Genomic DNA, 72089 nt, shown 5'->3' with positions numbered 1-72089 from the left:
GGTTAGAACTTCTATTTCGATGTATGGCTATTCTCATTACAAAAGAGAAGGATAAAGATGAGGCCACACATTATCAATCATGTGGTTGTAGAGTACAAATAGATAGAATGCAGTGAATCAAAGACGAAGGGCCTTTTGGGAGGGAAGACATTGTCTCGTTCCAGTTCCATAAAGCTTGGAACTGGAACCCTATGTCTGGGGGAAGTTCTTAGAAGATACTACGGGAGGTTGAAGCGGCTTACAAGGACAAAAAGGTCGTAACCATTGCAGACCAAGAGGCACGTGTGGATAAACTCTTTCAGAAGATCAATGAATATGACGATTTCTTAAAGCTAAGGGGTGAGAAAAAAGTACGAAGGGCCCTATGGTCGAGGTACAATACTCTTCAGAAACTATGGGAAGATTTCTAGTGGAGTTGGGTAAAGAACCGTCATGGAGGAAGTTCTTACTTATCTCCCCGAAAAGGGGTAGCCTTAGGAGTATACACATGTTCCAGTTGCAGGATCAGTATTTGTTCTTGGATTGGATCGCAACCAATTTCCTTTTCCAAAGGTTCATAAAGAGAAGGCAGCTCTTTGTCTATGGGTGGCCAAGTATGCAAAAAAGACCCTAGTCATCAGTATCCTCAAGAAGAGTTTGAAGGAAGAAGAAGTTCAAAAAGTCGAATCTTTCTTCTCTCTTTCACAAATTCTTTGCGCCTTCTTTTCTTAGTCGAGCTGCTTCATACCTTTTAGGTGAATATGGATTTCAGACTCCTTCTACGCCTTCGGATGGATCTCAACTTCAAGAGTCAACCAGCCGAATGGGACTCAGAGCCCTTGGGATGGGGAAGAGTTCTTCCATGTCTGAAGAGGTCGTATAATCAGCCCATGTAGCGGTTATAATCTCCCTATAGAAAGAGGTTAGACAGGGTGCAGCTATCCTTTTACCAGATTGAGTAGGGTTATTCTTAGTTTCCAAAGCTAGGGTCAGAGTGGGAAAAGGAAAGGATTGGCCGATTGGATAGGAACAAAGTCTCTATCCCAAGTAGCTCATCCGTAAAGCATAGGTTATCAGTTCCCTAGTAGGGTCTTGATCTGTGGAATGAGTCACCTCCAAAGTCAATGGCGCTCAAGAGTCATGAGATGTTTCTGAACCGCGATACAGAGTCAAGCTAGAACTATGAATTCAGAGTTAGGTGCAGAGTGATTCTTTTTACAGGTTCAATGAGAATCTCGGATCTCGAAAAGGAGGACGTGCCTTAGCCTCAAACCAAGCTAGAACTAAGTAGAAAGAATCATAATTAGATCTTTCAGTTAAAGAAGAAAGGGTAGGATCTTTATCAGTTGAGTCAGAGACTGAAATCGGAATCAGAAGTAGTCGCTGTGTAAGAACAAGTCTCAATCGGGTGAAAGAGGTTTCAATTTTCGAGTCATAAAGTAGGAATAGCCCTAGCCTCCAGCGCTCACAATTCTTCTCTTATAGGGTCCCCGGCCCAAGTCTCATTAATTGCTTAGGAAGAGTGCTCGACTCTCAAGTTACCCACGAAGGGAGCGGTTTTCAGTTCAAGGAAGAAGAGGCCCCCTTTAGTTAAGAGGTGAAAAAGGAAAAGGAAAGCAAGGCATCCTTATCTTGAGGAGTCTGAATGGCTACTTCACCTGGAACTTCAAGAACTAAAACTGACTTTAAAAAAATGGAAGAAAGCTTCAGGTAGGATAGGATCAAGTTGTTGTTGAAAGGTGTAGGTGGATCACTAACTTCATCTTCTCATGAACGTCTAATTCAAAGAATGAAAGAGCACCTACCCTACAATTAAGCTACCACATACTGGTTCTTTGAGTAGGAAATTTCTTTAGCCTCTGGTCTTAAGAAGGTGAACCATCGTCAAGACCAATTAGTCAGGTTTTTTGCCAATAAAATATTCATTACTTATTAATTCATTAATAAAAGAGAAAGTTCTTACATGGACAGTCCTTCGGACGGAGGAGGTTTTGACATAGGGAAGATGGAACAAAAGACAAAAAAATTAGTCAAAAACGACTATTATCGTATGATAAGATCAGTCTCTAAACTAACATTTAGCAAGAAAAAATCCGAGAAAATGCAATGAAGGAAAGGAAAAAAGGATTTCTGATCATTTGCTTAACACATGAATTCTAAGATCCAAAAGAGAAAGAGAAGAAGAAGGTTTCAAGACTAGCTTTAAACTATCTATACAGTAGCCTAAGGGAGAATACTGACTAAATTCAGAAGAAGAGCCTTTATCCTCGTGAAAGTGCTTTCAGTGCTCATTCGATCTTTGAGTAAATACATAAGGAATGAGAGTTCGAATTCATTTTTTCACTCACTTTTTCAGAAAGTTGAAAACAAAGTTTTGTGGTTTCAGACTGACGGCTTTTCAAGTTAATGAATTTTTCATTCAACCTATGAGCCGACAAAGTGTCAACTCCTTTTGTGCCTTGCCGTAGGTTCCTTGTTGTAGAAAAAAGTCAAGCCTCGACCTTCTGAAAAAAGTGAAAGAAAGGGAAGAAAGCTTGAGTGGAATTCAGAGGTGGGGACCGGGTAGTGAGACTCAGTGGGGGGTCTTTTTTCCTAGTCAAATCAAAATATCATCCTCTATATTCAAGACCTCATGCGTCGGCTAAGCGAGTAGACTGATTTCTAAACTTGACCCGGGCCCATTCGACTGGTTCCTCGTGAACTAGGTCTCGCTTCCTCTTTACCTTCCTACTTGAAAGCATGGATAGAGACACCGTGAGATTTTCTTGATTCTTGGATTTCTTTCTCAATCGGCCAGAATACTCGCTACTGCGGTACCAATCAAAGGTTCTCACCACTGGACGAGGAAATGGATTTGAGAATTTCTTGACATTCTCCAAAAATGGTTAAGTTCATAATCCCACCGGTACGAAAACCATGAAAAACAGACCCAAGAACTTCTTTGGCGCTGTACGAAGTCTTTGAAATATGGGAAAGACCATGGAGGCAATATAAAGAAAGGAGTTTCAAATGGATGAGTTATAGTCAATGCCCACGTAGAGGGAAAGCCTAGGCGATTGCTTGGGCTAAGAATAGGTTGCTTTTGGCTTTCTCTTTAGAAGTATATTCATTAGTCGATGATTGATATGAACAAGATGAAATTAGATAATCAGATATCAGTCTAAGGCTACGAATGAGTTCTTTCTTTCTTTCCTTTGTAGGTTGTTGCTTTCGGCTTTCTGGAAGTCTTGTAGTGAAGGTGTGCTTTCTTATGCATGTCAATTTTGCCACCGACAAAGAAATTAGCCTATGAAACCAAATAGGCACAGGGTAGTTTATAGTCAAAAAGCTCTTGGAATGAAATAGTCAAGCCCGCCCAGCTTGGAAGAATCGATCTTGCCTACAATGGTGACTGCTTTCTTAGCTAACATTCACAATTAGCTAGTAAAGGTTCAAAGCTCTCAATCAAAAGCGCATGAAAAATCTTGAATTTTTTCTCTTTTATCTGTTTGAAGGACTCATGAAATTCCATATTAACCTTAGATGATTTTTTCTCACATTTTGCAAGAAAAAAGCCGAGAAAATGCAATGAATTCAAGAAAAAAAGGATCTTAGAGAATTTGTTTAACACATTCATTCTCCTTGTCCATTGATCTCAATAAGATTCAGAAATGACGTCAGTAATCTCATCTATATGATTCAGATAGTTTTGATAGGATGAACCCTTTTCTATTACTCTCGTCGAGACTTCTTCCTATCTATTATTCAATGGTCCTCCCCTCCCGGAAGAGCAAAATCCTTCTTTCATCCTTTTGGTCGAACTCACCTCTCCTCGATCTGGTACTCTCGATCTTACCTCTCTCCCTCCTGAAGGTCAAGCAGCCTCTGATGCTTATGAAACTGCACTTTTGAAATACTGATATAATGAAGTCAATGAGAGTTCTGGCCGGAGAAGACTTTTGAAATGGAATCGCTCAAAGAATTTAAGTTCATTGAGGCGGTTGAAGAGCATAATCGATCCAGTCGAGCTAGAAAAAGTATCTGACTTTTGATTCTTGTCTAGTTCCTATCAAGCAGCAGCTTTATATCGATCCCCTACTTGGTTAGATGAGCTTGTCCCTGACGGTCGTATTCTAGCTGGCTCCTTCGTCTACTCTTTTTTAGAGGAAGTTTGAAGGTGGAATCCAGAGCCATCTTTCAGAGAAGGAGTTCAAAGGTTAGAATCACAAGGTTTCTCTTTCCAAATTCCTTTCATCCTTCTTTCCTCTTCTATTTGTCAAAGAGAGATAAAACAACTTCTCCTGCAACGAGAACAACTGCTACGTGAGTGACTTAAGAAGGAGCTTCCACAAGCTAATTCTACTACTTTTTTCACCAGTTACATCTGAAACTAGAACAAGAACGGCCACTGCAAACTTCAAGACCCAACTCGGTCCTTCACTCCTTCCTTGTAGGGTCAATGACAAGCGCCTTTATACTGTTCCTTTCCCCAGTGGTCAATCCTTTACCTTGTGAAGGAAATATCTAAAGTGGAAATGAGATCAGGTCTTGACATAGGAAGACCTCCCACCGCTTCCCCACATCCAAGCTTGAGGCTAAAGAATATGAGAAGCTAAGTCGTATTTCCGTTATAAGGGATAACAAAGACTGTAAGCTCAGTCCGAAATTGCATCAATTTTCTTAAGGAGGATCCCCAACTCCTCTCCATCCAAAAAGAGAATGAGTTTAGAGATTGATCGGAAAGCTCAAAATCTACACCTTTTCACTAGGAAACTTTTATCCAAAGAGAGCTCAATTTGCCTCTACCTTGCCTCCTTTTTAGCCAATCAAAGGATATAGATCCATAAATCACTTTCTTGAGCTTGCATACCAAGTGTCTCCTAAGATCATATCCGCCTAGAGTTGGAGGAGTAGTTCCTTCTTGGCCTCGGCCTTTCTTAAATCTGGTCTATGGGCTGGTGCCTGATTTCTTTCCTGGAAATAGATCTCTCGTCTTTTGCTGCCTAACAAACTCTTTCATCATATTTTGAGGTTTGGAAGGCTCTCAACATAAGGACTCAAATTCTTTGAGCCTCCACTCTATCTTCCTTAACTTAAAATAAGGAAGAATTTCATGATTATGCCTACTAGTAATGCTGAAGTTTCGTCCTACGTAGCTTAATTAGTCCTTTGGACGAGTAGAACGAGGGGAACCCTTCATGGCACTCGAAGAGTTACAAAGTAGCTAGGGGCAAGTTAGACACAGCAATAAGGATCGACCTCGTCTATTCTCATAAGTGAATACGGTCTGGAGTAGCTATCCCGAAGGTGTGAATAGGACCCCGATGGCTAGAAGGACTGTCAAGGAATCCGTCCCAGTTGCGCGGTAGCATAAGAGCAAAAGGAAGGGGAATTAGATCTAGTTCCAATAGCATGATCAATTTCAGAAGGAAGTCTTCCTTCTATGAGTAGGACGACGCGCTTCATCATCAAAAAGAAAGAAAGAAGGGGTTGAAGGGAAATATCTAAAATATATGTATGATTTTTCAATAATCCATATTTTGCAGCAATGAAATACTCTTCTTCCCCCTGAGTAATCATAAATAACTAATGAAAAATCTACTCTTTCTATGAAATATTCAGGACAGGCTTTCGAATAGTGGAATCTTTGGAGAATGAAAAGGTCCGGAGGCTCAAAGAATGATCGAAGGACTTCTAATCAATGACATTCAATAAGAAATTGGGATGAAAGTAGCAGAGTATTCTTCTCGTCTTCTTCCTCTTTACCTTTTGATTTTCTTCAGTCTTATTCCTATTCAACTGAAAAGTCGAGTCCAATTCTGAATATCGAATTATGACTTTTGCGGAGAGAGAAGAAAAGAGAAGCAGAGCTAAAACCTATTCTTAGCCCAAGCACACCGCCATTCGACCAAAAGTAATCGCAATATGCAGTAAGGAAGAAGAAATTGAAAAATCATAAGTGAAGAAAGCCTAGGTAGACGCTTTTACAACTTCTTTTGAATATCAACCTACTAAAGAGAAGAAGAAAGAAAGCCTTTGGTCTTTCAATCTGATCTCTTTTTGAATGCATTGTAGAAGAATAAAAAGAATAAGAATTCGACCTCTTCTTTCTTCGTTCATGAGTGAAATGGGAATGCCATTTCGAATTGAGTTTGATCCTTATATCGAATGCTTTCTGAATTGATTCCATGGGAATTTGAATTCATTCTTGAAGAGATTAGGAGTCTGATCATTCCATTGAACTAACTAGTAATGCTGAAGTTTCTTTTTTTAGTGGTCATTGATATTGATTCTGATTCAGATGTCCTTGTTCATTGACTCCTTCTTAGTCGAGCTGCTTCACACCTTTCAGTCTCACCTTTGTTTTTGGAATCCAAATAGTAGGTTGTAAAGGAAGAAAGAGAAAGCCTAGGTTTCGGAATGCTCTTCACCTTTAAGCTAAGTCTGTAGTTCAACCTGCCTTTCGTGCGTACGTAAACTACTACCATAAATCTTGTCTTTCAGTTCTCATTGTTGCCGAAGGCGAGACTTGACTTATAGTCGGATTTAGAGCCAAGCTGCAGCTTGGGAAAGAAGCAGTTTTCTTCCGATCAAAGTCCCATAGTTTTGATCTGGATCACGAAAGAGATACCTTCCCCGCAATCCCTGTCTTTTTTAGTCAAAAACGAGAAAGAAAATCCTGACGCTCGATCCCAACAATCGACTTTGCATGCTAAGACAACCAAGTTGAAGGCAAAAGAAGGTCTTTTCTAAGAAGTTAGCATATGAACAAAGAATTGGGACAAGAGCTCTTTCCAGTCTTGCCTGACACTCCCTTCTTGACTCTTCGGGCTTTCTCCTCATCTCCTGACAATGAAAGCGATCTAACGGACTGCAACTGATAATGAAAATCGATTGGTTCATGAATTTTTTTTCATAAATTCTTTGCTCCTAGTGAAGGTATCGACTGAATCAGTGAATAAAGTCCAAAATTCAGATAGATGCTCGATTGAAAGGAGAGGAGTTGATAAGTACATATTAGCTTTCTTTTCTGATAATCCAGAAATAGGAAGAATATCTTCGATATGTAATGGAATAAGAAAAAGAGGAAGAAGATAGAGGGTTCTGAGGAAAAGCTTGACCGGCCTCCTTTCATTCTCAATTTATCCTTTCTTTTCTGACTTTATCAGAGGTAAGCATTCCTGGTTCCATTTCATAAGAGTCAAGGGAAAAATCTCTCTTTCCTTCTTCATTTTCATATGATTTGAGAATGAAGAATCAATGATTTTTTTTCTTCCTTTTCATCCCCCCTATCTTTTATGGCGGTAAGAGCTAAGCCCGAGTTGGATAGTAGGAATAAGTACTCTTTCATTCATCTAAGTCAGAGAAAGAGAAAGAATCCCCAATTTGAATCAAGGCCTTTCAATTTAATAGGCAGTAAAATGCAAAAGAAGAATGATTGAGAAAGAAACCCATAAATATCCTTTTGTTGAATCATAATTTTAATTGTAGAGAAAGATAATGAAGAAAGGTGGGGTGTAATGAAGGAAATGCAGCAGTGCTTTATATAAGAGAATTTGAGGTTGCGAGATTTATCCCCTAGTCTTTGATGGAGTGGGGATCAAAATAGCTCGTGCTAACTTCAATAGTGAAGGGATACCGACGCATTCATTGAATCTCCTTTTCCCCTTCTTTATATAGAAGATAGAAGATCAACATAATTTCTTTTCATTCCTTTAGGCCTTTCTTTCACAGTCCTGGCCTCTGAGACAGATTCATATGCCTCTTTGGGGTAATTCTTTCGACAATTCTAGTATAAAAAGAGAAAGCGAGTAGAATCAAACTTTGACGTTAGGAAGATTCCTTGTGGACTGAGAGAGTGAGTTGTAAAGGATTTGTTCTGAAAATGAAAGAGATGGTCTATCTTCACTCTTTAGATAGGGAGAGGAAATAGGTAAGACGACCACAAAAAGAATAGAATTATCGCTACCTAAAGAAGACAAAGGAGATTCTCTAGAAGACTAATCTGGATATTCCATCCTTGACTTCGAGTTCTTGGAGTGACTTGTAATGCCACCTCACTATATTCTAAATCCTTAAGCCTCACAACTCTTTCCTTTGTATCGGACCTTTCCCACTTTCCTTCCTTGACTAGTTCAAAAAAGGTTTTTTCCACTTTGGTTCATACATCATAAAGAAGTGAGAATTTATATTCATCAGACTTCCCACTCGAAAGAATTTACAACTAAAAGGAGGTGGAAGCTCTACTAAGACGGAGATGGAAAGGAGGGCACTTAGCTTGGCGTAGTTAGGTGCGAAGGTAGTACGAGGTTGAGCAAAGACTCAGAGAGGATGGAAGCATCAATATGTCAAGGAGAGAGTTTCACTCTTGCCAGATGCTTTGACTTCGGGAATCAGATTGATAGCTTTTTTAATAGAGCGAGGGGTGGAGATAGAAAGCGATGCCTACTAGATCGAATAAGCCTTTCAATAGTCTGAACCTAGCGAAGCAGAAGTTAGAGATGAAAGAAAAAAGACTCAAAAAGCCAAAACCTTCACTAGATGGAGTTGGAGCTTTCTTTTGAGTTGCATCATCTTCGTGACAGTCGTGAAAGTCAAGTCTTTTTCTCCTTGCAGTCGAGCCTATAGCCTATTACTAACCTTGTTCATCCTTAGTCATTGAGCGTGGCATCCTAGTCAACAGGAAGAGAGTCAACGATTTCTTCTTTTCTGACATAGAAAATAGAATGGGAACAAAAAAAAGAGAAAGATTACCAAAGGGGTGCCTAACCGCGTAGTGGGCGTCTAGCTTCCTCAAACTCTCCCTCAAGTGCTTTCATTGTGCACAAACCCTATGTATGGTCAAGCCGGTCTGTGGTAGCTTAATTAGTTGAATGTCTCGCTTGCTCCTTCTACCCCAACCTGTCCTCACTTGACTCTTCCACCAAGGCATCCTTATCTTGTTTCTGCTATCGAGCTATCATCCTCTTTTCTTTATCTGCTTCCTATTGGTGTGACCTTTCACATAAATCTCGATTCTTCTATTATTAGACTGCTACTTTGAATGCAGAAGGAAGTGGAAACATCAAATCAGCCATTTGGAAGGCGAAGAAGGAGGTGTTGATGAGCCTACTTTTCGCAAATTCTTTGCTCAAGTCAAGACGTGTTGATGATGACCAAGACAATCCAAAAGACCTACTAAAGGGGTGAAGCTAAGCGATTGGAAAGGAGCGCAAATCGAACTCCTCTGGATTTAAGATTCCTTCTACATCTTCAATCTACCTATTCACATTAACAAGGACTGAGGGCTCGAAATGAAAGACGTTCGGATGTCCTCTTGACTCTAAAGGGAAAAGAGTTGCTTAATGAATTAGAAGCAGGGGCAGTGGCTAAAGCTCGATCAGTTATGGAATGCCTTATGAGCTAGCCACCAAGTGCTTTCTTTTTTTTAGACTTTAATATGTCAATCTTCTCGAATCTATGGTTATTTGACCCGATTTCCATGACGAATGCGGTGGAAGGAAGGTGGTAATAAAGTCAATGTCAAATTGGGACATCAGCCTTTCATCTAAGCTTCTTAGTCATCAATGTGGTGGAGGCCAAGTCACCTCGACCAATCAACGCTCACAACACCTGCCTGATTCACTCACTGAAGGTTGGGTCGGGGGTTAGGAGATGTGATGGTTCTTGAACGACGAAGATCAGATCTACCCTTTTGGATTTTTCTAAATAATAGGGATGATTATGAATCTCGAATGGAATGGGCTCTAGTACGTCTGTCCTCCCAATTCCATATGAAAAGTGACTTGGGATGTGGAACGAGATAAGTAAATCAAGAAAGCAGAAAGAGTAGAATGATCTGATTGACCATAAATTCGCTTCTAAAACTGAAGTTTCCTCATAGGGGAAGAGGGCGCTAGGCCACTAAAGAAAGATCTCTTTCATTCATATTTGTACACACAAGCAGAATAAGATAGGCTCACTGGAAGAGTCGGACAAAGGATTTTTTTGTGTAGCCGTGCAGCAGGGTTTCTTTCATTTCATATGTGCATGGCTCGATGGTAAGCTCTTGAATGCGATCGACCCGTGTGTAGAGGGCTAATCAACCTCCCTCTAAGTTATTCCTTTGAACTTATGTAGCTTAAAAAGTACCACTGCTTTACCCTTTTCTTAATAGTGATTCTCGTACCAAACCAAAAGTTGAGACCATTAATGTTGAGGAGATAGGCTTATGTAGAAGGCGCTCTGTTGGGATTCTCACGGATAGAAAAAGACTGTAGTCGATTTGATAATGATCAAGTGAGATTGCTTCTTCGGCCCGAACCCAGGAATCCCTTAGATATGATCAAAAATGGATCTTGTTCTAACGTTGATCAGAGATTTCTCTATCAATGATGCGAATCGGAGTTTGAAGAAAGGGAAGGAGTCCTCGACCCACAATAGATAGAGAAGGACTTATTCAATCACATAGTTTGGGCTCCTAGAATATGGCGCCCTTGGGGCTTAATTTGATTGGACGTGAATCGATCATGACGATAATAGACTCAGAGTCATAGTCCTTCTCGCCCAAACAAACTCCATGAAGGCTTGGCTTGACCTTCCTGGAGGCACAAAGTTCATCATTCAATGTGGTAAGGCCTAGCAATATCATATGGTGGTATCATATAGTTGAGAAGGTAAGAGCAAGAGTGATCAAACTTGAGTCTTGATCTGATTCTCAGAGGCTTCCTCTCCTAATATCACTCATATCCTTATATTAGTCTCGTGGGCGTCGAGTTCTTCCTAAGTTGTGTCCAGCCTGTAGACCGAAGGCATGGCATACTAGTGCACAAGTTTCGAAAGATCCACGTTCCACTCCCAATCTGAATTCCACTAAAACCACTAAACAATGAAAAAAGAAGAAAGGCTCAAGTAAATGTGGATGGTGCTCATAACTGTGATTCACTAAAGACACGCGTCAAATGTGTGGAGAAGTTCTTAATTGGGGTGGCATAGCCAAATCCAAAGGACATTGAAAATGTTGTGGGTCGTCGTCTTCAAATTCTACATTGCGTGGTTGTGCCAGTCGAGTTGAAAAATAGCTTCTTTTAAAGCAATTCAGAGAGGTGTATGAACGAGGAGCATAAATGGAATCAATATCGTAACTAGCAACCTCAACTAGTGGGCACTAATGCCGGTTACGCTTTCACAACTAAAGAAAAGCCGCCACTTAAAATTCAAAAAATTACATAGTCCTAACATATAAACACCAAACATCTTATCTCAACTCGACAACTCAAACAATCCTATTGTTAAAGTCTAAAATATCTCAACTCGACAACTCAAACAACACTATTGTGAAAGTCAATTGTAAAAAGCCACTGACATTAATATTTAAACTCAATAAGCTCTTTTCGTGGAAAATAAAAACTTAAAAAGACATTAATGTTTTTATGACCTTCAATATATCCTTCACCTGTTGATGTTCATTTGTAAGAAGTACAATAATTTCTCATCGATTTTTATAATTACTCCAAAAACAACACCGATTTTTTTTCACTTCTCAAAATTTCAAAAACCAAAAGGTCACCCGATACCACAGCCAAGAAAGAAGAAAAACTTCCACTTCCAAACGTTACATCAAATTCACGTTCTCCTAAAATTTGATTTTCATCAGAATTTGGACGACCCGTTTTTCCCCGAAACATGAGGAGCTGTAGAGAATCTTTTAACCCCAAAGCAATTAAGACTGATTCGATCATTTGGACAAAACCCATTATCTCCATTAGTCAACACAAATCCAGTCCTAAAATGGAACCGTAAGCAAAGAATTAACAATATAACGAATGAACAACAACATTGTATTATTTAGTAGCCGGTTGATATTCCTTCACAGCCATTAAACTTCTTATTAGCCCCAAAATTTCTTTACGCATATTAGCAACCAATAATGGACTAATCTCCTCCACCACAGCTGAAAACCACAACCCATCTTTCTCAACTTCTCTCCTTTCCTCATACCACTTGCATATGCTTCTTGCTATAGCTGTAACATACACACCACAATCGTATCCATTTACTTGTTGTGGAGACTCGACGCATTCCATGTAACTTGGATTTGATGTTGAATTCGAGCCATCATTCATAAATCTAGCCACAGCTTTGTAGAGTCGCTTGGCATCGTACTTGTTCATTCCTTTATTGCTATCATGATGAACAAATATGTTTGCTTCTCTGTAAAATGCAAGAAGACTCCAGTGGTTTCCACCTTCAGGTTTACTAACGTCACTGTTGTCGTTGACAGGGAAGATTACGAGCTTCTTGTGGCGTAGATTGAGAGGTTCTAGGAAACCATTGAGACTTTCGACATCGGGGCAGTTCATTATCCAAAAAGCAATTGAAGGTGGAGATAGAAGAATGTCGTTGGAAGGATGGGTAGTGCTTAGATAGCTAAAATAGAACTCGATGATTCGATCGTTCAGAAAGTATGGCCCGCTAAGGATCTCCAAGTCGGATTTTCTGAGTACAACATCGTTGTAGCTTAGGATTTTCTCATCTCCTTCAAACTTCCCCATTTTGGATCAGGTAGCCAGTTCCTGCGAAGAAGAAAAGAACATGAATACCAAATTATACAACCTTCTTTTGAGAAAGATGGTCTTTACTCACAGTAAGTAATATGTACTTAAATGAAATAACAATCCACTAACAAAGTTCAGCTAATTGTGCTTTGTTCATCATCAATATCTGCCAAGTGCTTAAAATCTTTCAGGAAAATGTAAGGATACGGTCTAACCAAAAAAAAGTAAAAAAATACAGGTATAAAAAGATAGTAATATATAGCACTATCGAGAGAAGTTACAATATATCAATAGCCTTTCAAGAGGGCTCTCTCTCTCCCAAAGTCCCAAAACTTTCACCACAGCGATCCACCCCCTAAGGTGCTCAACTCCTCTTATTTATAACTAAGGCACCACTAACTGATTACTCATTATACCCCTTACTGATATCCTACCAATCTTACTATATCTCCCTAACTAGTACTCTCAGAATGGGTGGCGGGTGCTTTGTTGGGCACAAGAGGATAAATCAAGGTACCTGTTTTTGCTCACTGCCCACCACATGAAAGTTCATAGAATTCCCTCTTTGAATGAGTTCAACACTTTTGGGTATCATATGGAAAAGCCTATAATCTCTCCAAGAATTGAGATAATAAATCTTCTCAAAATAAAGTTAGTTCCTAATATTCTGATACAAAAGCCTAAACCCTCCATTTTATGGAGGAATTGTCAACTAAAAAGTTAAAACAGTTATTTGACAAACTAAACCAAGTAGCCAAGTAGCCAACCATTACCAAAGCTAATGAACAACTTCTCAGGATAATATTGTACAGCAACTAAGCAGGAGAAAAAGATGAGAAGAATATTTTAGCAGGCCAAGTTCCTCTGTTCATTTTGGTTTTTATTTTTTATTTTTCTCTACCTCAAGTGTAACTATGCTCCCTATGTAATGGAAAGCTTTTCTTGTTAGGCCAAAAAAGAAGAAACCCAGCTTATAATTAAGTAACGACCAACAATAATTTTTCCTCGCATGAGCAAAAGATCGAGCATGGTCTATAATTTCTACTGCAATTGGGGAGTTTTTAGTTATGGCATTTTATTTGTCTCAATTCTCATTAGAACAAGGCAAATTCTTTGCCCTACGATTATCACTACGTATTAAGTGTCTTATTCATTGTAAGTAACCAGTGTCTTACCTGTTAAGCTATGCTCGATTGAAAAACCAGCCAACGTAATTAATCATAACAAAACATTAAAAAGGAAAAAGGAAAAAGAAAAATATTGTCATTAACACCAGTAACCTCTCTTTAAGGTCTTAGACAAAACCTCTATCAAAGAGAACTCATAATAATTAAGATCCCATTACGTAACCCTTTGACTTTTAGTTTTTTGTTTTTTAAAAAAAATTAAACACTACTTCCACATATAAGTTTATTTGTTATGTTAACCATTTTCCATCAATATATAAACCAAATCTAAATTTGAAAACTCCAAAATGTAGTTTTAAAAAAATTTTAGAATGTGACTAAGAATTTAAGTGTTTCCACGGGAAAAATGTGAAAGTATAGGCAAAAACAAACATGAATTTCAAAAATTAAAAACTAAAAAGGAAACTACTACAGATGGGCCGAAAAGAGTACAAATTTCAAACTCACTTTGGCCACTTTCTACCTTATGAAACCAAATAGAAAGTGGCCAAAGTGAGTTTGGCCCAATAGTACGCACTCCGTCCCTAGTTGTTGGAGATTCAAACCCTCCCCCGCAATTGTTGTGCTAAAAGAAACTCTAAAATGAAACCAAATGGAAAGTGTATTGAGAAGAAATGGATCAACAATTGGCAAAGCGAACTATACTTGTACTCGGTATGTTTAAGTGACTCAGAGGTCTAGTTTATTGTTCGAATTTGAACTTAAAAAAAGATGCAGTCAGTAAATTTTCAGCTACTATATCCCTCCGTAATTTTCTAGAAACAACCCACACGAATTATTCTCGCAGAATTAGTTCTTACTTCTTAGTCTTCAAATAAATTTAAACTTCTTTATACTCTATCAACCACCAGGCACAAACAATTGTCGCATCTATATTGGATTAGGGATCTTAAACAGAATTGATTAGGATGATAACATCTGCCTAAACTGCTTGGTTTTACCAGCAACAAAAAATTGTACGAACTTCCTCAACAATCAAGAAACTGAAGATGCAAATTAGAAACGATCCGCCACTTAAATAATATATAATATTATAAATTAAGTGGAGAATCGAAGAAAATGAAAATAGATAGCAATTGGATTCTTAAAGGTGGAGGGGTAATCTAGTGAGGATGAAGAAGAAAGAAGACTTACTGAGAGACCTCCGAAGATTTATGAATCCGAAACCGATCTGAGGAGGAACCTTCAGTGAAGTTTTGTTGCTACAAACTCATACGTACGGAAGCTTTTATCTTGCCTCGAAAGTTCTAAAGCACTTTGTAATTTTTCTGAGATAATTCTACATTTTCCCCAAAGTATGGCCTACTTTTCAAAATTCAACTTTTTTCTTTTTCTAATCCTTGTAGATGAAAATTTACCAAAATAACCTTATAGAGTTTGCATGTTGAACTCTCACTACTTGCTTGCTCGTTTGCACTTTGTATTAATTTGTTTAACACAAACAATGAGAGACCAAATAGGGAGAACCAACGACAAAGAGCAATGTCGAGTCTTGAAATACGAAGATTGTATGGTTATTGTAATTTAGTGTAAGAAAAAATCCTGACTTTCAATTAATATTTGATATTGATACAATCTTTAAATATATAAAGAAAAATAAGGATGAAAAACTCTTGCACTATAAACTTATACGCATTGAATAGTTTCATTTGTAACGGCCAGGTTCTAGAACAACTAGAATGAGTCTTAACCTAATGGGTTGAGATTACATAAAAGGAAAACTAAAGATGAATCTTAATGGGTTGTTTTAACACCGAGTTGTAGGTGAAAATAGAGACAACAATGAGAAAAACTCAATTCCTAAAAAGTAACATCCTTACCTGCATGTATAAAGTTTCGTTCGAGTAATTTTACGTTGATATTATATTCTTTTGGGTGAGATTTCATTTGAACATTTTATAATAGGTAAACCATAAAAAAATAGAAAAAAAAAACAATTCAAATCATGTTTAGAATGAGTTAAATTACAATTGTAGTCCTTTATCTACGTTTTATGTCCAATCGATTAAGTATCAATCATTTTTTTTATAAAAAAAAAAAACTAAATCTAATACATTTGATTCCAAAACTAAAATGTTTTTTTAAATATATTAAATACATTTTAGAAATTTATTAGGGAAACTTTGCTTAAATATAACAAACTACTTAAATATTTTCGTCCCGTCGAAACCCATAAATTTAGCCATTTTTTTAGATATTTCAGATTTGCCCTTCAATCATTTTCTCTGCTATTTTCGCCTTCTTCCTCTGTACCCATGTATTTCTTCCATCTTTCATTTTTTAGATTTGGGTAACCAAATCTATTTCTTTTTATTATTGTTTCTTCTTTTTCATTGTATCGTCTTTCTTCTTTTCTTTTTTAAGCACATGGTGTATTAAGAATCTTGAAAAAGTTCGTTAGCATTTAAATTAGGGTAACCAAAAACTAAAAGATTGTGTATAAAGAATATCGAAAAAAATGGTTTTTTTTTCTTTCTATAAAGAATCTTTAAAAAATTGGTTAGGGATTTAAATTAGAGTAACCAAAATAACAAGATCGTCTATAAATAATATTGAAAAAAATGGTATATACCAAATTTTGAAAAAAAAATCGTTTAGATTGATCGTATAGTCAAATCTAAACGATCGTCTAGTCAAATCTAAACACGATAAATTTTAAATTTCCAAATGTAAACCATCGTGTAGCTAAATTTAAACGATCGTATACCAAATTTTGAATTTTTTTTAGATTTGGAACCTCAAATCTAAACGATCTTCTAGGCTAAATTTAAACGATCGTATACTTTTGAATTTTTTTTAGATTTGGAACCCCAAATCTAAACGATCGTCTAGGCTAAATTTAAACGTATACCAAATTTTGAATTTTTTTTAGATTTGGAACCCCAAATCTAAACGATAGTCTAGGCAAATCTAAACGATCGTATACCAAATTTTGAAAAAAAAATGGTTTAGATTTGGGCTAGCCAAATCTAAACGATTGTGTACCCAATTAATTAAACGATCATGTACCAATCGTGTTACCAAATATATTACGTCGGGCATTTTTGGTTTTGATATTTTACATGGTGGGTCTGCCTTTTTCCATTTTCGAAATTGTTCTATACAATGTAAATACTTTAACTGTACCACTTTTTATATTTTTGAAAATACCCCAGTTTATTAGACAAAATACAATTCAAAATTCAATACACATTTGAAAGTTAATAGCTAACAAACTTAAACAATACATCTTGTTTAAAATATAATTTTAAAATGAGCATATTCGGTCAAATAGAGACTTATTCGACTCTTCCACCTTACCTATTGTTGAATCCAAAATATTGAAGAGTTGTACTTAAAAAAAATGTTTGGAATGTTAAATTAAAAATATACCATTTAAACTAAAAATCAAAGCAACTAATTTTTCTTTATATTAAATTGAGTTTGATATTATTTTATAGACGAATAATCATTAAAATCATTTTTTAAAACTCTAGAGTGCTTTCGTTCAAACAGTTTTAAACTATATAACTTTAGCCTTCTCTGTCCTTCAAATGTTGAGGGCTTTAATCTTCGGATAGTTGAAGCTTGAAGGAGTCGTTTGTTTTTTGGAATGTAAATAATTGAAATCTTAGATTTTTTACGTCTTATATTTGAGAATAATTTGTTTATCGGCTTAGTTCATAGAACTTTTAATTGAGAATGTCTTAAATTTACATAATGTTTAAATAATACCCTTAGAACTATAATTAGCTTAATATAATTTGAACTTATATGACATTTGTTTTTATCACTTTGAATTTCTTTTTAAATTAATATAATTTGTATTACTTTTACATGTTATTTCTAACAAAATAATATATCATAACTTAAATTTTTTTATAAAAGAAAGTTCTTTTAAATTTAATTTTGAATATCTTGTTAAAAGTAACACGTATTACGATATAACAAAAGATGATCTGTAAAACTATATGATGCGAATGAAGTGTAAAATGAAAATGTCTAGAATCTCATCAATGTTGGGAGTTGAACCCTAGGCTTGGAGGACAAAAATGATTTTAAGCATGTCTCCCTACCAATAAGCCTATTAGGAATTATAAAATCATTAAGATCTTGTACTGTCAAATAAAATGGGAACAAAATTTGGAGAAACTACTCTCTATAGTTTATCAATTTTTGCCCAATTTTGAGAACCGTTTTTTAAAATTTGGGAATGAGAAACGAGAACAGTTATCAAACACATTAGAAACAGAAAATAAAAAACAAGAACGTTATCAAATGGACTCTAAAGTTTCAATTCCTTCAAGTTTCTCTAAATGATGGATAAAACTCTATTTATATAGTTTTTTAAGGGTGTGTTTGGGCATCGGGTTTAGGGGAGAAAAGGAAAAAGAATTTGGGTCAAACCTTGTTTGGCCCAAGTATTCTGTTCAAAGGGGATTAAGGTTATCCTAATCCCCTTTTAACCTATCTTCTCCTACTACCTTACCCGTCGTATGCCTCTCCTAACCCTACCATTTTTCGATCCGACGCCGTAGTTATTCTCGCGATTTTCGTTACGTTTTCCCCTTTTTTTTCTCTGATTACCTCCCTTTTACCGATCTCTTCTCTCTTCGTCTAGAAATTAATTTACATCTCCTTCGTCTTCTTTCGAAGGAGATGTCCGTGTTCTTCGTGCTCCATTTTTTGCCCTACTATTCCCGAAACCCTTCTTAATCTCTCTGTTTCGTTGATCAGTTTCCACCAACGTGCTTGACCTCCGAAACGTTTCTTATCCTCTCTCCATATTTCCATACCCTTCGTATGCCGAACAAACCCTTGCCGCTCCCCGTTCTTGCAAGTCCTAGAACAAGTTTACTACACTTTTTTATACCGAACAGCCATTTTATGGTAGATGCTACACTAAATTGGTGAAAGGAATTCGAGTACGGGCATGGCGGAGCACGGCAGGGGTTCTCGGTGTGCACCAAAGGTATGGTCAGCCTATGATGAGCATTGTGGTGGTCAATCTGATTGTTTTGTGCAATTTTTGTTCTTATTATCGGTCCAATATTCATTCCTGTTCGCGGTGATGAGTTTAATTTAGGCCTTATGTTTATTTTTTGTTCAATGTCTCGTCTGTGAAGTTGATTAATCATCCGCGCTCTCTGTTTTTCACATGTATTCTGAATTTGTTCTATCATCCGCACTCTATGTTATTCACATGTATTCTGAATTTGTTTACTCATCCTGACTCTCTGTTTTTCACATGTATTCCTTTGTTTTCTGTCCATATGTGATCATAACTTGTTCTGCCTCCTAATGTGCTAAATTTTGTTGGAATTCCGTATCTTGAACATGTTTTGATTTGTTTTAGAACATCTTCCATTTCAATTGTTGTATTCAATTGCTCTCACATCCTCAATTATATCTATTCTTGTAGCCTATGTAATAAAATGTCATGCCTACTATTGAAAAAAATGTCATGCCTACTGTGTACTTCTATTGAAAAAAATTACCTCCTACTTGCTTGAAGTTTGATTGAATTTGTGAAATCCCCTTTTTTATGAGATTCTTGTTGGGCTTAATTACTGCTATTTCATACTCCCTTTACTATATAATGGAGCCTTCCTCCTTCCATTCCATATTTGACTAACTTTCCCTTTTGGTATACTTGCATTTGTCTTTGGTATGTTATTCAAATTCCTTTGCTGTACTTGCATTCCATTCTTTGTTCTATGGTATGTTTATCATGTTTCCAACGACACTTGATATTTTTCTCCTATGCAAAAAGATATTTTCAATTCAGCTCTTGTGTTTCGCCTTCTTTGCCTTTGTCTGTATTTTACAAAACACTGATTTTGTAAATTTGTTTGCTTCTGCACTGTCACAAGTAATGCTTTTTTTCCTTCTGCACTGTCACAAGTAATGCTTGCTATTTTCAATGCTCCATTTTGTTTCCGTACTATGTTGTGACACTGATCATTGTTTTCTGAATATGTCTCCATGAAACATATTAGAAGGATCTCTATTTTATGTCTGTATTTGGTTGCTTCTGTTTTACGTATGATGTTATCAACTTCACCACAAAAAATGGTACCGTAAATGCGTTCTTCTTGAACGTCTTTGCGGGAATCAAATTAACTCTGAGGCTACCTTCTTTTACATACATTATGTACTCACACTTTGTTTGATTTTTTGAACTGTTCCATGGATTTGTGAAGTTTCATTTGTGGTTAAGGTATGTTTCATTTTCGTTTTGTCATTCATTTTTTTACAATACGTTATCTTTATCGGCACGCATATGTAATAACAAGCTCATTTTTTGTCTATATCTTCAGGTTGTAGAGGTTTAAGCATTTGTAAATGAGGTACTACGTTATAAAACTCCTTCTTTGACGAAGTCGATGTATATGTCGTGTACTTGGTTGTTTTTTGTAATTAATTCTTTTCTTTCCTTACAATTTATTTATGTTATATGAAATGCTTCGAACAGTAGCGTATAAATTGTATTATTCTTAGAAAGTCGTTTTAACTTAATAGTAGTTTTCCTTGTCTAAACGCAAACCCTTTCCTCACTTCACTCTTCTGGTGGTTTTTTGAAATTTCATTAAAAAAATTACTGTGCAACTGCCCTCTTTGCTATAAATTTTATTAAGTTTCTGTTTTGACATCCCACCAAATGCAACTCTAAAATTGTTATACTTTCAAATTTTTCTTGTAATAATTACACTTTTGATCCCGAGATATAGGTTTAGTATCGTTTTTAATCAAAAGAGTTTTCAAAACCAACAAGAGAGTAAATTTTGAATTATTTAGAGTACAATAAAGAATATAGAAAAGTTCTAACAACGTATCTTAACGTATATATCTGTACGTCAGTTGAATATGGTTCAGTTTGACACGCTATAAAATACAGATTGAGTGGTCAAATTGGAGACATATGAGTGGATGATGCATAGTAATGAGAATAAGGGAAAGTACAAAAAGAAATAATTGTTTTCATGAATCCTACTATTTATATTAATTTTAGAAGCCTGTTTTCTAAAAGCAATATAATTTATATTACTTTGAAGTTTTTTTATATAAATGTCACGTTAGACAAATTATATGGATGATACTATTTTGTTTTAGTGGATTATTCTTATACATTCTCAAATTAAAATAGAGATCAAACTTTGAAAGCTATATAGCAATTTGTGATTTCTTTTTACAGACTGGATAATCTCTCTATTGAAAAAGTAAAATTAATTGAAACGTTCACGATAGATTTCAATTGAAAATTAACAATATGTTTTATTTCGCAAATTTAAATACGTATACTTCCATATATACATAAATGGAAACATAAACATAAATGAAGTTTGCACAAACGTATTTTCAAAAAAGTAGTAGAAGTCAATTACTTAATTTGTAAACATATTAACTTAGTTTACCTTTGAAGATATTTCCAACATTTCAAAACCAAGATTGGTATTATATGATTAGGTTAACAACATTCGAAATTAACGCGTTATTAGGATTATTTTCCAACAGGGTGTCAATCTATAATTTATAATGGACGAACACGAGTTGGCGTCTATTGTAAATGCGTTCATAGCATCCCAACGACAGTTGTTACTAATGTTGGAGCTCTTGAAGAACGATACGAAGAGGATAACACACATCCCGTATGAAACTAGGCATAGGATTAGACAATTAGCTTACTTTCGCATGATTCATGGCTCAGACCTTGTCTTCGCCGAAGTACGAGAATGGACCGAAGATGTTTCGCCATTCTATGTCACCTATTGAGGACCATTGCTGGACTAACGTCGACGGAAGTCATCGATGTTGAGGAGATGGTAGCAATGTTCCTCCACATTCTTGCGCACGATGTGAAAAATCGTGTTATTCAATGAGAGTTCATGCAGTCGGGTGAGACAATTTCCCGTCATTTCAACATGGTCTTGTTGGCCGTCATTCGACTTCATGAGGAGCTTTTGGAAAAACCACAACCAGTGCCTAATGAATGCACAGATCAAAGATGGAGGTGGTTTGAGGTACACATTTATCTCAAACTACGTACTTCCAACACAACGAAGTTAGTTCTTCTCAATAATTTGTAGTTATGCGTTGCAGAATTGCCTAGGTGCATTAGATGGAACGTACATAAAAGTCAACATTCCAGCAAGTGACCGGGCTAGGTATAGAACACGCAAGGGGGAGGTGGCCACAAATGTACTTGGCGTGTGTGACACGAAAGGAGATTTCGTTTACATACTTGCCGGTTGAGAAGGATCAGCTGCGGACTCAAGCATCCTCCGTGATGCCCTTTCAAGACCTAATGGGCTTAAGGTGCCCAAGGGTAAGTAACAACGGCATTGTACCTATGAATGCAATTTTGCAAGTAACAGCTGCGATATTTTAATCGTGCATTGTGATCACAAGCTATTACTACCTGGTTGATGTCGGGTACCCAAATACGGAGGGTTTCCTGGCACCATACAGAAGCCAACGCTATCACTTACAAGAATGGCGCGGCCCTGAAAATGCACCTTCAACGTCGAAAGAGTTCTTCAATATGAAGCATTCATCTGCTCGTAATGTAATCGAAAGAGCATTCGGTGTCTTGAAGGGTCGATGGGCGATACTGCGGGGAAAGTCATACTACCCTGTAGAAGTTTAATGTCACACAATACTCGCATGTTGTCTCCTCCACAACCTTATCAATAGGGAGATGACAAACTTTGATATACATGACAACATAGATGAGGTTGATTCCACCCACGCGACTACTGCCGTCGATGACATACATTACATAGAGACGTCGAATGAGTGAAGTCAATGGAGGGACGACCTTGCAGAAGAAATGTTTAGTGAATGGGAGTTGCGTAACCAATAGAAAAATTAAATGTTCCCCGTTCATTTTCATACTTAAGTAGTGATTGCAATAGGTCTTATTTTGTCATAGTTTTTGTAAGATGATTATTTTGAATGTATTGGTTACGCAAGTAACTTACTGCCAAACTGTTTTTCAGTAGGAGTTCACTGTACTATGAAACTAATCGTATGTATGTTATCTAATCATACGGAACTTAATGAAACTAATATGTTTGCGTTTTACTTCTAGCATGACAAGTTCATCGAGACTACCTAAACATACTTGGACTAAAGAGGAAGAGGCAGACCTCGTGGAGTTGGTCAATGCTGGTGGGTGGAGGTCCGACAATGGGACCTTTCGCCCCGGGTACTTAAATCAGCTGGCGAGAATGATGGCCTTCAAGATCCCAGGTTGTAATATCCATGCTTCAACCATCGATAGCCGAATCAAATTGATGAAGAGAATGTTCCATGCACTTGCGGAGATGCGTGGCCTAAATTGTAGTGGTTTTGGGTGGAATGATGAAAAAAAATGCATCGTCGCTGAAAAAGAAGTCTTTGACGATTGGGTAAAGGTGCGTTACTAGTCATTTGAAGACTTGTACTATTATTTCAATACATGGACTAATAATTTATTATTGCACTTATACAGAGTCATCCGGCGGCGAAAGGCCTCTTTAATAAGTCGTTTGTCCACTATGACGAACTGTCGTACGTGTTTGACAAAGATCATGCAACAGGAGGCCGAGCTGAAAGTTTTGCGGACATTGGATCAAACGATCCTGCTGGGTATGACGCTGCGCCAGATACGGACTTCCCGCCAATGTACAGTTCGGGATTGAACATGTCGCTTGATCATTTGATGGAAACAAGAACCGCTAGGGTCAGTGAACGTAGGAATGTTTCAAGCGGGTCTAAGCGGAAACGTCTAGGACATGCCACAGATAGTGGGGACATAGTTCGTACTGCCATTGAGTACGGAAATGAACAACTTCATCGCATTGCTGAATGGCCCTATCCTACAACATCAAGACGCTAGCCAAACACATCAAGAGATTGTTCGACAGTTGGAGGCCATCCCTGAGCTCACATTGATGGATAGGTGTCACTTAATGCGTATACTTATGCGTAACGTCAATGACATGAAAGCTTTCCTTGAAGTTCCCGACAATATGAAGTACCCGTATTGCAGCATCATTCTTCAAGAAAATCGATGACTAGTTTGTTTGTTGTATTTGTATTAATGAAACTTTTCTTACTTGGACTATATGTTCTTCTTCTAACTTGTTATGTCTTATTATATAACGAACTTGAAATTCTGTTGAAGTTAATTAGTTTGTATTTTCATTTCGCTTTCAAATGTAATGGTATGAATTGTTGTATTATCCTATTAATGTAGTGTTTTCGTTGAAGTTTTTTTTACAATATTTATAAGTTGCGTATACGTGGAAATAATTTGGTTTAAATACGCTAATGAATTTACGAATTTACGAATTAATTTTGGACGACATAACATAAGAGAAGAAACAAAATTATTAAATGGGACTCAATATAATTATTTTATAAAACGCATATTTGTTACTCACATGGGTACGTAAATTTTTTTTTTCAAAACCTATTTACAGAATTATGTTTAGGTTATTCTAATTACATAATTGAATATTGATCATGAAAAAAAAATTAAATTATATATTTTTTATTCTTATATTAACATTCCTTATTTTAAAAAAATAACATAAATCTAATTAACGTAATCTTCGCCCCAAACAAGTTTTATAATAATACTACACTCATAACTCTTCCTCCAAACACATTTTATAATAATACTATAATAATAATCTTTCCCCCGAACACATATTATAATAATACTACAATAATAATTCTTTCCCCAAACACATATTATTATAACACTACTATAATAATCTCTTTCCCAAACATATACTATTATAACACTACATTTCATATTTCTTTCTCTAAACACATATTATAATAACACTACCAATAATAACTCTTCCCCCAAACACATATTATCATAACACTAGGATTATCACAATCATTTTTCCCCATAACTCTTTCCCTCCCCCAAACACACCCTTAAAGTCTTAGATAGACTAAGTATGGATCACCTTTTACCATCGACAATTGTACTTGTGTTCGAATTAAAGTTGGACATGAGCCAATGTATATTTTATTGGGCACAAACTTTCTATCATGAGCTTGAATTGGATTGCACATCAAGCTCGAATGACTTACTTTACTACTTAATTTGATCTATAATCTTAGGCGGTTGGGTGGTTACCTCGTGCCATCAAGAAACCACATTAGAAATTTTTTAATTTGTCATTTATTTTTCTTCAAATTTCAATATAGGATACATACTAATCTTAAATTTGTCATAAAATTGATTGGCCAAAATTTCTCAAACGATTTAAATCCGAAAGAAAAAATAAAATTTACAACCCTGAACTTTAGAATATATCAACTATAATTTAATTTAGATGACAAAGAAGTGATACAAAATCAATATAAGCCATTTTTTTAGATAAAGCCAATTTTAATCGATATACTTGAAAATTAAGGTTTGTACAGTAATGTAATATAGATTATCACTTTTCTTTTTTAAAGATATTAGATTGCAGAATTTCAAAATCCAAAAAGCAACATTTTGAGACTTTTCTCCGTACTAGTTTTTTCACGTACGTTGCATGTAGATGTATGTATCTTTTAAAATCTAAAATTAATAATATAAGTTATAATAGTATTTGATTAATAATTATATTTTTATATTTATATAAAAAAAACTACCTAATTTAGAGTTACATCTCATTATTTTTTACTTCTATTTAGAATTAATATTTTATTGATAATTATAGTTAATGAAAGAAATGTTTCAAAATTAATTTCTATTAAATAGTGAATGCAAACTTTTTTTAGTCTCTTTATTTCAAGTTCAGTTATGGATTAAAATGTGATAATATTTAATTACTTTTTCTAAAAATTAATATTATATCTTTAAATTATAGAATAATTTTGAATTAATATTATTGAAGATTATTGAAAGAAGTAGAAGTTATAAAAATAAAAAAAAATAAAAAAAAAATAGAAAGAGAGAGAGTTAAGTAATATAATAATACTAATTTTTAAATTTAAAAACACACTCTCCAAAAAAAATGAGAAATTTTAGAATGGCATTTTACTCTCTCATTTTAGCTAGAAAAATAAAAGGAAAAATAAAATAGAAAATAATATGAGAGAAAAATTTTCATTTAGATAACAAAAAAAAGATAATATTTACAAATAAATGAAAACAAATATTTATACACATCTCCAACGTCGAAGAAATAGAAATTGTCTTCTTACATTTTCCTTTCTTCCTAATTGAAGTTGATTTTCTAAATTCACTATTTATCTTATCTTCTCATATTTCTTGTCTCGGTGCACTTTTGTTGCTATAAAGAAGCAAGGGTACCATATATTTATATTGAATAAATTGATGAAGATGTGGGTTAGTAAAAAGGCTTCTTTGAATTTATTATTATGTGTATACAAATTCTTCCACTATGAAGTTAATTAGGGTCATAAATATTTTTTAATTAAATATTGAAATAGTTAAAGAAATGGAGAGAAATCGTTAAGATTCACCCACTATCCATCCTTGAAGTTGAATGACAAAATTGTCATCAAATGAACATTAAGAATACTTATAATCAAAAGGGTAAAATGAACTAAAAAAATTTCTCCATATAGGAGCTTTAATATATGATAGATTTGTTTGTTGTTTTCACATGTATGTTATAAATTTTACAATTTATACAACGAAGTGTCATTAAACTAGCACCAATTATTATTTATGAATAAGAGTAAGAGAAAGATAAACTTTTGTTCCGAATTTTGGATCTAGTTTCTATTTAAATCTTAGGTTTCAAAATATTACACATTTAACCCTTTCTGAGTTTGATTTTAATTTAGTCAATAAATTTTAAAATATTATAATTTACCATAAATGGTTTGTTTCAATTTGATACTTAGATTTTAATCTTACCTCATATTTTCTTTAAATACTTACTTTTCATCTTTAGCATAGGTTAATAAATTTAAAATAGTTAAACATATTATAATTAATTGAATTTCATTATTTTTTATCACCTTTCAAATTAAAATTAAAATTTTACTTTAAAGTGAACATTTACTTCAATATTTTAAGTTAATAAAAATTAAAGACTAAAAATATAAAATTTTGAAATCTAAGAACCGGACAAAGTTTATTTATGACAAAAACGATAAATTTGTATTTTAAGAAAAAACACTTATCCAACAATACAAAATAAAATACAAAATAAAATGAAATTAAACTTAAAAATCTAGAAAAAAGAAAATATTTTTTACCCAATAATAGCAATAATAAATTTGACTGAATCAATGAACCAGTCTGCAATGTTAACAAATAATTAATGGTGGCAATTAATTAATCAAGTCTCGACAAACCATAAGAGTTGACCTTTCCTTCTCTTTTCTTGAATACATGTGGTTCAATTAAACCACATTCTCGTATTTCCCCAAAAGGACAAAAGGAAACTCACTTCTCTCCTTTAAAATGTCTTCTTCAAAAGAAAACACTTATTTCAATTTCTCAACTTTTAGATGATATTCTTGGTCGGTGTTATTTAACAAAGTAATTGTTTGGATAGTTGGTATGGCTATCATCTTGTTATTTAACAACTTCAATCCATAATGCCTTTTTTGGTAACTTTTCTACTTTTTTATTTTTATTCTTTTTCCTGTTTTTTAATTTTTGTTTACATAAATGTTTGATAACTGATTTAGTTTTTTTTGTTTTCGGAAAACAAAATTCATTAACCAAAGGTTTTTTTCTTTCTAATTTTAGTTTTCAAAATGCAATTTTTTGAGAAACCAAATTTTAATTTAAAAAAAAAAAAACAACTAGGTTATCAAACATGCCCAAATAATAACTTTTTCTTTGTTCATATAATGGATTGATTTATATATAAAATTTACAGGGGTCTTTTTAAAAATATAAAAAAGCGACAAAATATTTACAGAACAAATTCCAAAAACGAAAAAAACTCAGAGGTTCACCGTGTAAAATACCAAAAATACCCCATCAACCATGCCGTCAACAACGTGTGCGTAATATATTTGCGATCGTTTAGATATGACTACAATTTATACGCGATCGTTTAGATATGCTACAATATATCTTTTCAATTCCATTGTTTAATTTTGTTACACGATCGTTTAATTTGATTACGTTTAAATTTGGTTATATGATCGTTTAGATTTGGCCCAAATCTAAATGATTTTTTTTTTAATTTGGTACACGATCGTTTAGATTTATTTACATGATCATTTACTTTTTTTTATAGGATCGTTAACATTTGGCTAATTTTTTTAAAGATTCTTTATACACGATCTTTTATTTTATTTTTTACTTTTTTTTTAATGATCGTTTATGTTGACTAGATCTAAATGATTTTTTTTCAAGATTCTTTATACATAATCTTTTATTTTTTTTACACGATGCTTTACTCTTTTTATTACATTTGGCTACTCCAATCTAAATGATTCTTTTTCAAGATTCTTTATACACGATCTTTTAGATTTTGCTACTTTGTGTACACGATGTAAAAAAAATGATGGAAAAAAAATCGTAGCAAAAAAAAAAGAAAAATAAGAAAAACGATGGAAAAATTAAACGATGTAAATAAAATATTGAAAAATAAGAAACAATGGAAAGAAATTGTAGAAAAAAATGGATTGATTTATATATAAAATATATAGGAGAAAGACGAATCGCGATGAAAAAAAAAATATGAAAGGACAAACATGAAATATTTAAAAAATGACTAACTTTATGAGTTTTGTTATACTGACCATAAATAGTTTGATGTTTTGTTATATTTACAAAAGTTTCCCAAATATATATTACTTTTCTTTTATGTAAAAAGTTGAAACTAAATTATGCTTGTGCAAAAGAAAGGTCTTATCTAAAACAATGAAAGTGAATGAATAAAGGAAATTATCTTTTAGTCCCGATATTTTAAACTAATGTCCGTTTAGTCAATAATGGGGGACGTTTGATACTTAAGTTGAGCTGAGTTGGATGGGTAAAAAAATCTACACACCATTTAGGAATACCAATAATTTAAGAAGTTTATTATTTTGTTATTTTCGTTAACTCACATTTCTTACTTTGTTGTTTGCGTCAACACCTCCAATTACTCACTCCTATAATAATTATCAAAACTTATCTTTTAAAAAAAAAAAACCAAACACCCCTAAGTTTCAAGATTATGCACATTTAGTTATCTAATTTTAAGTTTTGTTTCAATTCAATTCATAAGTTTCAAAATGTTATAACTTCCCCGTTAATATATGAGTTCTGTTTTAATTTGATTCATAGATTTTAAAATTTAAACTTTTAACCTCGATTTTGTATTAAATACTTGCTTTTCTTTTTTATGATAACATTGATTAAACAATTCAAAAGAAATAGAATTAATTAATTATCATTATTAAATTTAAAATTTCACTTTGTAAATATTTAAATTAATTAACAGATATCAAAACACTGATTGTTGAAAAAAAGTGTTAAAAATGAAAAATTGCCACCAAAATTATAAGAATTCACTTAGTTTAATTTTGAAAACAAGTTTTTTTTTTCTTAAAAAAAAGCTAAAGTATTTGACGACGAACAACCATTCAAAATTATTTTTGACACATTTTATAAAAATATGTATTTCCAACTAACTTTTTCAAATTTTATCGAATGAATTTAAACAAAAATGAGCGTTCTTTTTTAAGAAAAATTTTTTTCTTCCTAATAAATTCAAACTACTCTGAACCTCCAACATTAAAAGATTAGATTGATACAAAAACTTAAACGTTATAAACAAACTTTTAAGGTTTTGAGACTTAAAAACAAAGACCTAAATTAAAACCAAAACGTGTATATATACATATAATATTAATGACGTGGCATTCTCCAATAACTTACAAAGTTGAGTGCTGGCTGCGCACGAAAATGGAGTTATAAACTATGGGACAGTTTTAATTCCATTGCTAATTGTCGACATGTATTTGGGTACGTAGTTAATACAAATTAATCTCTATTTTTCTTTTTAATAAGTTAATTAAGTGCGATGCGCTATGAGAAGTGAGAACTACGTTAATTAATCTATCTAATATAATCTAACTTAAATAAATGATGCAATTACTGTTATGTTGATCGACTTTTTGATCACTTTTGCTTGGTATCTAATATCTTCCACCATACATGTTTGATTATCTTTCTTTAGTAATAAATATGAAGAAAATAGCCCATGTACATCTCAAACCTACGACCTACAACATTATTAGCATGAGGCTCTAACCAACGGGATAATAGGCTAATTGATGTGAGATTGATACTTGTTGCTAAATAAATACATGAAAAATGTTGTTGAGTTATACGCATTCGATTGGACTTTTAAATACTTGGTATATTGAAGGGTATGACTATGTAAGTTTGGGTATTTAAAAAAAATGTCTTGATTTGTTATGTCCATCTTCTATTAATAAACTCGTCGTTGGTTTTTTTTTTTTTCTTTTTTCCAATTCAATAATTTGAAGATGAAATAATTCAAATATATAACCTACCTGTTAAGGTTATGTTCAACACATGACCTAATGATTGAGTATGCATGTTAATCGTTGATCAGTTAATGCACTAATAAATTTGAAAATATTATTATTTTATAACAACAAACGTTGTTATGAAAAAAAATGTGGGTATGACTATTTGATCGTAAGGACAGTTGAGAGTACATGTCAATTTGCACTTTTGACGTGCACATTATGATATCTCTAAGGATACATTGTAATTAAGTTCTAGCTTCTACACACTTTGACGTTAGAGTGTTACTAATTAACCATACATAAAGTGGATAAAGTGGATTTATTGTCATTTTTTCATGTTGCTAATATGATTATACTTCTCAAGTTTATGCCAATCATAAGTAAATGAGAACAATACTGTTCTTATTTTCATCAATTATAATTTAACCAAATATTCGTAGAACAAGAATATCATAGTATTTCAACATTAGTTATATTATTGGAAGAAAACTAAAATAAATGTCAAGTAGATTTGTTAATTCAAACACGTTTAACTCGATAGAAAAGATTTTACTCATTATCTTTTTCAAAAGTCAATGATTCAATGACTAAATTGAGCATTGCTCAATTTTTCTATAACATGTCTTAACAGCTCATGTATGTTTATAATTCAAATCTCTCTAATTCCTATTTTAACTATATAAAAAATTTCAATATATATATACTTATTTATCAAATAATTAAATTTTTTTTTTTTGTTGAACAACGATGAGACATCTTTATCTATAAGAGCTATGTTTGAATTATTGACGAGCATACTTATTTTTGTTAGTACAATAATTAAATGTCAATTTTAAAAAAGAGAGAGAGAGAGGAAGAAGAAGTGACCATGAACAAGTGACATTCTTAGTTACATACATGTGGTAATACTAGATGCATTGCAAGTTGAATCCATTGTTATGCATCCCATCCAATTACGCAGTAAAATATAACAAAACAAATCAAAATATTTACAAAATATAGAATAATATGACTACCAAAAAGTTAATATAGACCACTATTTGTGTCTATCCATATCACGGTAAAATACAAATAAAAGTTTATCTTAATCTATCATAGACAAATTGTAATATTTTCCTATATTTATAAATATTTTCACAAGCCTTGTCTTTTGAAATGATTTTTATGCAACTATTTTTAAATATAATAAAATAAACTATAAAAAATTTCACCAACCACGAATGTTTATCTTTAATCTATCGTAAATAAATCGTAATATTTTGATATATATATATATATATATATATATATATATATGAAAATGGGAAAGCATAGTTTATGTATAGTATACGCCACGTTTAATACGTATCAATGAATCAAGTTACATCGCATGCGCCTAAACAAATGGAAGCATTTCTTGGGCTTCCGATCATATTCCTTTAACAATTTCATTCGACGTTAAGGAAAAAGAAAATAATAATAATAATAATAATAATAATAAAAAGAGCTTTCTTCGTTTATCTCATTTAATACAAAAAATTCTTTCATCCCCTTTTCATATTTTTCATCCTTAGTAATGGCAGTTGTAAGGAGAAAACCGAAGCATTGACGCACCAGAAATCTCACTCCCCCCTACCCCACGCGGACCAAAGCACCACTGTGTACAATCCAAGCTTCAGATCTGAAAACTCATCAGATCTCATTTCTCCGGCCGCCGGTTTCTCTTTCGTTTCCGGTAACCAATCAATCATGGAAGAGTTCCTAGACAATATACCTCCCATGGATCTGATGCGTTCCGAGAAGATGACTTTTGTTCAGCTCATTATCCCTGTTGAGTCCGCTCATCGAGCCATTTCATATCTTGGCGAGCTTGGCATCCTTCAATTTAGAGATGTATGTTTCCAATTCTTTGTATTGTACTAATTTTGTCATTTTGTTTTATCTTTAATTGATAGAGGAGAGAGATTTGTTGTTGTGTTTTTATGCTATCTTCACTGTAATTTTTAGAATTTTAGCGTGGATGTCAAGATTAAGGCGTTTTTACTATGTTTTATCGGTATTCTCGTGGTAGAATTGCTGGTTTTGCCGTTCAATTCTAGAATTCAATACTTTGGATTTTGATTTATTAGCGGTTACTGGAAATTTGGATGGATATTGAACTCTAATGTTAGTTTATAGGTTTACTTGGTTGCTGAAGTGTTGGTGGGAATCTAGTAATTGTGTGAGAGTGTATGTTCAATGCAATTTATGTTTAAGTTTCACGATCTCAGAATTGCACCACAAATCACCAGTTGGATTTATGAGTAATGGGGAGACTTCTATGCATTTGACTATTTGAGAATCTAATGGATCAAGCGTCGGGGGATAAGTTATACTTCTTAAAACCACTGTTTGTGTACTATTCAAGTTGCAGTGTCGGATAATCACTGTCTGATAAAATGTTTTAGAAGTAACTCGATTTGCTTATCTATAAATGATTCTTTTTGTTGGCTTGTTGGTGGGGTAAAATTTTCAAATCACAATTTTCTTTTCTTCCTTGGCAGTTAAACGTGGACAAAAGTCCTTTCCAGAGAACCTTTGTTAACCAGGTAACTACTATACTTTGTAAAGAGCAACTTCTATGATATGTCCGCATTCTGTCGGCAGACTTGATAGGTTTTCTGTGATGTCCACTTCCAAACATTATTGAGTATTGTTTACTGTACATGATTTCGTTCCAGATTTAATTGATTCTTGTAGATGGCATTGCCACATTGGACCACTTTTTTGTTTACCTTTCGAGTTCATGGTTTTCCTTCTTGAATTCAGTTCCCTCTGATCAGCTGTTGGCAATTGATCCCTATAATGGAAACCACCTATCAGTGGCAGTTCATAACAAATTGTTAATTTAGTTGTCACTTCAGTTAGTTTAACTTACTGATTTCGAAAGTACTTTTTAGCGATCAACATAAATGGCGGCATCTCAAATGTTCATAAATATTAATCGTTTTATGGTTGAGAGATTTTCACAGGTAAAGCGATGTGCAGAGATGTCAAGGAAGCTAAGATTTTTCAAAGATCAAATCAGTAAAGCTGGTGTACTGGCATCTACACGCCCAATTCTTCAAGAACATATAGAGCTAGAGGATTTAGAGGTAGATTTTAAGCATTCCCCTTTCCTGCCTCTGCATTCAAATGCTTGATTAGTTGGTGGTTTCCTGCCTCTGCATTCAAATGCTTGATTAGTTGGTGGTTATGTAAAGTACCCGTAAAACAACTAAAATACAATATATGCTTGATCAGATATTGTTAGAGACCTTCATGACAGCATTATTGGTTTTGCATAAAATTTTTTTAGAGGACTCAAAATTTTGTGATGTGTGGTCCTTTTGTAAGCTTGTTTGTTAAAATTTTCTTTCCTTGCCTTCTAATATGGCGAACCCATTATTTATTCCTAGGAAAGGTTTCCTTTTAATAAAAAGGCTCCAACTCTGTGTTGCTGCCAATAATACATTGTTTGCAAAACCTGTAGCTTATTTCAAAGTATATAGCCTCACTAACACAAAAAAATGGATATATACATTGTGTTTCCCAACCTTTATGACGTTTAGAATTTTATATATAAAAATATATTATTTCAAATGCTCGATACATTTTATTTTTAATATTTTTTATGCAGAACACCATAAATACATTAACTAACTTGTAATTAGGTTTCAAAGAATGTTTTATCAAACATCTCTCTTGGAATATGAAGGAAATAAAGGTAGTTATATAATTTTCTAAAAGTTATCTACTGAATAGATAAAACTTAATTAGCAATAGAAATGATACTGTGTTCATCAATTTAATTTGATTTATTTTATTGCCCCCCTCCCCCCCAAAAAAAAAAAAAAAAGAGTAACGGAAACAGAAACTTTTGGAAATAAATGAATGTGTGCAGAGGGGAGAGAGGTTCCTTATCCACCGTCTTTAGTGGAATGTGGGTGGGAGTGTGGACGAGATGCCAATTTATATGGTATTCAGGATTGATGTATGTAATAACTCATTAAGTGATTGCACAAGCTAGGAATCTCCTATACACATCAACAATGCCAAATTGCATTATTGCCTGAAGACGGGACAAAACACCCTCAATAGTATGTCAGGACTGCTTTCCTTTAGCATTTAATTGCATTTTCTGGGTTTATTTATTGTCAGATACGACTGGCTGATCATGAGCACGAGCTGATTGAAATGAACTCTAACAGCGAGAAACTTCGACAGTCATATAATGAACTATTAGAATTCAAGATGGTATTGCAAAAGGTAAATTGATTGGCCTCCTGATCCTCCGCTTAATTTCTTTTCATGAATTTTGAATTTGGTTTTGGTAATGTTCTACCATGTGACAATCATACAATACTTGTATCCCTAGTATCTAAATTAGTAAAAACCAAGTATTGATCTTCCTGACATTTTTTGGGGCGTAACTTCTTTAATATTTTCTGTCTGGCAATTTCAGGCAAGCGTCTTTCTGGTGTCCAGTAATAGCCATTCAGTTTCTGAAGAAAGGGAGTTGAATGAAAATGTTTTCTTGAATGATAGCTACGTTGAGGATGGATCATTACTTGAACAGGTAGATTTTTCTTACTTTAATCAATGTAGCTCCTATGTGTAGCTATCTGATTACCTGCACACTGTACTATTTTGTAGGAAATTAGACCTGGACCATCCAACCAATCTGGTTTGAGATTTATTTGTGGAATTATTTGTAAATCCAAAGTTCTTAGATTTGAAAGGATGTTGTTTCGAGCGACAAGGGGAAACATGCTTTTCAATCAGGCACAAGCAGATGTACAGATCGTGGATCCCATATCTATGGAAATGGTCTTCTCCTTACCCTTGACTTTATTTTTTGGTTTGAGGATTAAGGCCTATTGTGCAACCTCTTTTTACTTTCCAATTCATTTTGTTGTGGTTAGTTGTCATGAAAGGATGCATTTAGTTGAAATTTTGGTTTCCTTGAGATTTGTTTACTAACCAGGGGCTTCTTGCACTATTTATTCTGAGATTCCTCTGTATTCAGAATTTTCCCAAGGAACTGAGGAAGAAAATTGAATGTAACAAGGTTCATTGACATAGTTTACAAAGAAAAATAGGTTCATACCAACGGGAAACCCTTTTGAAATTTAATTTTCTCGTCTTCATATGGAGAGTGGAATATCTGAAAATAAAAATTTCTAATTCCTTGCTTTTTTTATCAAATACTTTTTGAAATAAATATTTTCCGTCAGCCATTGTTATTGATACCTATGTGCTTATCATTGCAGGTTGAGAAAACAGTCTTTGTTGTGTTTTTCTCTGGGGAGCAGGCTAGAAACAAAGTTTTGAAGATCTGTGAGGCTTTTGGAGCAAATTGCTATCCTGTTCCTGAAGATGTAACCAAACAGAGGCAGATAACTAGAGAAGTGAGTTGCTTTTTTGCAAGGTTGTTGAAAAAAATTGCATAGATGGTCTACATTTTGTTTTTCTTCTGAAAAAAATATGTTTCTGGTTCTAACAAAATTCTAAAGAATTTCATCCTTTAGTCCGCTTATTTGAATAGGCAATGCGTCAGGACAAACTTTTAATCTTTACTTGAAGTAATTAAATCCTGGCCTACTATCAATAGTATTATGCCAGCTAGAAAAATTTTAAATACATCAATTAATATAACACAATTCTAAACTTTCTACACGTTTATTTGATTTTCATTCCAAAAGTATTGTTGACACTTCAATTTGTATGGGGCTGCAGGTGTCATCTCGCCTCACGGAACTTGAGGCCACTTTAGATGCTGGGATCCGACACCGAAACGAGGCTCTTGCATCAATAGGGTTTCACTTGATTAAATGGATGAATATGGTAAGATGTAATAGACGTACAGTTGCTTCTCTTTTGATCTGAAACTTCTTTCAAATTTTGACATGTGCACATTGAGTCATTGACAAGTTTCTAATCCTTGGAGAAATTAAGTTGATCTTTTGACCTCAGGTGTGCATAGTTTTAAATTGTTCACCATTGTGATATTTGCCTCCCATTTTTTCACAGGTAAGAAGGGAAAAGGCTGTATATGATACGTTAAACATGTTGAATTTTGATGTCACTAAAAAATGTCTTGTTGGAGAAGGATGGTGCCCCATCTTTGCAAAAACTCAGGTACCAGTTCATTATAAAATTCTTAGGTGTCATTACATTGGCTAACCTAGCTTTGCAGTTGGATATATTGTTTATTGTCCTATTTCGTCGAACCTTTTTGTTGTTAACATTCTAGGAATTTTTGTTCCAATAATAATTTTGCAGATTCAAGAGGCACTACAGCGAGCAACATTTGATAGTAGTTCACAAGTGGGGATAATATTTCATGTGATGGATACAGTTGAATCCCCTCCTACATATTTTAGAACCAATCGTTTGACAAATGCTTTTCAAGAAATTGTTGACGCCTATGGGTGAGTCTTGTTGAGACTTGAATTATTAAAGCTGTATTTGATAATGGTTTTGTTTTAAAAAATTATACTTGTTTCTCACCATGTTTTCTTAAATATATTTTTCACCTTTTTTAAAAGACATTGGTACTAAAATCCAAATTAATAAGTGGAAACAAGTTTCTGAAAGTATTGAGCTTTCAATCTATAAAAATGGCAACAAAAAAAATATACATCTTGTGAAATCTTGGGAAAAATCACAAAAAAGATTGTGAACTAGAAAAAAAGCGAAATGACAAGGGTTCTGTATCGAAATCCAAATTACCAATACTGTCTAGGAATTAGAATGACATCTAATGGGACAGTTGAAGAGGTCAGGAGTATGTGGGAATCAACGACTGACCTCGTTTGGGTAGTTTGTCCATGGCTGTAAGTGCGATGATGTGCCAGCATTGTATGGGTGCAAGTATTAGGTTATATCATCCTCCTTTATGGTCCTTGCAGCATGTAAGTGGCTTGTAACTCGTAAAATTTGTGGAACATATTGTTTTGGATAAACTATATGCTTTTAGTCTTTTATGCTGATCTAGACTTATTGGAGTTTCAGTTTGTGTGTGGTCAGTAGAGTAGATACTTTTTTTGTCACGTATATTTTACTTCCGGTTCTACTAATTATAGTATTGAATGTAACATTTTAATTTGAAATTGCAGTGTTGCTAGATATCAAGAAGCAAATCCTGCAGTTTACACTGTTATTACGTTTCCATTCCTATTCGCAGTGATGTTTGGGGATTGGGGTCATGGAATATGCTTGTTGCTTGGAGCTTTGGTTCTTATAGCTCGTGAAAGTAAGCTCAATAATCAGGTATCCAATATTTTTCTTCAATATTATAGTTATACTAAAATTTTGACTAATGGTCAGAAGAATAATGTTAGTTTGCTGTTTTTTCTTTAAAAATATGAAACTTCAATGCTAATACACCATGAGTTGTGGTATTTCACCCATTACTACTTCTGTCCACGAGGACTAGAAAAGCATATGTTAAGAATTTTAATGATTTTAGCTTCATTTTGTTTGTTTGTTTGTTTTTGTTTTTTTTTATGATAGAAAGCTTCAATTGTATCTTGTATTTTGTAATTTGAGCATTAGACTCATTTCATTGTTTCCATTAAAAGAAAAAAGAAAGCATTAGACTCATTTCATTGTTTCCATTAAAAGAAAAAAAGAAAGCATTAGACTCATTTCATTGTTTCCATTAAAAGAAAAAAAGAAAGCATTAGACTCATTTCATTGTTTCCATTAAAAGAAAAAAAGAAAGCATCTTTGTTCGAATGCGAAGGAGGCCTAAAAAAGAAAATGCCACGGGCAGAAGTGTGAATTACAAAAAACTTGAAAAAGCCTCACGATGGGCTGGAAGCATGCTGCTCTTTTTCCCCTCCTTTTCTTCTTCAAGCATCGACATGTCACCCTTTGGAATTTTGGCGTGATTTCTTCTGCTTATCACACGGGCTTTGAAGAACCTTGATTTAATCCTTATTTTTCTCATGACTTTTCTAATTTCTCCTGTTTGGTGAGAGTGCTCAATTTCTACAAAATAATCAAATATTCTCGTGAACTCACAAAATCAAACACAAAACTAACAAAATATGAGCCTGAAAAACAACACATTATATGTGCTATCAAGGGAGTCAATTGAGGAGCTTATCCTCTATCGGCTGAAGGCTTGTTTTTGTTGTTGGCTGGGGGTGTGCTATTTTGTGGGGGCTTTCGGGTGAGAGAAACAGTCAAACTTGTTTCTAGGCACCTTTGTAACCATTCGCTTCTCTTATATATCTCGACGGGATTCCTTTCTTTTAGTTTTTTTTTTTTGTGGGCTTTTTGTATGCCCATGTACAATTTCATTTTTTTCTCCAAAGTCAAGTTTTTTTCATTAGAAAAAAGTTTATTTTTATTACTTTTCTTTTCCCTCTTAAAAACTTTTTGCTGAAAATATTGGTAAAAATTGTGTTATTTTTTAAACGCGACTGTTTAAATTTTATTTTCCAATTCTTATGGAATGAAAATCATAGCTTTACAAATTCAAAATTCTGAATATTATATTTCTCTTTGATATTTTTTCAAATCGTTAACAATTGAGGTGAATCCTCATTGTTAGTTATTGCAGTCTAGATGAAAGAAATCTGTAGAATCAATTATCATACCTTGCAGAACGTCACTTGCTTTCATTTAGAAAAAGCACTTGTGAAGCAGAAGCTATTAAACTCACTCACCCGGGGAGTTCGCAAAGCAGGTGACCGTGTCAACCTTCCTTCACTACTATCATCAACCGGGATGATGCGTTGCTTATTTCATGTCAGTTAGAGAGCTGCATCTAAAGAAAAATCTTCATTAAAACTTCAATTGCTTTAGGGATAGAAAAGGGTGAAAACTGATGAAATCGAGCCATGAGGTGAAAGGATAAATGGATCTTTAGCCAATTGGTCGTTTCTGATTCCAGTCTTATAAACCTGTTGATGAAACAGGTCAAAAAGGTTCTTACTATCGTATCCTATCCACAACCCTTAAATGTATCTTTTTCACACTTGGTGGACACTCATCTTTCAGAAGAATATCTAGAGCAACTAACCTTTTGGGATGACAAGGGTTTGAATTTGATCATTACTTGATAACTATCTGAGAACTGTTTAACTGAAAATGTACTTGGTCATCTGGAACTTTATTTGATTGCTTCGGTAATCTACATGATTCTGAATAAATAACAAATTATCTCTGGAGTCTCTGGACTACCTATTTCGTAATTAGGTATCCTATATATGGTAACATTACCTAATATGTATATCTAATTGTAACCAGAAATTAGGAAGCTTTATGGAGATGCTATTTGGTGGCCGCTATGTCCTTCTTTTGATGTCCCTATTTTCAATTTATTGTGGGTTGATCTACAATGAGTTCTTTTCTGTTCCATATCATATCTTTGGTGCATCTGCTTACAAGTGTCGAGATAATTCATGCAGGTGATCCTTTGTTGCCCTTCGTAATTTTTAAGGTTAAATAAACAATCTAGTGTCAGTTTATACCGATGATTGTTGAGTTTAGAATGTGATGATTTTAATTATGGTTGGTCATTGACAGTGATGCCCACACTGTTGGCTTAGTTAAATTCCGCGATCCCTATCCATTTGGTGTTGACCCAAGCTGGCGTGGAAGTCGTTCAGAACTTCCTTTCCTGAACTCTCTTAAAATGAAGATGTCTATCTTGTTGGGTATAGCTCAAATGAACTTAGGGATCATATTGAGTTATTTTAATGCCCGTTTTACTGGAAGCTCAATCGATATCAGGTCTGTACTTTCACCTTCAGTTTTCACATTTGTCCTTTTAAAATGCTGTCTCTCTTTAAATAGGGGAGGCAGACTAAAAGGAAACTCACACAATGCTATATTATCAGGTACCAGTTTGTACCACAAGTGATCTTCCTTAACAGCCTTTTTGGATATCTTTCTCTTCTCATTGTCATCAAGTGGTGCACTGGATCTCAAGCAGACCTCTATCATGTGATGATTTACATGTTTTTAAGCCCATTTGAGGATCTTGGTGAGAACGAATTGTTTTGGGGCCAAAGACCTCTTCAAGTATGATCTCAGACTTTGGTTTCTATTGTTGCTGACCATCTAAACTTAATGTTCTGTCCTGACGTATATGCAATGCTCAATATTGCAGATTATATTGTTGATGTTGGCTATAGTTGCAGTGCCTTGGATGCTTTTTCCTAAACCCTTTATTTTGAAAAAGATGCACACAGAGGTATGCTAGATCTTACAGCTTTTAATACTCTCCTGTGGCATCACATACAACCTTTTTTTTAATGTTTTGAAACATTTTCTGACTAGTCAAGCTGGTATATGTTTCCTTTCGAGTTAGATATTTTTGCGCGTTATGAAACTTGAAATGTTTTTTTGGATGATTCAATACTTCCAGAGATTTCAAGGCCGTACTTATGGAATGCTTGGAACCTCTGAGATTGATCTTGAGGTGGAACCTGATTCAGCAAGGCAACACCAAGAGGACTTCAATTTTAGTGAGATTTTTGTTCACCAAATGATTCACTCCATAGAATTCGTCTTGGGTGCAGTTTCAAATACAGCATCGTATCTCCGACTTTGGGCTTTAAGGTACTCTAATGGTGTTGCTATTTCTTCGGAACGTCCATCCATCTCAAATTTTAATACGGCTGAGCCTTGTATTTGTTGCTTTGTACAGCTTGGCACACTCAGAACTGTCAACAGTTTTCTATGAGAAAGTACTCCTCTTAGCTTGGGGGTAAGTTTATGATTTCCTTCTCTTTTCCATTACCATTCTTAATACTCACCTCTTCCAATATGCATAATGAAGGAAATATAAAGGATCTTTACACGCGTAAAATGCATGCCATATATTTATTTCCCCTTAAGCCACGTGTACGTACTGGTTGGTTAAAACTCTGATGAGGAGAATTATAGGATAAGTACAACTTAAATTCAGTTTAATTTGTTACTTTAGAATAATTAGTTGTTAATTAGTTATCTTCGTATTTAGGTTAATTAGTTGTTGTTTAGAGAGATTTCCTCAACCTCAAGGGACGGATTTTTCTTGTTTGATCATGAATTTGGCTTAATATCTATACCACCGCATCAAATTCTAGGGATGGGCATAGCTGAAGAAAAATATGAAATGTTTTCTACTAATTTTTTAGGTTATCGCGTTGCTTGAGACGAAACCAAGTTTTGTACAAGTACTGATATTGTTGTGGCAATAGGTATGACAGCTTTGTCGTTCGGCTGATTGGTTTAGCTGTTTTTTCGTTTGCAACTGCTTTCATACTTCTTATGATGGAGACCCTTAGTGCCTTCCTTCATGCCTTGCGTCTTCATTGGGTTGAGTTTCAAAACAAGTTCTACCATGGTGATGGCCACAAGTTCAAACCTTTTTCTTTTGCCTCCATCGACGAGGACGAGGATTAAGCAACTCACCGCAGTTCTTCGAAAAGGGCAAGAGCGAGCTAGAAGGACGCCGAGCGAGGGACCTAAAAAACTAACATTTATAGAAAAAGAAAAAAGAAACCATTTTGTTTGGCAGAGTACTAGTGATACTTTGATCTGACAGTCGCGATCCCCGATTTTGACTTAGAAATATGAAATCCTGGCTCATTCTTTGGATCTGCTCACGTGAAAAGGGTTCAGCTTACGACCATGGCAATCTTTCTTGGAGATATAGTTTTTTCTTTTCTTTTCTTTTCTTTTCTTTTCTTTTCTTTCATATTCTTATATGAAAAATTGAAATTTAGTTCAGTTGATGTAAAGAGGAGCCGGGGATATCTTCTTCTATCATACATCTTGTAGTTTTTTCTTGTATTTTTGGCTTCTTGAATAGGAATTTACATAAAAATGAACACACAGAAAATCATGTGTGAATTTTTTTTTTCTTCCAGATACTTGTGCCTTTATTTCTATTTTTCAGAACGTAATTGTTAATTCCTCTCAAAGTTTTCCTCAAATATATTTGTAAGATTTTATCATTCTAAAGTTGCTTTTCCAATAAGATGCCATCTATTTATTTGTGGTTGTTTTTGTTCTTCCACTTTTATTTTTGGAAAATTAGCAAAGTTTTAGGTTCAAACTTCAAACATTGTATTGTGAAAACCCACAGGACCCATCATCCCTCTATCTCACCATTACACTATAACGCGAAAACATTTTCATTTATTACTTTGCTATCGATATCCATCTCTCTTGCCCTTAAAGAGAAAACTCAATGTTCAATTATTTTAACAGGCCATGCCATCGATGATGTTCTTGGCATCTTTATTTTCTCGATCGAACTTTCAACAATTCCATGCAACATGAATTTTACATAATGTAGTGGAAATTCTAAAGTTACTCTCAACCATATCAGTGTTTAGAAGGTTATAACAAATTATTACGAAAAATAATGTTCTTTGTGGGTAAAAACCAGACGCACGATTTAGATGGTCTATGTCACGCCAATTTTAGTTTAATAGTTGAGTTTGATTTCAATTCAATATCTAGAACATTTCTAGAATTTTATTATTTGAATTTTGAATTTTGTTTCGATTTGGTTCTTATATTTCAATGTTTTCATTTTCTCTCAATTTTTTTATAAAACAATTTCGAAAATAGAAAAAACTCATAGGAAAATAGAAAAAGTACCAAAAATGTCCTGTCAATTATGCCGTCAACAACGCACGCGTAATATTTATGTCCCGTCAATTATGCCGTCAACATCGCACGGCTAATATTTACAATAATTTAGATTTGGCTATTGGTACACAATCGTTATTTATATATGACTCCAATTTATTTTTCAATTCTATCGTCTAATTTTGTTAAGTTTAAATTTGGTTACACGATTCTTTACATTTAATCGTTTAGATTTGGGTCCGATTTCTTTTTCAAATCTTGGTCGTTTAGATTTGGCAGATTTTTTAAAATTCTTTTGCTACATAATTGTTTATTTTTTTTTATACGATGGTTTAAATTTGGTTAAGCTGTTTAAATTTGGCTAAACGATTTTTTAAAATTCTTTTGCTACAATCATAGATCGTTTAAATTTGTGATTTTTTTAAATCTTTAAAAAAAATCTAATTTTTTTTAAAATGTTTTGGTACGATCGTTTAAATTTAGGTTTAGATTTGGATTTAGATTTGGGTTTGATTTTTTTTCAAGATTTTTTAGATTTGCTATTTTTTTTGTACACGAGAAAAAAAGAAGAAAAATAATTGAAAGAAATCACAGCGAAAAAAGAAAGAAAATAAGAAAGAAGATGGAAAGATTTAAATTGAAAAATAAGAAAGATTAAATTGAAAAATAAGAAATATTATGGAAAGAAACAGAAAAAAAAAAAGAAAGAAAGACGATGAAATAAATCGTAAATAATACAAAGAAATGGCAAGAGGAAGAAGCGATTTTACAAAGAAGGAGAAAAAGATGAAAGTATAAACCTAAAATATTTGTTATCATTTTGTTACACGGGTGTAAATCCTTTAACATTTTGTTATTTCCCTAAAAAGAACTTATTTTCTGTCTTCAATGTATTTAAATAATTAAATAAATTATATTAATTAAATTTCACTATTTTTTATTACTTTTAACTTAATTTAAAATTTTAATTCTAATTACTTCAAATTAATAAATAAACGTTGGTATGTGAGTACTTTATTAAAAATTAAAATTATTTAGTGATTAAAGGTGCATTTTTAATACATTTTACATGGTTTGATTTTGAAATCGAGTCCTTTTTTAGATAATTAGAGTATTTGGTAATTACTCATAAGTATATTTTAAATCATTTTTACCAAAAGAGTTTTAAATAAAAATGAGTTCATTAGAAAACATTTTTTTTAAGTCGATCCAAATGATCTCTTAATTAAAATAAAATTCAAACCTTAAGGTAAAATCGTAACATTTGATGCTTAGAGATTAAATTTTGATTGCTTATTACTTCTTTCAAAGATTAAAGAAAGTTGTATACTCGAGGATTAGTGGTTTGGCGATCTACTGTATTTTTACCATTTCTTCATATACTACCCTATTTTTGTCATTATTTTCCAAAAAAAAAACCATATTTCTGAAAATAATCCAGTTTAAATTTGTAGAAATCTATTATATGTAACGATTATGTTAAAGGTACACTCTAACTCTAGAAAGAAGAATCTCTTAAAATTCACCACGTGGCGACGTCAGATAGTGGTACATGTTTTTGTTTAGTTTAAAAAGAAAAAAAAAAAAACAGATATAGTGTTATTTCATCGCATTCTTTCATTAGAAATTTGTTTGTTTTGTTTGGGGAAATAGACTGAAATTCATGTGGGAAAAATCATCATCACGGAATGAATTCTTGTTATCAAGGAATGAACTCTGACTTCGCTGAAATTTGCAACAGAGAAATCGGTATTGTTCCATCAAGAAACTTCTCTCGCAGATTCATTGCTTCAGAGGTTCTTCAAATTTCTTCCTTTAACTCTAATCTCATTCTCAATCCTTTCACTCGTGATCGATTAAATTTTGATTTTGGAGTTAATTACCTCACTTCTTCCTTCAATTCTCCTTTTAATTTTGCAATGCAGACTAATGTAAAACAGCTGAATCTTGAACACAAGTTAAATGGTCACAATGGCTGTGTAAACGCCGTCGAGTTTAACTCCACTGGCGATCTTCTTGTGTCCGGTTCCGATGACTGCAAAGTCATACTCTGGGATTGGGCGATAAATTCTAAGAGGTTTTCGTATCCTTCTGGTCACCTCGACAACATATTCCAAACCAAAATTATGCCCTTCACTGATGATCAGAAAATAGTAACTTCAGCTGCGGATGGAAAGGTGATTTTGTGTAATAAAAAATGACATTTCCTGTCATTTATACCATTTTGTTGTTGCTTTTGTATTTTTGTTCATGTGGCTGGCGGTTTTATACTGATAGATGTTGGATGGATTTTGAAAAACTGGGGTTTAATGGTGCATCCAAGGATTTAGAGAGGAGTACCTAAAATATGGCCAGCACATTGAATAATTTGTACAGGAATAAGGGGTTCTATTGCTTAGGCTTTTATTCATTTTAGGTCATTTATCTTTGTGGCTTTGGCTTTGTTGTCTTGAGTGTCTTCCATTCACTTTCAACTTAATGGACTTTGGTTGATGTTCGCTTAAAAGATAGTTAAATAATGTGGATTGTTAAGCCTTTAAGAAAGAAATATTTCTAACTTGTAATCTAGGCCGATCAGTCCTCATCGATGAGCAACTGTTTTTACCATTAGCTTCCATGCAAAAATCACTTCTATATCAGGAATTATATTCTTTCTCGTGTCTCCAGCATCGTTTTTTTGGTCCATCTTTTGCCTTTATTCCTGCTCCGTGTTGAGTAAAAAATAACTTAATTATTATATATGGAGAAGAAGATCAGGTTTTGCTGATGGTACTGGCTGATAGAAGACAGAACGGCAAGTGTGTATTGAAAAATTAATGTGTTGATGGTTATAGATTGTAGGAGAATGATTTGGTTGTACTAGAGCCATTGTTTTTGTTCGTATTATGTCTGTAGTTTCCATATTGTTAATCAGTTAGGTGTGTGATCTGATTTTGGCCCAACTTGTATTCTCTAATACTCTAAAAGTTGGGAATGTTATCAACTTGAATGCTTGTTTTTTTCCTTTCCCTCTTTCATCCAGGTAAGACTTGGGCAAGTCTTGGGTGATGGCAGAGTTATTACCCAAATGTTAGGGGAGCATCAAGGCTCTGTTCATGAACTTGCTGTGGAGCCTGGAAGCCCTCACATGTTTTACAGCTGCGGCGAAGACGGTCTTGTGCAGCATGTAAGTGAATCTGCTGTATGATCCTCTATTGAAGCTTTTTAATTCCATTTGATGTGGATAACCTTTTTATTCTAATTTTCAGTTCGATTTACGCAATACTTCTGCAAGAAAACTTTTCTATTGCACCACCTTTGCCGAAAGAAGCAAGCATCCTCCTAAGACTGTTGAACTGAACGCCATTGCAATTGACCCAAGAAATCCAAATTTCTTTGCATTGGGTGGTTCAGATGAATATGCACGCTTGTATGATTTGAGGAATTGCCGAGGTGATGTTACAAGTTCCAATAGAGTTGTTGATACTTTCTGTCCACACCATTTGATCCAAACTAACAATTTCCACATCACGGGATTGGCTTTCTCAAATTCGAGTGAGCTGCTAATAACTTACAGTGACGAGCTTATTTATCTGTTTCAGAAGAATATGGGGCTAGGCCCCTCACCATTGACTGTCTCGTCCGAGAATTTGTTGCGGGAACTTAAACGGCCACAGGTTTACTCTGGACACAGAAACTCAGCAACAGTTAAAGGGGTGAATTTCTTTGGCCCTAATGCAGAATATATTGTGAGTGGCTCCGATTGTGGTCATATATATATTTGGAAGAAGAAGGGAGCTGTACTTGTGAAGTTAATGTTGGGTGATCATGATGTCGTAAATCATATCGAGCCCCATCCACACCTGCCTATTCTTGCTACGTGTGGCATTGAAAATAATATAAAAATTTGGACCCCCATGGCTAGTGATGTTCCTCCTCTGCCTGATGACATGGAACAAGTAATATCACCTCTCTATGGGCATTGTCGCTACGGTCCATTCTTCTCTCTCGTTTACTCCTAGTAAATTAGGACTTTACATTAACGCAAAAACTTGAGTTGGTAGGCGTAGCATATTAAATCTTTTATGCATATTCTTAATGCTCTCTCTAATTAGTTTTTTTACTACTCGTATTCTACTCTTCTTCAATAATTGCTTTGCTGTCTACCTATTTCGCATCAAGAAGAATATATACTAACAAAACTTGCTCGTTCTTGATCAGTTGCAATTATCAGGACAAACCACGAATTTTAAAGAAATGAGACATGGAATTTAGGACTTCAGTTTTCTTAGATATCTTATTATACATTTGTCATTGACCAGATAATGGAGTCCAATAAGCAAGGAAGAGAAGACCACTCACGAGTGACCCTTACTCCTGATGTTATCGTTCATGTCCTGCGCCTGCAAAGAAGACAAACATCTGTATTTACGGAAAGACGATACAACCCAGCCGATATCAGCAGTGATGAAGAAAATGAATGGGAAGCTTATAATCTAGAAGTCCTAGATGGCAATGTTTCTCTTGAAGAAGATTCCACAGAACATGCTTCCGAGTGTAACATCAGCTAGAATTACTCATTAAGTGTAAGCTCCTGGCCTCTTCACTTGCAAATTTTGCATTGCTGCTCATCAGAGTGATTTTGCTTCCTCGCTATGTTGTGCTTTTCTTTCTATTAATATTTAGGTTTAGTTTCTATATAGATCCTAAGTTTTCAAATGCTACACATTTGGTTCCCAAATTTTGAGTTTGTTTTCAATTTAGTCTTTAAGTTTCAAAAGGTACAACTTTACTTTTGTGATTTGAGTTTGGTTCAATTTGGTTCTTAGGTTTCTACTTTTAACCTCGACTTTCTTTCAAGGACCAAATCAAAATACTCCAATCTCAAGGTAAAATTGCAAACATTTTGAAACTTATGGGCTAAATAATTGAAACTAAACCCAAAACTTAATAACTGATGTGTAACATTTTTAAATCGGTAGATAGACCAATTAGAAATTAAACCCAAAACCCGAGTTACTTTTCCTTCTTTTCTTTCCTTTTCTTTAGGGGAATGAACAATGCTATAGGTCGAATGTGACGTGACAAAGACAGAATTACATAGAGTGAAGAAACAATCTTGCATCTAACCATCATAGATTGACCTAATGGTAAAAGAGGAGACATAGTCTCAATAACTATCTAGAAGGTCAACGGGCGTAGTTTGGGAGAATGAATTTCACCGTCAAGCATGTTTCATTCTTCAATCTTCAAGCAAGTTTCACCCTTTTGATTGCTTGGAACTACTCAGATAGGTCAATTTTGATTCGTTGACACTATTATATGAACTTTCTCTGTAATAAGTGAGGTAGAGTAGGTCTGATTTAACCTATTAATAATACGAAATTGATTAAGACATATATCTTCAACCAAGAATATAGTTCTTACTCAATTGATTAGGATGCTTCAACCAAAAGGTTAGTTAACGTGGTAGGATTAGAGTCAAATAGGATATCTAGGTTAAATCCTTATGATTAGGATTATGATTAGTTTTCTTGATTTATTGGGACTGGGATTAAGATTAGTTTCTTTGTGTTATTAGGATTACGATTAGTTTGTTTTACTCTTCTCTATGGATAGAGGAATTGTCTTCTTGTATCTACAACTCTTGATTCATAATTAATCGGATTCTTGGACAGGCTAGATCAATTAAGAAAACTAATCCTAATCTTAATCAATTAAATATCTAAACTAAATATCCTAATTTATTTTAATCCTACTACATCATTAGTAGTTTCGGTACACACATTCTATGCGTTATTGAACTCAACTCATGTTTAGTATTAGTATTTTCTCGTAATCTTAGTCAAGAAGTTATATACATCTACCCTAGTTGTAGGAAATCTGAATACATAATTTTATTTCATGTTGTCATGTTATTAGTTTGGTAACACGCTTGTTCGAAGGGTTTGATATTAGTATTTTCCTAAACCATAAAACTAAATGTAACTTCTTACTAAAGAGTAGGTTGAATATATACTATTAATAATTAATTTATGAACTTATATTAAAAAGTTTATCCAATAATTATTTTACAATATCATATAGAGTCCGCAGTGATGGATCCAAAAATCTAGAAAAAAATGTAAAAAGTGAGACTTTAAACCTAAGTAGAAGGCTTGATGATAGTTTTACCACTAGGCTAATAATTAGTATTGTTATTATATTAGTTATACATAAATCTATAGAGTATAAAATTGGGGTTGGGGTTGGAGGGGGGATTGAGCTCGTTGGACTTATTCTAACGTATTTTAATTTAACTATAATAATTGAATTTCTAATATGTAATGTTGTATTTATTGAAGTTTTAGCCTTTTAATATAAATTTACATCTATAAATTTCTTATTCAAAATCTAAATACAACGAAATGAAAATACAAAATATTTAGAACAAGTCTGAAAAAACATCTTAAAGATGGGTTGATTGGGAGTTGTGAGACTTTGTGTAAGTCTTCCTTTAATATTAAAGTTGCTCATTTGGGGTCGGCTTGACCAAAAAGCAGCCGTCCACATTGAAACCCAATATTGCTTTACCATCACGCCAACATTATTGTTCTATCTTACAGGATGGTTATGTTTTATGATTTATAATTAGAATTTTATTTTTTTATAATTTGATAAATCTGTTGGAAATAGTTTCTATAATATGAACTATTTACTATAGATATTATTTATAAAGGTTTGTCAAATTATAAAAATTAAATTCTGACTTTTAAAACTATGTGAACTAAATTTTTTAGAAACTAAATTTATAATTTAATCTAGGAAAATTACTTGGGTGTATTTTGGATGGTAACTATTTATCTGTCCCACTAAATTTATCAATTTTTTGTTATTTGTGTGTGTGATGAATAAATAGTAAACTTGAATTTGGTTTTTATATATTTGATTGTTGTAGTTCAGTTAAATCTTACAAATCATTTAGGTTATGTGAGCACATTTCTAAAAAAGTTAAGAAATGGTTTGTGAAGTTTGATTAAGAGGATTTTGAAATTGTTAAAACATTTTTATCATTTTTAAAATATTTAATTGAGTGGATTTAGTTATTCAAAACTAATAACATGAAAATTGCATTTAAAAAGTTAAAAATTTAACTATTATATTCATTCTGAGTAATAAAAAAAAGTCATATTTAATTATATAGTAATTTTGAATACCCTCGTTTTAATAATTTCTTAATCACTTTAAATGGTGTTGTTATGCTCAAATTAGCAAGTGCATGAACTTTTAAGTAAATTTTGGTTTGTTGTATGTACTACCTACAACCTCACGTGTTCTTTAATACTCTTACAACTCATCAAACCATATTAGTGGATTGACCAAAATAGACTTATGAATCTATATTAGAATAGATACAAATTAAATAGTATAGTAGTCTATCTTAGTCTATCGAATCTATCAATTGTGATGTTTTGTTATATTTATAAATATTTTTAAAAGTTTCCTCGTTTAAAATAATTTTCCAAACTAATATAGTATTATTAGCATATTTTTATTCCTGTTTTTAATAATTAAACCAAAGTTTATGAAGAAAAGAAAATGTATGCCATAATGCCAAAGAAAGGTAGGCTGGTGAAGGCTACCATGGAATCTTCTCTCAACAACATTTTTCATCATATTACATTCAATTAAATTTGGCTCTATAAATACAATTTCTTAAACCACACATTCAATATACCAAAATTTGCTCTTATTTTGTCTACTTTATCTTTACTTTTATTTTATTTTATTTTATTTTTTCCCATTCAAAGCTAAACTTAGCCATGTCCTTTCCTTCATCTTCTTCAAAAATTAGGTCAAACTCAAACCACCAACCCAAAAGAGGCAGTGTTAAAGCTCAAATTTTTAAGAGCTTTTACATTTTCATGGTGTCTTTAACCAAGTCCATGGTGGAATTTGTAGTTGCTAATTGAAGAAACTGCCATGGCTGCAATTTCCTTGGTTCATAAGTGTTTTCTTTTTACGAAATTATTATAGTTTAGTTGGCATAGAGGACTATTTTCTCGATCGAAATGTTAAAAAGTTTGAATCTCGCACGTGGATAGAAAAGAGAAATGTTTATTTTTTATTTTGTTTTTGTTTTTCATTTTTTGTTTTTTTAAACTTTGTTTCCATGTATATTCATTCTATCCTCATTGATTTTTTCCCTCTTTCTGTTGATCATTAACAAAAGTTTGTAACTTGTTTTGAAATCCAATCATTTGACTTTTTTTTTTGGTCATGTATACTATCATTAAATTCAATGATTTAGATATGAAAAAAATAATACAAAGGTTAGAATAATTATTATGGGATTTATGGTTCCTGTTAGGTATAAAAATTCCAAAACTAAGATTTTTTTTAGTATTGATAAGAAGAGTTTAAGGATATTTTAATCTAACTCGATTCTCAAGAAAATGAGTGTATGTTAATTATCGTGAAAAAATATTTTCAAAACAATATTCAAGTTTGTACCATATGTTTATCCTTTTTAAGTACTAGGGTTGACCTTTTCAATTAAGGGCACGTGAGATGAAAGATTCAAACATGTAACTTTTTGATCGAGATTATATGTCTAAATCGATTTATCTATATTTAAATTGGTCATTGAAGTTTGTATTTTAATGAACTATATTTGCTTCTTATTTCCCACGGCAAGAATGCTTGTGTTTTAGTTTAATTTGCATTCATCTCTATGTTTGTATTTTATATGAATAATTGTTACTTGTAATCAATAAAATGATTGAAAGGTCGGGCTTTTTTATGTCTGGTTATGAGCTAGAACTTGTCTCTATCTTATTGACAATGAACATCATGTTTTAGACGTATGATTTGAATTAAATGATAAATTTGTTACGTATCTAAGTAAGTCCATCGTAGAGTATCAAATATTCAATTCGAATTGCAATTATGTTACACACGAGCTTATTTGATATTTCAGAAGACGAGGAAATGACCATGATTTTGTATAAAAGACCACCCTGTAATTTTTTTTAAATATTGGTTATTGCTTTTTTAAATAAAAATAACAAATGTGTCTTTTTAAAAAAAGAATTAATAATAAAAAATAAATTATTTACACCTTATAAAAATCACAAAAATTCAATATACTCGAATTTTCTACTAAATGTAAATATTTGGTCGATTCTACTATTTTTTACAATTTTCTTTAATATATGTAATGATCGCAATGTAAATGAATTGAATTAAAATATAACCAACAATTCAGATGAATTTAGCTCAATATTTATTTTTGGATTATTCTTTTATAAAAAATAGGAGCTTTTGCAAAAATAATAAAAAAAAATTATAATAATAGAGTTTACGTCGCTACATTTTTTAAATTGCAAAAAGTTACAAATTTAAAAGCAAAACTCTCTCTAATAGCTGTTCGATAGCTCCCTCCAATATATTTACTTAATATGAAAAAAAATGTTTTTTTTACCAATTTCCCAAAATTGAAGCATAAAATTTATTAGATAAAAAAATATTAAAGATTGTTTTTTAAAATAAAGAGATTAGGGAGAACAAGAAAAAAAACACATTTCTAAATTTTAATTTTCTTGCATATATTTCATATATCAATCATTTGATATACCATTCACGTTGGATATAAAATAATCAGATATTGATCAACAAGTATTTGATGAATTTGTTATTATCCATTTATTTTAGCTTAGTTACACATACTTGACACAGATTAAGGTGGCTGCTTACCATTTATTTCATCTGAAAGATATCATAAAAAATCAAATAATTTCATAATTAGTGTTTACATACACATTGTTATTACGCCAATTCGATTAAATGGTGTCACTCATGTCTTTAAATGTTTACATATTAGTTATTGCAGTTTTAACTCATTTGAATGAGAAAAAGAAAAATGAATTCCTTTAAAAGATAAATTTCACTATTGGGAATCCATTCGCACTACAAATAATGCGGTGCTTAACTTAGCCATTAAACAATGTTCATGTTTCTTCAGCTTTCCCGCCATTTTAATTGATTACTCCACCGGATCAACCATTCTAGGGTTTCGCATTTGGCGGGAGACCATAGAACGCGATAGATTGAAGAAGTTGATTGAATGGCGAACAGATCAATTCACCAGATGGGATTACCCAGGTCGATTGCTAACATTTTTGCTGCTCGAAATATTAACACAGCCAAGGTAATGATGAAACTTCGTGGTTCCTCACCATTATTTTGTCGATTTATTCATCCACTTCGTGTTTAATACGCCATAATTAGAAACCGGGGTGAATCCTTTACATTATGTAGTTCATGCGAACAACTTTTAAGTTTCTCGATTTTACCACTTACTGGAAATCCTTTGTTGGAAATTAAACTTTTGCAATGGTTTCTTAATTTAGAGTGAATTCGTAATGTCGCCTATTGAATGGGATTCTCTCTTTTGGGTTCTCTTTCCTGGCTCGGTCAGTTGTTCCTGGTTGCATTATTTTGCTTTTCTTTAGTCTGTTTTAGCAAAAATTTCTGTATAAGTTTATTTGATTTGTTTCAGGAAGCTTTATCCTTAACTGAATTTGAGTTGATGGAGTTATTGGACGTGGGATTGTCGGACGTTGCATCCGCAGTTGCACACATTAGTGAAATTGCTTCTCCTCCTTATCAGACCGTAAGTAATTGATTCTGTTTAATTGGTTAGAGCTCATTAAATTTCTCTACGATGGGGAATATCTTCTGGGTTTCCCACATTTCTGACTTCTGTTGCTTTTAGAAGTGATGTTCTTGTGGCGTCTGTAGGCGCTTTCTCTGATGGAGCAAAGACTTCAAAACGAGCATTTAGCTGGCCATCTTTCCACATGTTTAAAAGGTTTAGATGAGGCCTTATTTGGTGGAATTCCATTTGGTGTCTTGACAGAACTTGTTGGTCCAGCTGGAATTGGCAAAACGCAAGTGTGATTCTTTCCTATTTTTCTGGTTTGTTAATAATTTTTGTTTGTAACGGAAAATTTTCTTGAAAGTGTATCGTTTTTAACTAATTTCTACTGACTCACTACTCTGCTGGTTGTTGGATTTCAGTTTTGCTTGAAACTCTCTTTCTTAGCTGCTTTACCACCGAGTTACGGAGGTTTGGATGGCCGTGTAATATATATTGATGTAGAATCTAAGTTTAGTTCCAGAAGGTATTTGAAGTACACCATCGTATTGGATGATTCTATATTTGCGTAATGGGTGCTTCACTTTTTTGCCTTTTCATATCCTGTCTGTCTGTCTCTCTCTCTCTCCAGGATGATTGAAATTGGTATGAGAAGCTTTCCTGATGTATTTAACAAGAAAGACATGGCAAAAGAGGTATTAAAATAATAAACATTCTCTTCATTTAAAATTTTAATTTACAGTGCTTTAAGATGGATCCATGTCAATTTACATTCCAGATGGCTGGTAGGATCCTTGTTTTGCGGCCAGCATCACTTTCTGAATTCACTGAGAGGTTTGATCAATGACAAAGAATTTTATTTAGCCTAAGCATGTGTTAAGCCACCAATACTTTTCACATATAACCGTAGAAATAAGGGGAAGTGGGCACGTGAGATGAAGGAGGGAAATGCGGGATTAGGGGAACTGAATGGTGGGCCCAGCAGTTTGTTAGGATTGGGGGAAGTTTTAATAGGGAAGATTCAGAGAGGAAAGGGAGCAGAATTTTGTGGAGTAACATCAGGACTAACTCACTCCTTGAGAGATAGGAGGAGTAGTATCAGGTTCCGTCGTTTTGGTTTATGGTTTTCTGTAATTATTTCTCTGTTTTTGATTTGGTTTTGATTGCTGGTTGAAAGTCTTGTGTTCTGGTTAGGGCAGGATTGCTATCGTAGTAGTGTGCTTTGATTTTTCTTTTCATTTCCTATTGTAATTAAGTTTGAATATCAATAAAGTAGAGTCACCATACTTGTGTTCTATCGCCATGTCAATGATTTGTGAGAAAAAATGCTGATGACAACATAAATTAGTCTGCAAATTTTAGCAGAATATGTCTTTTATAAAAAGGAATTGGGGGTATTTGCTACACATGCTCTAGTTACAGATTGGTTCAACTGCAATGTCACCTGAAATAACAGTGAATATTCATATGGAATACGATTGATATGATTGTGAGTATTTAGGTTTTTTTCTTTTTTTTTTGGTATGAGTTAGAGCTCGTTCCTAACTAATGTCCGACGTCTTAGTACCAGAGGGTTTGAGTTTAATTGATCACCTCGTGTCTGGACAGGCATACGTTTGTGGCTCAAATATCAAATATGATGGGAGCACAAATGAATTGGCAATTATACACTTGCTTGAGTTATAGCAATGAGATCTGAATAAGTCTGTATCTACTACTTCTGCGAGAAATTTATTTTGTGCACTTTGACATGCAATGCACAAACTCAGTTCAGTTACCTAATAGAATTGCTGCAAATTATTGAGCATGTTCTCTTTTTCCTCTAACCACGAACCCACGCATTGATATAGCTCTATGGTTATGGATTTTGAGATATATTTTCATAAAATGTCCATGAGTTTACTCAGTTCATTTTTTGTCACATTTACACCTGCCTTGATACAAGTTTCTGCTGTCTGTTTTTCCAGTCTGCACAGAATCAAGGTTTCACTTCTGGAGCAAGAAGTAAAGCTAGTAATCATTGATAGCATGGCTGCTCTTATTACTGGGTAATTTACTTTTTCTCTCTCCTGACTTTCTCTCTATCTTCTGTTCAAATGAGGCTTCTATACCCAGCTTCAGTTGGGGTCTCAATTCTCATTGACATGTATTAAAGTAGCTTCAATTTTACGATATTAAGGTTTCTTTAGTAAATTTTTCTGTTCATTCAATTTTCTAGAGTTCAAAGAGTCATAATTTTGACATGTTTGGTAACCATTTGTTTTTAGTTTTTGGTTTTGTGAAAACTAGGTTTCTTCAGCAAATTGTTGCTGAGTGTTTTCACTACGAATAACCATTTACTTCTTATCATGGTTTTCATTTTATTAACTAAACACTAGAAATCTTAATCAATTTTCAAAAACAAAAACTATTTTTTGAAAACTACTTTTTTCTTTTTTGTTATTAAATTGTAAATTTGGTCTCTTTGGTTTAAAGAAAATTCAAATTTAGTCCCTATGGTTTTAGAAGTTGAAATGTAGTCCTTATGGTTTGATAAAACTTCATAGATGACCCCTGTGATTTGATAAAATCATAATAAATTGTTCATATGGTAAGGACTCTTTATGATGACTTTATCAAACTATAGGGACTAAATACGAACTTTCTACAAATAATAGGAGCTAAACATACAATTTAACCACTTTTTTGTTTTAGTTTTCAAAACCTAACTTGGTGAAAACACTCATAAAGATAAAAAATAAGAATCAATAGGTGAAAGTACTGTTTATAAGCTTAATTTTCAAAAATTAAATGGTTATCAAAAGGTCCCTTGTCTTTTTTATTTTTGGTTTCTCAAAATCAATAATTTTTCTTCTAGACTTTATCTTGAAATAAGTGGTTGGCTAAGATTTGAGGAGTAGAGAGGTAAATTTTAGGAACAAAATTAGTTTCAAATAGGCCTAAGATTCATCTTTTGTGCTATGATGTATTTTTTATATTTTTTAGGAGAGTTCCCCTTGTTATTTGGAACGAAACCACATTGGTGTAAGAATCAAAGGTTATTCATAGTACATTTCCATCAGCTTCTTTCTGATGCTTCAAGAAAATGTTCTTTTTCCAGGGAGTATGAGCTAGGGGCACCCAAACAGCATTCATTGGGTTGGCATATTTCTTTTATTAAGTGAGATTTGGTTCCACCTTACTCTGGTTGGATTTTCTTGTGTTCTGTAACTGTTTGATTTGTCTTTTGAGTGTTGTCATTTGATTTCCCACCATCTCAGGTCAATTGCTGAGTTTGCACGAATTCCAGTTGTCGTGACAAATCAAGTAAGATCCCGAAACAGGAAAGAGGTCTCCCATTATTCATTTCAAGGTATGGTGGTGTTATTTATCTGAAAATTGATCGAATTTGTTTACTCACAATAGCTTCTCTGTGGCAGGAAGGAGCAGGAGTGAATCTCAAGAATATTCTTCAGGATATGATTCTCATCTTGTTGCTGCCTTGGGTGTTCATTGGGCTCATTCTGTGACAATTCGTCTGGTGCTTGAAGTGAAATCTGGTTAGTACACGTTTTACTGATAACACCTTATAGCTCACATAATGCACGGAATATCGCTTATGGTGTCAATAGAGTTGATGGACCATCATCTTACAAATATCTTTTCAACTTTTTTAAATGTTTTCTAACTTGTCATTTCCATCCTCCTCCTGTAGGTCAGAGGTTTATAAAGCTTGCGAAGTCTCCCATGTCTCCACCTCTAGCCTTCCCATTCACGATAACCCCATCAGGTGTTTCATTGCTGAGCAACAATGGAGAAGAACTGAGTGGAGCAGAAATCAACGAGATTCATTGTCAAGGTTAACAGTACCAACATAAACAAGGCCCTCTCTTCATTTTCCTCTCCTATTGGTCAAAAGTTTAGTTGACTTAAAGTTGGAAGCTCGATTAAATTTAAAACATCTATGACATGTTTGCTTTTGTTTCTAAACCTCTCTGAAATTATCAAAACATGTTAAGGAGATCTGATGTTAGTGCAATTACCACCCAGCCTCATTGTCTGAAAGTTATCCACCAAGGATGCCACGAGAACTTTGCTTTTTGTGTATTATTTTTCTGCTGAAGTTCAGTCTAACATATACACTGCACTGGGTTTCTTTCTCGCTTTGTTATCTTTTAGTCATTTGATTTTTCAACATTAATGCAGGACACAGTGATATTATCATCAATCACTTAGGAAAGCATCAGTGACCATTGCCACTCAAATGCGATTGGTACTGCTTAAATCCCATGCCTCTCATGCATAACGAGGCTTATGCTGAATTGGTGGCTTCCTGTTGTTAATGGTCCGTTAACAAGCAATAGTGAACTGATTCCTAATTATTTTTTTCATTCTAATTTATTGTTTCATTTTAACGTTTGAAATTACATTGAATTGTTTTTCCTATTTCATGAGAATCCACGATTTATTCTATCATTTTCTTTTTACTCAGGACATGTTTACAGGATAGCTCAGAACTAACCAGCAGAACCTGGAAGATGGAAGCGATATCCAACCTGCGGATGATTTTTGTTGAGAGGAATTGCCTACCTTAGTTTCTTTAGCGATAAAAATTAGTGGAAACTGGAAAGTATATGCAGGACTGAAGTTTCTTAGTGATAAAATGCTTAGAAAGTACAGGTAGGACGTCATATTGATTCATTAATATGCTAGGACAGGGCTGCCTGGAAGTTGATCGTCCTTCATCGAGCTCCTATTTGAAAGGAAAAGTGGATGCCTGCCATCTGCTACCATTGTGGTTTGGCCCACCCTTTCTTTGATCCTTGTAATGGCACATCGTGACATTTACCTACATCCATTTAAGCTATATAGATTACGGAATATGTTCTGAAAATTTTAAACTATGCCCCTGAAATTGTTGCCTTGAAAATTTTAAATACCCCACCTTCTGAATATTGTCTTGGTGGTGGAGGTCCCAACATGTTCAATATTCTTAGGCCCCTGAAGGTGGTGACTACACGTATAGAGAATGAATCTTGCATTATTTAGCAAAAAATTGTTAAATGCATCAAATTCATGTAATGGACTAAAGTTGCAAAGATTCCAATCATTAATTTTGGAACTCTTGGAACACAATCGCTATCAAAACCATGGAATTTGTGTTATGTTCTAAACATAGAGAATACAGATTTCTATGGACTAATGCATTTTATGCTCACATGAGTGTTCATTCCAAATTTTCAAGTAGAGTAAGCTTGGGAGGAAAAAAAAAATCAGATTGACCTGAAGGTTTGTATGTAATGTTGTATCCTGATGTAAGACTTGGTCTATTTTAGTGAAAATGAAACTTGGAGTTGATATATGTTTTCTATTGCAGGGTTTTCAATCAAGGAAGATGGCTTGCTAACCTGCTTTTGGGCATTTTTGCAAGTGGTTGGCTTAAAGAAAGTAATCTCAATACTGCCAAATTAAGGAAGGTGGTTTTGCTGAAACACTTTCCATTTTAAAATTGCTGATATGTTTGCACATAAATTATGCTCTTTCTAGTAGATTCTCCATTCTCATTATTTATTTGGTTTTAGTTGATTTAACTAATCCTAGCCACTTTGTATATTATATTTAAAAACCTGATCGAGATCCACCAATTATCTTCAACTTTGAAAAATAAGGAATAAATAATTGTGAAACTTATCGAATCCCTCGACAGGGGAATGGAATATTCGCCTCCAATTGACATAAACGAAGAGCAAACGAAAAGGAACAGAAAAGGGGAAAAAATAACCAAAACAAAACAAAGCAAAGCTGTAGAAACATAAAACTTCGGATGAAGCCAGCCAATTAGAACATATGGTACTATCCTAAATCCGGCTTGAAAATTGTCCTTTACCATGCCAAATAAAATCCTGTTTTTCCCTTGTGTAGGGTTGTGTTAAATGTGTTAGAGTACATTTGAACTTTCTAGTATTTAAATAAGTATTTATAATCATTTAAGAAGTCAATCCAAACAAGTTATTAACTTGTTATATCAGGTTAAGGTGCTGTTTCTCACACTTTCTCTCTCTGAAATTTATTGGCTCTCTTGACCATGTAGTTTGCTTTGAACATAATATTGAAAAGAAAAGAAAAAGATAAGAAAATGTGCTTTATATGATAAGATTCATGTTGGGAGGAGTGACAATGCCATCAAAGCACAAGCCTTTTAGTTCAACTCTAAACCTTCAAATGGAAGACTGAAACACATATATTAATCGAAGCCCTACCTTCTGTTCCTATATCATTGCTTTTAAAACACTATTCACTTGGAGGCCAAAAATAAAACACACACCCAAAAAAAAAAAAAAATAATAAAGAAATCTCTCAGAATAAAATCTTTTAGGATCTGCTTCAACAAGACTGAATTTTGAAAATCCTACAAAAGGACTTAGAGTGGGGTTAAATTTTCAGCCAATTACTTTCCTGTCCCACAAACCTACTAAAGAAGTTGAGTTCATAACCTTTTCTTTTTATTAGTATGATTATTTGTAGGTAATAACCAATGGAAGGTTTAAAAATATAATGATTATTTTAAATGACAAAACTATTGAAAATATTTATAAATATAATAAAATATCATTATCTATGGGGTCTATCAATGATAGATATCAATAGACTATTTTCATCTATCATTAATAGACATCGATAGACACCAAATTTTTACTATATTGATAGATATTTTGATTTATTTTACTATATTTAAAGAAAACTCAATTAAAAAAAAGTAACTCATAAGAAAGGGGAGGAAAGAAAAGTAGAAACGGGGTTGCTTTTGTTTTAGCCCAAGTAGACATAAAAGTACTTGAAATCTTCTCCATTGGTTAATTTAACAAGGAAAAAAAAAGGTTGTTTGGAGGTATGGGGAGTCCCAACAAACATCGACATTTTCTTTTCTTAAACTTTTTTAAGGTTTCATTCTCTTTTTCTCCTTTTTTTTTTTTTTTTGGCCATTTTATAGAATTCTATTTGGACTGATTATCCTTTCTTTTCTCTCTCTAGCCGATTGTGTGTTTTATTTGACATGTGAGTCATTGGCCTCGCCAGCAATTGAGGTATTTTTTTAAAAAAAATGCTTCTAATAAATAAATAAAAATTGGTCTCTAAGACTTAGTTAGCACTTTGATTATTTTAATGAATGTCTGAACATGTTTAGCTTTTAAGTACAGAAATGATCCGATGCTGTTTGTAATAAATTAATGAAACATTATGCTTCGTTACTCACTAATACATTGGACTTAGGCTCTTTTCTTTATTATTAACTTTCGACATCTTAATCTCCTCGAATGTATTGTCTCTTTATATTATATTGTTAAATCTTATACGATCCTTTTCTTTCTTTCTTTCTTTCTTTCTTTCTTTATTTTATTTTATTTACTAGTGGCATCATGTTCGATGTAGCCACGCATATCACATTGATGGGTTTTTTTATGATTAATTAACGTTTAGTCACTAGTCTCTAAATTTTTACTATTAGGTCATTTAATTTATGGGTTTTTAAAATATTTTGTATTTCTTCTTTAAATTTTGAGAAATACCTTTAAAACGTTCGTTGTATCACGTTTTTTGTGGATTGAATTTCAGGTTTGGTCTAGATGATCGATAAAGTGGAGATTGATTGAACGTCAAACTTGAAGGAATTTGGATTGAATTTTAGGTTTGGTCTAGATGATACACAAAGTGGAGGTTGGTTGAATCGTCAAACTTGAAGATGTGTGGTTTGTTGGGTAAAACCTTGAACTACTATCATTGGAACGAAGAGAAATAATTTTTAAAAAATTAGAAAAAAGCAATAAACTAAAACACGAGATTTAACGTGGAAAGACTTCAAATTTAGAAAAATTTTACTACGTGAAAATGATTACAATCATATAGAATAATTTTCTCTAGATCTCAATTACAAGACACAATCTTAAGTAATTGTACCATCTACTTTCTTTAATCTCATTCTCAAATTACAGAATACATAAAGTAAATTTACCTAGAGGTAGTACACTTAAATTTAAAATGTTTTTTTGGGACAATTTGAAATCACCTCCATAGGTTTTCTTGGTTTTCTTGTATAATGCTCGAAACTGAACACCTCCTTCGAATTGCTAATACTTTGGCAAATTTAGTTAGAGAACTAAGAGGTAGAATGAAGTTAATGAGAGAGAACGAGTCTTGCACCAAAGTGGTAAAAACAAATTACATTGTCACAGTGTTAAATTGCATCTCTAAAGACTTAGGGACTAAAGTGTCATGTTTGTTAAAATTCTACTGTAAAAAATGGCAACTTTTTTTTTTTCTTATCTTAGGAAAATATCAATTTTTACAGTACCTTGACAAGATGGATCCATTTTTGTCCTAAACTTTCAAATATATCTGATTAAAATTAAAATTTTATTAATGTTGTAAATCTTTCGCTTTAAATAGATTTCCATTTGAAATTTTGTTAAAAAAAGTGTATTCTTATGAACATCTCGTGAAAATAAAACACAAGCATGGCACAAAATTAGTTGAAGCTATAAAGAAAGAAGTACGCTAAAACTAAGTATTGAATCAACTCAATCATGATATTCTTGTGCTTAAATTGAAATCAATTTTGTGCCAAACCTTGTTTCATTAGACGACCTATGTATTTATCTTATGAAATTTGAAGTACAGAGTGAAACTTCGATTTTTTTTTTCTCTTGGGCATATTGCAAAAACTGTTCCCGAATTATGATGTTTAGTTGTAATTACATCAATTAAATCCTCTTAGTTATTAAAATTGAGTCAACCTAGAACCTTTAAACTTATATAATAATATAGATTGTAATATTTGTATAATTTTAAGAGTTCGATTTTTATTATTATTGCATTCAATTTCTAAGATTATTGTAAGTTTGTGAGTCCAATTTTAACTAGCGATAGTTTAAAGATTTAACCCCTTAATAGGATAGTCTTTTGCAATTTACAATTATTTTTTTCTTTTTCAAGAGTTTTTTTTTCTAATTATCCAAGTGGTTTTACTTTTACTTCTGTTTTAGTTTCAAACCTTCATCAAAGAAATATATAAAGAAAACTAATATTGATATTAGAAATGCAATATGCAAATATATGTTTATCATTCATTTTGATGAAAATAAAGCATAGAATAACTATTTTCACAAATTTTAAATATTTTTATGTTCTCTTACAATAAATATTTTTATATTGGTATCCTTAACTAGTGAAATTTTCATTTAAAACTATAAAATTAGTTTTTCTATTTTTAATAATAATCTCTCTTTCAAAATTTGAATCATTGCATAAGATCCATCAATATTTAATTCAAAGTGTTTGTATGCTTTTAAAAAATTTGGAATTATTGGCCTGATATTTGTTGTAAACTCTTAACTCTATCCATAGGAATTAGATTTCTTGATTTCTTGTTAATTAAAAATACAGTTGTGATTCATGTGAAGCTTATCTCTATAATATGCTTTATTTAGAAAGAAAAAAGAAAATCTAATAAAAAATTCCTAAGAAGAGATGGTCATATGATTCATAAACTTTTTTTTGTTATTTAATATCATATGATAATGCCGATTCGTTTCAAATTGAATTTAATATTTCTTGTCTTTTTTTTAATTTCTTTTTCTTTTTGTAGTATTTTTTAATTCAATTGCTTCTTTTCTCATGGTTGAAAAGACAATAACATTATTTCTTACTTTGAAAACTTTGTATTAATTTCTAAACAGAAGATAATCAAAGGTCTGTAGGATCTGTAGATCGATCTATCTATATATATAGTCTAAATTTTGAATGATTTGTGTTCGACTTTTGAGGTTTTAGCATATGGTTTTTTTTTTTTAATTTTAAAAGGTTGTTAAATAGGTCAAGATTTATTTGACACAAAATTGAGAATCGAAGGATCTATTAGGCACCTTACAGAGTTCAATGCCTTTTACATATAATATTGAAAATTCAATTAAACACTTATTAAGCTCTAAGAATCAAATGGCATGATTAGAAATGATTGTACAGACACTATCTTGTGAATTCTTTTATGATAAAATATAAATTAAATGTCAATTTTCCAAATTTACTATTTGTAGTGATGTTAAACCCACAAAAATTAAAAAAATATTGGCGTTGGAATGTTATAGAAATTAGTATCGTGACTAGGACATGCATGTATCGCTTGAATGAATTGAGATAAAATTTTACTAAGGTGCATGCTTAAAGTAGCATTTGAACGACGTGTTTTATGAGTCATCTTGGATTGAGAGTCTCATATTTGAAAGAGTAGCATATTAAAAATAAAATTGAAATATAAAATTTACATGAGAATCAAAGTAAGGAAGGAAAATACTAGGAGGAAGGAAGTTATTCAGTTAAGTAACCTCGACCTTATCGAGGTCGAGGCCATTCACTTCATTTCATTGGGGACCACGATTTTAGCTCTGGTGATTGGCCTAAATTAGCATTATAGGACGTCCATGTTCACAAGTTTCCAATCACCTTCTATGATGATTGGCCTAAATTAGCATCAGTTTTCGATTCTCCGCATCTCTTTTGGAATAAGATCTAGGGTTTCCCTTGTCTATCAACAAGAGACCATAAAACCACTAAAAATAAGTCTCTCTTTCTCTTATTAGCTTGTTCCAACTCTTTATTGAAACTTAAGCATTGATTATATTACTTAGATTTGGCTACCTTAATTTAAACGATTATTTTTAGGATTTTTTGCATACGGTCTCAAATCTAAAAGACGCTTTTTTCGAGTCTTTTATATTTAATACACGATTTTAAACAATTAAATAAAAATTTGAAAAAAAAAATAGATATTTTGTATTTGATATCCGATCTTGAACCAACAAAAAAAAAAAAAAGAATGAAAGAGAATGAAATAGTAGAAGACGAAAAGAAAAAAAAAACGGAAAAAAAGAAAGACAATGGAACAAAAAAAGAAAGAAAGAAAGATGAAATAACAAATTTAAAATATTTTAAAAAATTACTAACTTTGTAAAACAGGGACGATAAATATTAAAAGGATTTGTTATATTTATAAAAATTTAGGTAATTAGAAGTATGGTGAAAGAATAAGGATAGATATATGGGAGGATTCCTGGTTTGGATTGGTATAGGATAATCCCATCTTCACCAATAATTCAAAACTTCCCGTAAATAAATAAAATAATAAGAAAGGGTCAAAAGCGTAATTTGGAAGGTAAAAGAAAGGATAGAAAAGGTAGTACAATAACGACTTTTGTATGTTGCAGTACACAAACCCCATTCATCATTTCAAAACCTATTACCAATAATTGAGTTTTATAGAAACAGAAACATACAACAAACAAATAATCTTATTATTATAAAAAAAAAAAAAAAAAAAAAAAAAAAATCCTTTAAAAAGAAAAAAAAAAAAAAAAATAGATAGTTTGTTTGACAAAACCAAACGTTTAAAATATTATAAAATTCACTTTCTATGAATGGATATAGGACGTCCACGTCCACAAGTTTCCAATCACCTTGCCGACAACATCCTCATTCCTCCCCTCCCTCCTCCCTCCTCCCTCCTCCCTCCTCCCTCCTCCCTCCACTTTTTTAAATATACGTTTGATTAATAGCAATTTCATTGTTATACATTTGGCAAATAAGCACTTTGAGCTCTAGTTATTTATTTAGGGGGGAAAAGGCAATTTTTTTTTTAAATTATATATATATGTATCTAGAAAATTACTTAATTTTGTCTCAAAAATAAATTTATGGATTTTAACAAATTTGAATTCTCCCAAAAAAACGAAAATTGTAAAATTTAAAAAGTCATTTTCAAACGTAGAAAAATAAACTAAAATATTTACAATATATAACAAAATTTTAAATTCTATCGATGATAGAAACTGATAAATTTTTATCACTGTCTATCAACATCACACATAAAAACACATCAATACCTATTAATTAATAGAATTTGAAATTTTGTTATATTTTATAAATAGTTTATCAAATTTACTATTTTTATAATTTATCAATTTTATATTTAAAGACTAAATTGATAGAAACCTAAATTTATAATATATGGTTAATGAAAACTAGATTATAATTTTAAATTGAACTCTAGATTTCAAGATTAGAAGATTTGACTAGTCCTTCTATTAATAGTATCCAATAAAATAGTTAATATTTGGCTACACACATCACATTTTAGAAATAAAAAGGATAGTAATAATAATTAAAATACAGTTTAATAAAAATAATGATAGTAATAATAATTAAAATACAGTTTAATAAAAATAATCATTCCTCTTAGTCCATTGTTATTCTTCTACCTTTTTTTTCAATACAAAAAACAAACAAACAAATGGGGAAACTTTGTTCTAATTAAGTATATAATTTCTTTATCGTTCCTTCTCATCTTTGAAGCAATAACGAGAACCTCGTTGGATCATGTTTTTTTAATTAAATTATAAACATTGTTATAAAATTTTTAATTAGAGTATTGAATTGACAATTTAACATGTTTTATGTCATGGTCATTTCTTTTGGCATTAATTAAATTGGTAATGGGTCGAGTGGAGTTGAAGATAGATTTGAAAGGAGTGATCAGTGCGTGTGGGTTAGTTTGTTTTAGTTTAAATGCTTCATCATATTACGGTTTGAATCAAACTTTGATTTGTTGTTGTCTTAGTTAGCCTTTTTGGAACCTCAATCTATTCTAATTAATTAATTAATTAATTATTGTTGTTGTTTATGTTTTCTTTTAAATTATTACTAAATATTTTATGTTCTTTTAGGCAGATCTTTTTGATTTTGGCTAACTACACCAAACACCAATGGTGTGTTTGGTTTCTCGATTTTATTTATTTATTTATTTAAAAAAAATAATTGTATTTGATGTACTAAGCAAGATTTCTAGTTCCTTCTTCACAATCGGTGTACAAGCTGTCTTAAAAAATTTAAAACTATTTCTAATTAAAATGTTAAATTTAAATGAAATTTTGAATAATAAAATTTTAAATGCTGAGGTTTTAGTTTTACAATGGATAGATATAGATGTTTTTGACAAAGAAAAATTATATAAAAATAGATCAAATAAGTAAATTACAATTAATTAATTTTATATCATTCTTGTTTATATCTATGAAGTATTTTAGGTTAATTTGCGTCAACTTCGATTCATTTTATAAGGCAAATTAAACCAATTGACACTACAACTCATTTAAGTGTTAAATTCATGATTATATGTTAATACATTGATTTGTTTATATATATAATTTATCCAATTTCTTTTTTACATGAAACGATGAAAAATTTATCTCTTTAACTCTATATGTAATATTCTAATTATATATACTTTATTTTTTAAATATTAAAATATGACGTGCATGTTTCATATTCAAGATTTATTAATTTATTTTCAACTAAATCAAATCCACCTTCTTTATTCAAACTTTATTTTCAATATTGTAATTCTTCTTAATTCTTTTTTCTAAAAAGAAATTTCTTTTTGTATTTTTGACAAAACCTGTGTTTGAATATTTTCAAACATCGTATATGAATCACACCTTCAACAATCCTTGTCGTTTTACTTCCAATATTATATATCACAAAGAGTCTCCACAAGAACGGGAAAAATACCAACCGGATGAGATTAATAATAATTATTTCTCACTTTTCTTCTTTTAAAAAATAATTTAAAGAAGACAAAACCCAAAATCAAGCCCTCATCTTCTGTCAATACTAACGTTAATTCAGTTCAAACTAAAAAAAGAATAATTAAACTTAGTTTTTAATTCTACTTTCATATATATATATATATATATATATATACACACATACATACATATTGTTTGTCAATTATAAGATATTCCATAGCATGTCATTTTTTGAATTTGACATGTAAACGTTAACCAAAATTAAAAGTTGCTATTGAAATTAAATATCAATAAATATTAAGGGCGTGTTTGGGGTGGGGTTTTAGAGGGAAAAGGATTAGGAAATTGGGCCAAACCGTGTTTGGCCCAAGGAATATGATAAATAATTCTAATCCCTAAATAACCCTATCTTATCCTATTTTTACTTTCTTACAACCCTACATTACCCTACCTAAATAACCCAATCTAAATTCTATTATTATTTTTTAAATTACTACAATCATAATCCTTCTCCCAAACACATATTACTATAACACTACTATCATAATCTCTCCCCCAAACACATACTATTATAATACTACCTTTTATATTCTTTCCCCCAAACACATATTATCATAACACTAGGATTATCATAATCCTAGGATTATTATAATCCTTTTCCCCCATAACTCTTTCCCTCCCCCAAACGCACCCTAAGTGTCATTTTTATTTTTCGTGAAGATGATAAGTTTTATTTTAATTTATTATTCAATGTTTTTTAGGGTAAGTAAATAGTGGAGTAGGAGGGGATTCAAGTTTAGGGTACAAATGGTAAGATTTGGTTCGATTATAGAGATTAATTTAAAGATTTTCAAAGTTATGTGGTCCAAATTAAAATTAAAATCAAAATTAAATAGAGATGGTACATTTACAATTTATAACAACATGTACTATAAAACCCCTCATTTTTAAAATTAAAAATCGTTTTGTTCAAATCTGTAAGTTCCTTACAAAAACATTAATATTATTTTAAGTTTAGCTCAAGACTAATATTATAATAATTTTAGTTTTTTTTTTTCTTTCGGATACTTTTCTTTTAATTGTTTTTTTCAAAAACAATAAAATATTAAAACTATTTGCAAAATTCATTGCATCATTCATTTAAGCTTTTTACTGTAGTTTGGGAACAATTTCATTCTTTTTTATCCACAACAATTTCCTTTTTTTTTATATATAAATGAAATTTCTTAATTATGAGTTATGAATTTTGTAGCATCACAACCTGCTTTTCATAGGGTGTCATTAATTATTATCCGTAACGACATTAATTTTTTGGGCTAATTTATCAAATTTGTGTCTATATATTGTTTAGGTTTAATTCTGATTTTATTTTGATAATTTAGTTAATACTATTACAAGCCATTACTATAATTAATATGTAGCACATTTTGCCTATTGAACAATTATTGAGTGCAAAATACTATTTGAAAGGGCAATCATTATATATATATATATATATATATATTATATCCAAATTTTTAATTAAAAAATGAAAAATGAAAAATGAAAACATTTTTTTTAGTGAAAATGAGATAGATTTTTTAATTGTTTAATTATATATTTTTGTATATATTATAGGTAGCTGTAATATAATTTCAAGTGATCATCATATCTGTAATATATAGTTTTCAAAGGTGAATTAAAAAGATAAATAGGGTGGAAATATAAGTTTTTGGTTAGAAGAAAATAGTTTAGACTTTAAAGAAAATTGGTGAGATTTAGCTCAATTATAGTGATTAATTAATTATAACTTTTTTTAAAAGCTATGTGGTCCAAATTTTAAGTTAATTAACTAGAATTAAATATGCTAGATGGATAATTTAACATAATTATTTATCCAATGGTACAAAAAAAACCTAATTTTATAATTGAAAACCAAAAAAGAAAAATTATTCTAACCCCTCAAGCTTCTTGAAAAAACCATTAATACTTTTATATTTCAGTTTAAAATAATAATAATAATAATAATAATAAAACATTATACTGATTTAAGAGATTTATGCTGCCAATCTATGATATATATATATATATATATATATATATATATATATATATATATCCATTGTTTTCTCTTTCATAATTACTAGTTTATTTATATGATCAAATATAAAAATTATGAGTTGTAATATATTGTCAGAGGTTATTAATACATAATAGGGTTTAATTATCTATAATAATAATAACATTACTTTGCAGGTTAAATTATCAGATTTGTACCTATATATATATATAGGCCTGGTTTTAATTTGATATTTATGGTATAATCAAATCTCATTAGTTACTTTCGCCACAGGTCATTGTGGTAATAAATGAGAAATGGGTTTAGGTTTTAAAAAAAATAGTTTAGAAGTAGATAATGAGATTTGACACTATAATATAATGGAGATTAATTAAGCTTTTAAAACTATGTGGTCCAAAATTAAATTAAAACTCAAGTTGTCGATGGATAATAAATTTAACTGATATCTATTTATATTTCTAAACTTTAGATATTCTATCTATCTAATCGGTAAACTAATATTTATATCAATTTAGATTTTGGATTTTTATAATTGAAAATTTTAAAGTTTAAATTGATACACTCATAAAATATTAAGATATAAATTAATATAATTATTAATTTAGGGTTTAAAATACAATTTTCAAAATTAATTGGTTAGATCGATATAATTAGTAGTTTATGATTTAATTTTTGTTAGGTAAAATATAAAGTTTAGAGCTTGTATTAATTTAAATCTCAAATTAATAATTATATCAATTTAAACCCTAAAAATTGAGAGTAATATCAATTTAAACCTCAAATTAGTTATTGTATCAATTTAGATAAGGAGCTTTTATAAGCCTATCAATTTAAACAATAAATTTACACAATTACATCAATTTAAAGACTCAATTATGTATTAAGAATATAAATTAATACATTTATGAAAATTAAGAAACTAAATTGATACATTCGGTTAGTTTAGTGTTTAAATTGATTTTAAAGTTTGAATGGTAAATGTATGATTTAAATGGATACAAAACTTGATTTAGATAATTTAACCTAATGCATATAATTGAGAAGGAAAAAGAGAAAATTATTGAAATCGGAAGTGTTGCTGATGTGGTGATTGGCAGTTGAAAAGACTGAAGAGAAATAGGTGGAAGTGGGATATTAGAATTTACCGGGAACCGGGTAGAGGAAGGAAGATTGGGAGGTCACAATCAGAAATGGTTGAGAAAGGGTTTTGGTAGTGTGGGGGGTGGGGTGTCTAATGTCTATAATTAGAATATTAGGTTTGGTTAAAAGGGCTTTTAAGGCATAAAAGATTACCCAATGGGGAAGGTACACTCCCAATTATGTCCCCTCTAATTTATCCATCTCTATTATTCCCCTTTTTTCTTTTTTCTTTTTTCCTTTGCTTTTACTGACACGTGTAGGTTATCTCTTTTCAGAAAAGAAATAAAAGAAGTTAATTATTTGGTTTTTAAAGATTATTGCTTAAGGGGAAAATTTGAAGACTAATTGGTGGGTCCCGGAGTCTAATTAAAACTTTTACATTTCCTTTATGAACGTGAGTGCCAAATCCTTTTTTTTTTTTTCCTTTTTCTTTTTTTCTTTAAGCCGGTCTATAATTTCCATTTAATGTGTACTTAATAATTGTTACATTTATTTATAATCTATGCTTTCTAATTCTCCAAAACTAATTCTTTGCTTTTAGTTAAATTGGGGTTTTGTTGATTATGTAACAGGTGAATCACACATTTTCACGATATAGTATCTATATCTATATCTATGTATATATATATATAAAGAAATAATTACATAAATAACAAAAATATTATTGTTAGAACCTATATAAAATAAATTGTAAATATATTTACTTTATTTGGACAATATATAATATGGTTATTTATAAAAAAAGATATAAATTTCTTAAAAATAAAATAATTAAAAATATAACATTTAATAAAATATTAACACTTCGTATAAAAATCTAGCATAATAAATTTTAATGATTTTGTTCGAGAAAATGTAACTAATTGGTCAATCTTTTTCATTTTATTTTTGACAAAATCTTTCTTTAGAAATTATTTTTTTCGCCACTTGAGTTGTCATTAGCATTTCTTTTTTAAATTTGAGTTTAGATATTTCCATAGATGTGGTTAAATATTTTGACCTTGTGTGTTTGATTTTGTAATAAAAGATAAAAATGACGATTTCAAATTTTGAGTTTTATAAATATTATATGATTTATTTTTTATTATAGTAAAATAAATCAAAATATTTATAAAATAAAATATCACAATTATTTATAATGGTTAAAATAGACTATTATTTCTATTTATATGTGTCAGGCTAGAAAGAACTAATAGTCTATCGTTGTCTATCAAGAATAAATTATGATATTTTATTATATTTGTAAATATTTTTAAAATTATATTGATGAAATATTAACATAATTATCGACATACTGTTCTATATAAGAAAATTAAAACCTTAAAGTATATTTGAACTTTCAAATTAAAATATATATCATTAAATTTAACTTCAAGTTTATCCTATTTATTCCATTAAAATTTTAAGATTTCTAAGCATTCGAACTTTATAAATTTTTCTTTTCATGGTTGGTCCTCAGAAACTTTAAAGTGTTTATTTTAATTTTTATCTTCTAAAAAAACAACTCTTCTAGTTATTACTTTTATTTTAGTTTTAACACAAGGATGACACGATGTGTATGGTATTGAATGGGTATAGTGACGAATATTAGATGAGTTTGAACACATAATATAACTAAAATATTTGAGATCAAAATAATTCTCTTGAACCAAAACAAATATTTTAAAAATATAGGAAAGCAACATAGAACAAATTAAACTTGAATGTTAAATGACTATACCACTAGATTTAAACCTAATACTTGTAATCATATTAATAATGACTAGTTAAAGATATTCTTTGTATATGTTTTGTGGATATTTTTGCCTGATACATATCAATACATGGACAAATATTTTTCTATTAAGAGTCAATCTCAAACTATTATTTTAGATGCCAAAATTAAATATATACAAAGGAAAACACACATAACAGTCAATC

The 72089-nt window shown here is 32.1% G+C and overlaps 4 protein-coding genes across 6 annotated transcripts; 3 read left to right on the top strand and 1 right to left on the bottom strand.

The window, feature by feature from the left end:
* Positions 1-11509: 11509 nt before the first annotated feature.
* Positions 11510-14980, bottom strand: LOC103501907 (NEDD8-specific protease 1). The gene is made up of 2 exons (XM_008465667.3): positions 14816-14980; positions 11510-12512 (listed from the first exon to the last, which is right to left on the bottom strand). Exon 2 carries the CDS (start codon positions 12489-12491, stop codon positions 11781-11783), a length of 711 nt encoding a protein of 236 aa, XP_008463889.2. The 5' UTR covers positions 12492-12512; positions 14816-14980; the 3' UTR covers positions 11510-11780.
* A 16664-nt stretch (positions 14981-31644) lies between these two features.
* Positions 31645-42008, top strand: LOC103501906 (V-type proton ATPase subunit a1). Its single transcript, XM_008465666.3, has 18 exons — positions 31645-32008; positions 32659-32703; positions 33127-33249; positions 34295-34402; positions 34599-34712; positions 34790-34963; positions 35407-35544; positions 35873-35980; positions 36167-36274; positions 36419-36567; positions 37255-37408; positions 39398-39558; positions 39677-39883; positions 39991-40174; positions 40263-40346; positions 40521-40714; positions 40803-40862; positions 41338-42008. Exons 1-18 carry the CDS (start codon positions 31865-31867, stop codon positions 41540-41542), a joined length of 2460 nt encoding a protein of 819 aa, XP_008463888.2. The 5' UTR covers positions 31645-31864; the 3' UTR covers positions 41543-42008.
* Positions 42009-44341: 2333 nt separating this feature from the next.
* On the top strand, positions 44342-48115 carry LOC103501905 (uncharacterized). 2 transcript variants are annotated; one of them, XM_008465664.3, is made up of 6 exons: positions 44342-44535; positions 44665-44916; positions 45762-45905; positions 45988-46677; positions 47041-47304; positions 47768-48115. In XM_008465664.3, exons 1-5 carry the CDS (start codon positions 44428-44430, stop codon positions 47287-47289), a joined length of 1443 nt encoding a protein of 480 aa, XP_008463886.2. In that variant the 5' UTR covers positions 44342-44427; the 3' UTR covers positions 47290-47304; positions 47768-48115. The 2 variants fall into 2 exon arrangements, with proteins under 2 accessions (XP_008463886.2, XP_008463887.2); XM_008465665.3 differs by lacking the exon at positions 47768-48115 and having other exon boundaries at positions 45988-46711; positions 47041-47367.
* Positions 48116-52601: 4486 nt separating this feature from the next.
* On the top strand, positions 52602-58230 carry LOC103501904 (DNA repair protein RAD51 homolog 2). Of its 2 annotated transcripts, XM_008465661.3 has the most exons (14): positions 52602-52907; positions 53110-53172; positions 53259-53372; positions 53501-53653; positions 53780-53883; positions 53989-54052; positions 54136-54191; positions 55325-55405; positions 56458-56517; positions 56618-56709; positions 56777-56896; positions 57052-57195; positions 57543-57681; positions 57829-58230. In XM_008465661.3, the coding sequence occupies exons 1-13, from the start codon at positions 52824-52826 to the stop codon at positions 57584-57586; spliced, it is 1179 nt and encodes a 392-aa protein (XP_008463883.2). In that variant the 5' UTR covers positions 52602-52823; the 3' UTR covers positions 57587-57681; positions 57829-58230. The 2 variants fall into 2 exon arrangements, with proteins under 2 accessions (XP_008463883.2, XP_008463884.2); XM_008465662.3 differs by lacking the exon at positions 53110-53172 and having other exon boundaries at positions 52603-52907.
* Positions 58231-72089: the final 13859 nt, after the last annotated feature.

The sequence above is a fragment of the Cucumis melo genome, chromosome 11 (assembly GCF_025177605.1).
Source record: "Cucumis melo cultivar AY chromosome 11, USDA_Cmelo_AY_1.0, whole genome shotgun sequence".
Lineage (NCBI taxonomy): Eukaryota > Viridiplantae > Streptophyta > Magnoliopsida > Cucurbitales > Cucurbitaceae > Cucumis > Cucumis melo.
Note: the sequence above shows the minus strand (reverse complement) of the source record. Positions and strands in the feature narration are given on the sequence as shown.

Coding starts and splice junctions, on each gene's coding strand:
- LOC103501907 (XM_008465667.3), bottom strand. CDS start 12,491: ATGGGGAAGTTTGAAGGAGATGAGAAAATCCTAAGCTACAACGATGTT.
- LOC103501905 (XM_008465664.3), top strand. CDS start 44,428: ATGAATTCTTGTTATCAAGGAATGAACTCTGACTTCGCTGAAATTTGC. Junction 44,917..45,761: donor CTTCAGCTGCGGATGGAAAG/GTGATTTTGTGT, acceptor TCTTTCATCCAG/GTAAGACTTGGGCAAGTCTT. Junction 45,906..45,987: donor AAGACGGTCTTGTGCAGCAT/GTAAGTGAATCT, acceptor TCTAATTTTCAG/TTCGATTTACGCAATACTTC.
- LOC103501904 (XM_008465661.3), top strand. CDS start 52,824: ATGGCGAACAGATCAATTCACCAGATGGGATTACCCAGGTCGATTGCT. Junction 52,908..53,109: donor GAAATATTAACACAGCCAAG/GTAATGATGAAA, acceptor TTCTTAATTTAG/AGTGAATTCGTAATGTCGCC. Junction 53,173..53,258: donor GGGTTCTCTTTCCTGGCTCG/GTCAGTTGTTCC, acceptor GATTTGTTTCAG/GAAGCTTTATCCTTAACTGA.
- LOC103501906 (XM_008465666.3), top strand. CDS start 31,865: ATGGAAGAGTTCCTAGACAATATACCTCCCATGGATCTGATGCGTTCC. Junction 32,009..32,658: donor GCATCCTTCAATTTAGAGAT/GTATGTTTCCAA, acceptor CTTCCTTGGCAG/TTAAACGTGGACAAAAGTCC. Junction 36,568..37,254: donor GAAATTGTTGACGCCTATGG/GTGAGTCTTGTT, acceptor TTGAAATTGCAG/TGTTGCTAGATATCAAGAAG.